This window comes from Elephas maximus, chromosome 27, assembly GCF_024166365.1.
Source record: "Elephas maximus indicus isolate mEleMax1 chromosome 27, mEleMax1 primary haplotype, whole genome shotgun sequence".
NCBI classification, from domain to species: Eukaryota; Metazoa; Chordata; class Mammalia; order Proboscidea; family Elephantidae; genus Elephas; species Elephas maximus.
The window spans coordinates 3,150,348-3,217,876 of NC_064845.1; the positions used below are offsets into that span (position 1 = coordinate 3,150,348).

At 44.6% G+C, this 67,529-nt stretch overlaps 2 protein-coding genes across 2 annotated transcripts; one reads left to right on the forward strand and one right to left on the reverse strand.

Moving 5' to 3' along the window:
* Positions 1 to 771: 771 nt before the first annotated feature.
* On the reverse strand, positions 772 to 46,462 carry MLH1 (mutL homolog 1). Its single transcript, XM_049870796.1, has 19 exons — positions 45,986 to 46,462; positions 43,772 to 43,862; positions 41,503 to 41,601; positions 36,186 to 36,259; positions 34,067 to 34,139; positions 32,613 to 32,704; positions 32,051 to 32,093; positions 31,825 to 31,913; positions 29,896 to 30,008; positions 25,977 to 26,070; positions 23,636 to 23,789; positions 18,754 to 19,127; positions 15,877 to 16,025; positions 9,933 to 10,041; positions 8,926 to 8,989; positions 3,431 to 3,595; positions 2,880 to 2,972; positions 2,526 to 2,639; positions 772 to 1,301 (listed from the first exon to the last, which is right to left on the reverse strand). Exons 1-19 carry the CDS (start codon positions 46,099 to 46,101, stop codon positions 1,134 to 1,136), a joined length of 2,274 nt encoding a protein of 757 aa, XP_049726753.1. The 5' UTR covers positions 46,102 to 46,462; the 3' UTR covers positions 772 to 1,133.
* A 14-nt stretch (positions 46,463 to 46,476) lies between these two features.
* On the forward strand, positions 46,477 to 51,969 carry EPM2AIP1 (EPM2A interacting protein 1). The gene has a single exon (XM_049870797.1). It carries the CDS (start codon positions 46,588 to 46,590, stop codon positions 48,412 to 48,414), a length of 1,827 nt encoding a protein of 608 aa, XP_049726754.1. The 5' UTR covers positions 46,477 to 46,587; the 3' UTR covers positions 48,415 to 51,969.
* The last annotated feature ends 15,560 nt before the right edge of the window (positions 51,970 to 67,529 follow it).

A 67,529-nucleotide genomic window follows, 5' to 3' on the forward strand; every position in this document is an offset into this window, starting at 1 on the left:
ACTTCCTGTAAGTTTTCTTTCTAGAAGTAGCAACAGTTGGGTGGGTGGATGTGAGGGGAATACTCTGAAAAGCAGATTTATCCTAGAATCCCACACCTGGATCCAACACACTGCGTGGTTCAGCTCTTGAGGCCCTGGAAGCTCCTCTTTCTCCTCCCCACCCACGGTCACTCAGCCTGCAGCCTTCCAGGCTCGTGGACTGTCACTTCTGAGACACCCTGTTCTACTTTCTGTCACTTCTGTTAGAACCTGGTCTTACCCTTCTGTGGCACAACAAACACGTCTCTTCCACAGGGACACGTTTCTAAGTGACGTGGCCTCACTTCTTTATAGCTTAAGAGTTTTCTATTCTTTTCTAACGAGCTTTCTTCATTGAATCTATTAATTCCACAGGCTTATTTCTCCCCTGTGCTAACGCCATATTTCTGTTAACGCAGGCTATTGTTAAGGTAGCTTATCCCGACACAGTTGGTTTGCGTCTTATGTCATACTTCAGAGGAGATCACCTAGAAACTTCTTCATCTTAAGCCGGTAGTATTCATAGCCATTAACAACTTTACTTTAAAATTTACATTAACTTTAAAATCTCACAGCCAATTACAGACTGGGTAAGGACTATTTTCTTACATTAAAAATAGAAATCTTTTTTTTTTTTTCCATTAAGAATGAGCTAATTAATTAGCTTTGGTTACTGGAGTTACTGATTATAAACCCAAGTTTCTCGATAGTCTATGCACCTGAACTTACATGATAAACCATTACCACCTGGTATCACAAAATCACCAACCGAGGCAACGGAATCAGGACAGGATCCAGGACATCTTCACGGCCTTTGTAGAATTCTTAAGGTAGTTGCACAACACCTTGTTAGGCGCCTGGGGGGATTTCCAGCTGTTCTTAGGATTCTTCAATAAAGTGCACATTAGGTGAAAATCAGCCTAGAAAAACTTTCAGGTGTAATGAAATCAAGTATCTACGAAACATATTAGGACACATTTGAGAATTTATTTACAATCCACCATGGGTGAAGGTGTGTAACTAGTAAGACAGCAAACTTGAGTCTTCAACCTTAAGTCCTACCAGTGTCGGAAACAAAAGAGCCCCGACACTCCACAGGCCGTAAGTCACCCCTTTTAGCACCTCTCAAAGACTCTGTATAGATCAGGCAGGTTAGCAAGCTGCAGGATATTCCCATCTTCTGTGAAATGTTTAGGAGGCAGGAGGTGTGAGCGGAAGGCTTTATAGACGACGTGCTCCACAGTCCACTTCCAGGGCTTTGCAGCAGAGCCAGGCACTTCACTCTGGAAAACACACATTAGGTATCGCGAGCCTCCAGGTCCAAGTGCCTAAAGCCGGCCTATCCACAGCCCAGCGTACACAGCTTCCTGGCCGCCGTCCACTGGGCCTGGGACACCTTGGTGTGTCTAAGGCTCGTGAACGGGCCTCTCTAGGCCAGCCCCGCAGGGGTCCCGTGGGCACAGAACACAAGAAATGAGGTTTTTCAGATGGAAAAGAGGCCACTACTCTTAGGGGGCTTTCCGCCAATGGAACCCTAGTTTCCATTCAGGTAGGTGTGTGTATCACAGCAGGATCTAACGTGATGTCTGATCCTTGGATGTCTGGATGGCAACGGGGGGGCAGTACATCCCTAATTCACCACTAAAGCTGCGTCTTAAGGTAGCCCTGCTACCCAAAAAGCTCCATGGGTGAGAAATGAAAATAACAGGAGTGTTTTGCTCCACCTTCCTCTCCTACCTCCAAGCCTTAGCTGTCCCCCCTACAAGAAAAAAATTCCTTTTCATCTGTCTTTCCTTGAGGTGAATTTTTCCAATCGCATGGTGAATGCGCCTTCACTGGGGTGAGGGATTCCCTGGGGACGTTGGGCACTGGGGCCGAACCTGCTCCACCACCTGCGGGCTCTGAGCCTGAGTGTATTAGCTGCCCCTCAGCTTCCTACCTACAAAAAAAGGATGCCTTTTAACCTGAGTGACAGAGCCATCAGCGAGGCTCACACAGGTAAAGGGCTGTCCTTCGATGCCTGCACATCCCCAGTAAATAAAGGCTGACTGAACAGCACTGTCCTTTGAGTAGAAAAAGTCACACCAAAACAGGTAAACCGAGGCCCTTTCTGTGTCAGGCTGGCCTTGGCACAGCCTCGCTTTCCTGGTGGGGCTAGGTCAGACGTTGGGGAAGGCAAAAGCCAGAGACTGGGGAGACTGAGCCAAAGTCTGACGACTGGCCAAATATTTAAGGGCTAACGATGGGAGACAGGAACCCAGAAGCCTTGGACAATCTCAGTGAGCCTTTAATTTCTTACTGTGATGGCGGGTTTTTACATCTGACAGCTTCTGAGATCACCTTCTAACCCATAAAAGGAAATAAAACTCACAAGTAAAAGCTGAACATTGTTTAAGCTTATTACATGCAGGGAAATCCTAGGGTCTTAGAGATGGGGAAGTTTTATCTTCTAGAGGCTGCTAGAGGGCCCGTCCCGTCCTGGGGTGCCAGCAGCATGTGTACAGTACCTGCTGGCCGGAGAGGGTGGACCCCTCACATACATACTGCTGCCGGATGGAGTAAAACAGCGCACATTCTTTACTGAGGCTTTCGAAACACTCCTTTTCTTCATCCCAATTCACCTGGTCCAGAGAGAGAATTCAATACCTTAGCATGGGATGTGCTGAAAATAAACTAAACGTGACTTCTTAGGCAATAAAGCTGTAAACTGGAACTGCCGAATACTGCTGAGAGGGTTACGGGGAGGACCTTCGGCTGCTTTCACCCTTTCATCTCTACCATTCCAAATGAAGACGTGGCCAGGTGCCCGCTCCCTCCAGCACACACATGCTCACGAGCCCAGTACTGGCCTGATCACTTACCTCAGTGGCCAGTCGAAGGATGAAGATAGGCAGTCCCTCCAGAGGGGGCACATAGTTGTCAATCAGAAGGGGTAATCCAATCAGGTTCCCTTCCTGCTTGGGGGAAAAAGCCGGGACAACAAAGGGACAAGAAATATCGCTGTTTAAACAAATTCCTATTCTCCAGTGCTTCCTCCAGGCCTTGTGCTCACACCTCTCTCTGGTGACCTGGTACTGAGCACTGCGGGTGGGGGAGCTAAGCCAAGTGCTTAGAAAGAGCTTTTTGTCCTGACACACAGCAGAATAACTTTTTCCTTGGATTTGCTCACCTTCCAAAGACAGAAAGCCCTAAAGATCAAGGAGGAATAAACAGGAGAGCAAGCGGTTGGGAATAATCTCATTTACTATGGGCATCAGCTCTCCCTCCTGTCTGTGTCCTTCACCCTGGGAACAACAACGGCCATGGCTGAATGCATGCAGCCTCTGAGGGGAGGCCCAACCTTCAGTCCTGGTCTTGGGCCATCTACGGAACTTGTCTCAAGACCGCGACAGGAGTAAGATGGCTGTCATACCTTATCAATTTCCAGAGAGAAATAGTCTGTAAGCATCTCAGCCTTCTTCTTCAGAAACTCAACAATGTATTCGGCAAGTCCTTCTTTGGGGCCATCCTCCTCTGTCCAGCCGCTCTCGGGACTGTCTAAAGCCAGCATGGCGAGGTCGAAGAGTGGTGCTGGCTCCTGGGAGGGAGCGAGAGCAGTGAGGACCAAGCGTCAGCCCCAGTCCCTTCACCACAGACCGTCAGCGAACAGCAGGCACCCAACCACAAATGTGACACTCATTCCCATCTCCCCTCCCAAGGAAAACCCCTGAACAATCCACAGTAAGCCCTCTTCGTCCTCCTCACCAACGGCCATTTCACCAAAGATACAACAGACAAAAAGCCTGCTGAAGCTGTGAGAAGGGTAAGGCCGTGTGCAGGCACTTTGTCTGTGTAGCCTTAAGGATACCACTCACTTTCATATTTCTAGAAAATCACTAGGCAGATACTTCACTTCTTTCTGCTGCCTCACCCGTAACCAAAGCAGTGGGGAGGGGAGTAAGTTAAACCAAATGACATTTCAGGTAGTGGTTGGACAAACAAGAGTTCTCAGTTGAAACCGATGATAAAATGTTGTTAGGTGCTATCCAATCGATTTCAACTCATAGACAGAGTAGAACTTCCCCACAGGCTGTCTAGCCTGTAATCTTTACAGGAGCAGAGGGTCAGGTCTTTCTCCTGCAGAGCCACTGGGTGGGTTTCAACCACCAAACTTTCGGTTAGTAGCTGAGTGCTTAACCACTGCACCACAAGTTTCTCCCCTCCTGACGCTGGTGTTACTGCTGCCATAAGTCTTACTTTCACGTATGTTATAAACCCATGATACACTGTTGTTATTTTTTCATAACGATGGAAAAGTCAACTCATCAAAAGAATATAATAATCCTAAACATTTATACACCCAATAATAGAGCTTTGAAATACATGAAGAAAAAACTAACAGAGCTGCAAAGAGAAATAGACAAACTCACAATTACAGCCAGAGAGTTCAATGCCCCTTTCTAACTAATTAACTGAATAAGTACATAAAGTCAGTAAGGTCCCAGAGGACTAGAACATCTTCATCAGCCTGACATTTACAGAACACTCTACTCAACAGCAGCAGACAAATTCTTTTCAAGTGCACAAGACAGACCATACTCTGGACCTTAGAACATGTTTTAATAAGTGCAAAAGGACCCAAGTGGGTTCTCCAACCACGATGAAACTAAATTAGTAATTAATAACATCTCTGGAAAAAACCCCAACTATTTAGAAACTAGAAACACCTCTAAATAACCTATGGGTCAAAGAAGAACTCAAAGGGGAAACTTAAACATAGTATATCAAAGTGGTGCAGTGAATTACTTACTATGGCCCTTCTAGCCATGCATGCTGTTGTGACTCCCAAAAAATGACTGGGTGGGACTACGGTGATAAGGTGCGTGTGGCCCTCCAAGGGAGCTAGATAGCATTGCTAATAAGGCAAATGAGGTGCATGGAACCCCTGCAGGGGCCGTGGGTGGGACCACGCAAATGAGGTGTATGGAACCCTAAGGATGGGATTGGTCAGTTTTGCCATCCCACTGGGCTTAAGAAGAGAGACAATCCCAGACAATCACTACCATCAAGAAAGAAGAGCCAGGAGTGGAGTGCGTCCTTTGGACCTGGGGGTCCCTGTGCTGAGAACCTCCTACGCTGAGGAGACAGAGAGCTGTAACACCAGAGAAGACATGAGACAGTGACAAACAGGAGATGGTGAGAGGCAGTGGCAAGCACAGCAGAGAAACGGCAGCAGCAGAACCAGGACACTGGCACAGGATAGCGCAGTGAGCTTCCTGGCTCACAGAGTGAGGTGGCTACAATGAGTGTGCCAACACACCGCAGGGGAGAGAGAGAAAACTGAGCGCCTTCAGGCAGGAGACTTGCTGGCTGAGTGGGGAGCCTCTGGACACTTGGCAGAGCTAGGCTTGCCAACCCATGGAGCGAGAAAGCTAAAGCACCTTCAAGCCAAGGCTTACTAGCAGAGTGGAGTGCCTCCAGGCACTTACTGGCAGAGCTAAAGAGCTGTAACATTTGACTGAGTAGGGCCAAGGGGCCGAGGGAGAGGCCTGCCTGCGAGCACAGCAGAAAAGCTGTCGTGACCGAAGAGCTGTATCCTGAGTGTTCCTGATCCTGAACTGCTACTTCCCTAGTAAACCCCACAATCCTGAGTATGGTCTGTGAGTTCTGCGTGGCCAGTGTAATGAATTATCAAACTCAACAGAGAAGTAGAGAGGTCATGGGAGGGATGGCTGGTATCAGAATTGGTTAAAAGGTTGGAGGGTGGAGGTACATTTGGCCTCCAGATCACAGCAATCAGCCTCTAAGCTGATGCTGATGGTGATTCTTCCCTCTTGTGAAGTCAGAGGAGGTCAGATGCCCCACACCACGCCATTTTTACAATCAAAATTTGTGGGATGCTGCCAAAGCAGTGCTCAGGGGGAAATTTATAGCAATAAACATCCATATTAGAACAAAAGGAACATCTCAAATGGGTGACCTCAGCTTCCACCTTAGGAATCTTGAAACTGAAGAGCAAACGAATCCCAGAATAAGTAGAAGAAAGGAAATAATAAAGATCAGAGCAGATATCAATGAAAATATAAAAACAGAGCATCAATGAAAACAGAAGTTAGTTCTTTGAGAAGATTAACAAAATTGATAAACCTCTAGCCAGACTGATAAGAAGAAGAGAAGACATAAATTACCAATATTAGGAATGAGATAGGTTGTATCACCACAGGTCTACAGATATTAAAAGGTTAACAAAAAATATTACAACAACTTTATACTAGTAAATTTGAAAACAGGTGAAATGGGCAAATTCCTTAAAAGATACAAACTATGAGAGTTCACTCAAGAAGAAATAAATAACCTGAATGGCTCTATAAATCCATTGCCATCAAGTTGATTCTAACTCATAGCAACCCTCTAGGAAGTGCCCCATAGGGGTTTCCAAGGAGCAGCTGGTGGATTTGAACTGCTGACCTTTTGGTTAGCAGCCAAGCTCTTAACCACCATGCCACCAGGGGTCCAAACAGCTCTACAGGTAATAAAGAAATTGAAATTAGAGTTAAAAATCCTCCACAAAGAAATCTCCAGGTCCAGGTGGCTTCACTGGTGAATTCTAACAAAAATTTAAGGAATAAATAAACCAACTCCACACAAACTCTTTCAAAAAATGGAACTCCTTCTATGAGGCAAGTCTTACCCTGGTATCAAAACCAGACAATATAAGAAAAGAAAACCACAAACCAATATCCTTCATGAACACAGAACAAAATCTTAGCCAATCAAATCCAATAGTATATAAAAAGGATAGTACATCACAGCCGAGCAGGGCTCACCCCAGGAATTCAAGGTTGGTTTCATTTCATGAAAATCAATGTAAATCATCAAGGTAAATTGTGTCACTAAGAAGTACCCAAGAAAAAAGGGCATGTTTGGTAAATGCTAGGACATATATAATTTTGCAACAACCAAAAAATAAATAGGTGGTTACGTATGTATGTATATATGTACATATGTACATGTATATATGTGCGTATATAGTCACATGTATAAGAAACCACATAGGGGGGCAGAGGTACAGATACTTCTTAGACAAACAAACACCTCGTGGGACTGGATTTCTGTGTTTGAAGCCTTGAGACCACAGACTTGTGGGTCAACTCGTCAACTGGCATAGTACAGTTCATAAAGTTTATGTTCTACACCCTAGTCTAGTGAGTAGCATCTAGGATCTTAAAAAAGCTTGAGAGTGGCCATCTAAGATTTAACTACTGGTCTCTTCTCGTCAGGAGCAAAAGAGACAGAAGGAAACCAAAGACTCAGGGAAGAAACTAGTCTACAAGACTAACAATATACACGAACCATGGCCTCATCTACCCGGAGACCAGAAGAACTAGATGGTGCCTGGCTACCACTACATTGTTCTGATCAGGGCTACAACAGATGGATCCTCATTGAAGGGGAGAAAAATGTGGGAACAAAACTCAAATTCTTAAACAGTCCAGACTTACGGGGCTGACTGAGACTAGAGGACTCCCCAAGACTATTGCCCTGAGATACTCCATAAAGCTTGAACTAAAACTACGCCCTAAGGCCGCCTTTTAGCTAAGTAACAGTCTGGCTTATAAAATAAAGAATAGTACCTGTGAGCACTACATATCTTTAAAAAATCATCTATATGAGACCTAACGGTCAACAATTTCTCTAAAGCAAAGATGGAAGGGTACGGGGACAGGGAAACCAGATTACTGGAAATGAAACATCCAGAATGGAATTAATGAGAATGTTGACACATTTGGAAAAATGTGATCAATGTCTCTCAACAATTTGTATAGTAATTGTTAAATGGGAACCTAATTTGCTGTGTAAACTTTTACCAAAAACACAGTAAAAAATTAGTAAAAAAAAGTAAAATCAATTTTGAAAATTGATATAATTCAATATATTAACAAGCCCAAAAGAAAAACCAAATGATCATCTGAATAGCTGCAGACAAGCATCTGACAAAATTCAACATCTATTCCTAATAAAAACTCTCAGAAAATTGAGCACAGAACAGAACTTCTTCAACCTTGATAAGGGACATCACACTTAATGGAGAAAGACTGGGTGCCTTCCCCCCTTAGATCAAAAATAAGACAGTAATTCCCACTCTCCTCACTTCTAATCAATGTTTTACTGGAGGTTCTAGCCAGTGCGGTCAGATAAGAGAGAAAGTAAAGGATTCCAGATTGGGCAGGAAGAAAGAAACTGTCTCTGTCCACAGATGTCATGATCGTCCAGGCAGAAAATCTGACAGAAGCTACAAAAAAGGTACTAATACTAATAAGTGGTTTAGCAAGGTTACAGGATACAAGATCAATACAGAAAAATCAATTGTGTTTCTCTATGCTAGCAACAAATGACAGGAAAAAAAAAACAAAACAAAACCAACAGTGACATTTAGAACTGCAAACTGAAGAATGAACCTAACAAAAGATTCTTCTCCCCAAATACAGATTCAACACAATCCCAATCAAAACCCTGGTAGGCTCTTTTGTAGAATATGTCAAATGAAAACAGAGGATACAAACTACACAGACAGGTGGTATGATTTTAACTTGAGATTAGGCATGAAAGGGTCTTGGAAGAAATGCACTAAAATCGTTAGTAGGGCTTGTGTTTAGATTACGGGCTTTTGACAATATTTATTTCTATTCTTAGCTTTTCTCAAATTATTTTTAAGTAGATATGAATTAACTTCATAAAAATAAACATTTAAGTTGGCTACCAAATGACAAAACTGCGTTATACTTACGCAAATCATACAATAAAGTTCCGTGAGCGTATTTTTAAAGGCTTAATATACCACAAATAAAATATTAGGGGAGAGCGACTACTTTCAAAAATGACCAGCTGCTGAAGTTTCAGAAGTGGGATGCAGAAAAATAAACTTACCGATAATCTCAGAACACCAAAATTGGCGAAGTCATAAATGAGTATCTGGTAGAACAGTTCCTCACTGCAAACAAAAATGAAGGACTTTAAGGAAAAGCTGAACTCACACCTGGGAACTGAGCAGTCAGGAGAAAACGGGAGAAGGAAGCCCAAAACACCTGGGACAAAGAGGTGGTCCTGCCTCGCTGTGGAATCAGGTTAACCATCTAACAAGGTCTCCTGTCGTTTAAGGAGCTGGCTTCCCTGCGTCTGTTCCAGCCAGGGCTTTGGCTGGCAGCCTCCACACACGGATGAAGGGCTAGGACGAAGCTCTGGCTTGCTTTCACCCTTGCTTCATCCCTACCCCTCTGGTACCGTGAACGGTTTTGACACCTTGTAGTGAAATTTAAGGAGTTTTTTTTTTTTTTTCTTACTTTCCCCTCCACTTAAAAGAATCCTATAAATCACTGTTGTGTAACTCACCATTAAACATGAAGTGGAACGTGAGGGAGCATAGGGAGACTTCCTAGATAATCAAAGGAGCACAATCGGCAGGCAACATCCCCAAAACTGCTGTGAAGTAGGTATTGACTTACAGAAAAGAGAACTGAAATAAACGCCCCGTGTACGTAGTACTTTTGAGTTCTTAGGGTCGCTAGGAGTCAGAATTGACTCAGTGACAACGGGTTGGTTTTTTGTTCTTAAAGCAATCCGGACCACATAGGTCTTGCTTAAGGACTTCAATGTTGGTGGGAACAGGCAAAGCACCTGCTATGCCTGCACACTGGCGCTCCTTGCTTCTATGTCTAATCCGCTCTTTTACACCTTAGAAGTGATTGGCTTAACTGGCCTCATTAACATAAACCCATATGGCCTCATTGGCATAACAAAGAAAAACCTTATTCCCAAATGGGGTTCTACCCACAGGCATGGGGGTTAGTACCCTGACACAGATTTTGGGGGCACAGTTCAATCCCTAACAGCATTCTTCTAGAGGCTCTGCTTTTCCACCCTCCCCCTTGACTTACCTGAGCTTGGTGGTGTTGAGCAGGTATAGCTTGGTCTGATACTGTGCCAGGGCCCACTGAGGGTTCACACAGCCCACAAAGGAGTGGTTATACAGCATCTCCCGGAGAGCTGGGGGAAAACCACAGGTAAGCAATGGAATCCCACCAGTACCTCCCTGCAGCCCAAAGCATCAAGCACGAGAACCAGAGCTAACAATCACACAAAGATGCCTGGATTGACCCTCCTGCTGAAAACAAATACAAATGAGGAATAAAATGTAATCTTTTAAGATGCAATAAGGAATTGCCAAAAGAACAAGGAATACGTGAAGATCAAGCTCTAAGATAAAGCAGGAACCCAGAGAAATAATGAGAGCACTAAAACCAGCTTTTAACCAAAGACACCTGATGCTGAGGAATGATGAACTCTGGTTTTCACAGGCACTGAGGGTGTAGAGAACAGCAGACAAAAGCCTAGGGATGGTTTGAAACGGGGGATCTAACAGGAGACCACCTCCCCAGCACATGGAGCTGAGACACCAAGGGCTGCACTCTCATTGAAGAAGGAAACACACAATCATCTCCCAACATACACCCCTCTCCCCGTCACAGGGCAGTAAGAAAAGCTGCCTGCCTGCCTCTAGCCCTGGTGCTGGGAGGAAGAAAGAAAATGTATCCTATGCGTTCACACTCAGAATTCACTCCAGGCAGCAAATGCAGATTTTGGCTTAAACTGACACCAGGGCTGACTGTTACCCAGGTTCCTGGCAGAATCTCAACCCAGGCTTCAAATAATTCCCCAGTAAAGTACCAAGAACTCGCAGTCAAAAAAATTACAAACCACACAAGGATATAAAGCACCAAGAAGTAGAATCCAGAAGAAACCATAGAATCAACTCGCAATGGTTTCAGGAACTCGAAATACCATGACGTAAAATTAAGTACGTTCAGTATGCTAAAGAGGTATTCAAACTGTGAGTAAGCGGCAGGAGTCTATCAAAAATGATCCATGAGGTTTCCAAAAGAACCAAATAAAATTTCTAAAAATGAAATATATAATAACTGAAATTAAAAACCAAGATAGATTTACCAACAGATTACACAGGGATGGAGAGAGAGGCAGTTAACTCAAAGGCAGGTTTAAAGAAATTAGAATGCAGCAGAGAGAGACAATGATGGAAAACATGGAACACGGCAGGTAAATACGTAAGCAGTTCCAGAAGAGGGGGCGGGGAGGGAGGAGACATCTAAAGACTCCCAAGACAAAATACCAGAGAAGATCCCAGAAATGACAGGTACCGAAGGACACACACACAAAAAAGATCTTAAAAGCACTCAGAGAGGAAAAAAACACATGACCGTGGAGTAATAAAAGACTGATAGCTGAATTTTCAACTGCAACAGCAGAAGCTAAAGAACAACAGAGTAACATCTTCAGTGTGTCAAGGCAAAGAAATGGCCACTCTAGAATTCTACATCCAGTAAAAATCGTGTTTTTAAAATAAGGATAATTAGATAAAGCAGAACTGAGAGCTTGCCACCAAAAGTCCCCCTAAAGAACATACTTCAGGCAGACCATGAAGGGTCTAAGACAAAGAATTCTAAGCAAATAATATGCAGGTATAATGGATTGAATTGTGTCTCCCAAAATAAGGATTGAAGTTCTGGCCCCTGATCTTGCAGACATGATCTTACCTGCAATAGGGTTTTCTTTGGTTGTGTTAAAGAGGGCAGACCACAGCAGGTGGGTCCTGGACCTAATCACTTCTGAGTCATGAGAAGAGCAGAAGAGACGCAGGCTCACATGAGGAAGATACCACGTGAAGAGAGACACACGGCAAATCCATCTACAAACCCAAGAACCAAGGGCTGCCTGCAGCCACTGGAAGCTGAAGTAGACAAAGAGGGACCTCCCCTCAGAGCCAGATTAGACAAGGCTGGAGATGGACTCAGAACCCGTGAATTTGGACATCTAGGCTTCTGAACTGTAAGAACACAGAATTCTGTCCTCTAAGGCCACCCACCTGTGATGTTTTCTGTTACAACAGCACTAGTTAACTGAGACAGTGGGTAATGATGACAACGTGCTACGGAGTAATGGTGATACTCACACGAAAAATGTGAATCTCACACCACACACACACTCAGTTCCAGGGAGACTACAGACTTAAGTATAAGGCTTTTCAAAGATAATGTAAGAGTATATCTTTATCTCAGAGAATGGAAGGAGTTCTTAAATAAAGTAAAGTAGTAAATCTGTAAAGAAGAGATTGATACAATCTGTCTACATCAATCCTGAGAACTTCCGTTCAGGAAACAAACATCCATTCTAAAAAGTTACAAGTGATCAGGCCTAAATGGAGGGATGAAATCTTCAGGTAACTGCTCATTGCCTAGAATATATGAAGAATTTCTAAAATCAGTGAGAAAATACCAAAAATCCAACCAAAAAAACAGGCAAAAACTTTGAAGAAGCACTTAACAGAAGAGGAAATATACACACTCAACTCTGTTAGTAACCAAGAAGATGCAAACCAAACCACAATCAGGTACTGTAAGGAACTACCCAATTGGTAAAACGTCTGACGTCAGAGAACGTGTAGCAGCCGAACTTGTGCACGTTGGTGGTGGGAGGGTAAAGTAATACCACCCCGCTAGAAAGCAGCTACCATGTCAGGACCCAGCAGAGACTCTCTGAGGCACCCGCCTGGAGCAGTGCTTTCCAGCCAGCCTACCAAGAAATGAATCACTCATGGCAGAGGGGAGCGAGCGGGCAGAGAGGGGAACAGAGGAGAAGGATGAGGGGAGAAGGCGGGAACGGGGGCCGCCTGAGAACTCCAAGTATCCTTCAACGGTAGAATGAACGAACAAACATGCTGTATATTCATGAAGTGGAACCTATAATGCAGAAAAAGCATACCTGAGCTATATGCAATGAGATGGATGGATCTTAGAATATATACACAGATAGATAATATATCTCAGAAATAGAAGCAAATAGCAGAAATATTATGTATACCCTGGTGGTGCAATGGTTAAGCACGTGCATGCTAACTGAAAGTCAGTGGTTGCAACCCAGTAGCAGATTCAAAGGAGAAAAGACCTGGCAGTCTGCTCCGGGAAAGAGTACAGCCTTGGAAACCCTACAGGGCAGCTCTACTCTGTCCTATAGGGTTGCTATGAGTCGGGATTAACTCAACAACACAAAACAACAATGTAATTCCATTTATATAAAATTTAAAACTGGCAAAACTAAACAAGTTAGAGATAGAAGCATAGGTGGGAAAACTATAATAAAATGAAAGGAAATGACCCCCAAACTGAGGGTAGCGTTACCTCTGGGGAGAAGGGCAGAGAGTGGGATGGGGAAGGAGCAGAGAAGCTTCAGGGATGATGGCAAGGTCTGTTTCTTAAACAGGCAGTGCTCTTACAAACGGGCAGTTATTTCGTCTTTGGTCCTCCATATATTTTTTAGACACACTTTTGTACTTACCCATCTCTCTGCCCACGCTTGACTAAAAAGTCTTTTTAACAAAAGGAATAAAAACACCACACCAGAGAGAGGGGAGGGAAAGGCCGGCGGCCACAGCACATCATGGTCCAGGATGGCAGGAAGCCGATGGATCAAATTTTCGATGTACTTTTTGTTTTTTTAGCTTGCGCACATGTGGATCCTCTCATCGTTGCATAAGTTCTGCAACTCCCTCCCCCACCCCAAATAAAAAGATACGTATTTTCCTCATTTTTAAAATAGCGCTTCTCTCTGTTCCCACTGGAAGCTCAATGTGTCTACAGGATGTTCTGCGTGGGTGGAGAATGATTATTTTAAAAGCTGGAGAACATCAAATAATCCTGACTAATGAGACACTGGAGGAAAGAGAGAGCAGTCTCACTGATTCACTGAAAAAGGGTCAGAGATTTCTGCCCAGATCTCCCACGGAACGCTCTGATGCACCCGGAGCTACTGAAAGGCAGCCGTGCCAGCCGGGGCGGGAGGGGGGCCGCCCACCAAGCACAGGCCTCTCAGAGTTGCTATTGCATCCGGGCAGTAAATTAACAGAGAAGACAGCCGTGGGGGGCTCTGGGAGGCTTCACGGACCTCTTCAAGGTCTACTGTCCAGGTGAGAAGGACCTGTATTTCATTCCTACCCTACATGTCCCAACAGCACCAGAAGTCTGTGGGCTAACAGCTAAACAGGACAAAAATCCTGTGCGTCAAAGCCAAACCACACATCTGAGTTTGTAACTGAGACCTTGGGTCTTGGCGTGTTTTTCTGAGAAGTGGCAAGAAAACCTGGGGCCGAAGGCGGGCACCCAGCCCTCTAGTTCTGACGCTCACGTGCAGAGACGCGGTCTCCCAGCAGCCCTGCGTGCTGTCTGCTGCTGCTGCTGCTGGAGGAGTCAGCGCCCCGAGTAGCCTAAGCAATCTTATAAAAAGACCAAGTAGAAGGACTCATACTCTCTGATTTTAAAACATACTAGAAACCAACAAAATCCAAATCCGTCGCATGCCTGACAGCGCAAATGCTTTGTATGCAGGAGAAGCGAGATACATGTGTTGCGTGTGGGAAGCCATTGTGTTCACTCCGTCCAGTTACATCCACTACGGCCCCTTTGTCCGATCGGGATTCCTGAAGTCTGTTATAACCTTACAGGACCATGGATGTATATGCAGTCAGACGTTGCCCACACGAACGTTATGTGGTGCTTGACTCTACTTCAGTCGAGAAACATACAACAGATGAAAAACGGAAGTCTTGTTTAGATTATGTACACCCGAGTAAAGCTCCAGACAAAGATGTGTATGCTCGGAACGTGACCGTCTGGCTCGTGAGTCGGGGGGCCAGGACTGCTGTTAGGGCCGTGGACTGTTACACATCCCAGTCACAGCACTGGCTGACCCGGGAGGTGACTCAACAGCTGCTGGCAAGCTGACTCCGACTCACGGGTGTCAAAGTCGGTCTGCTCTACAGGCTCTTCAATGGTTATGTGGAAGAAGATTGCCTGGCCTTTCTTCCAAGGTGCCTCTGAATGGACTCTAACCTCCGACCTTGTGGTTAGCGGCCAAATGGGTTAACTGCACCGCCCAGAGACCCTGGGAGGTGACTCCCCGTTCCTGTAGCTGTCAATTCCTGACTCACAGTGACCCTGCAGGACAGATCTGCCCCATAGGGTTTCCAAGGCTATAATCTTTACAGAAGCAGACTGACACATCTTTCTTCCGCAGAATGGCTGGTGGGTTCGAACCTCTGGCTTCTTGGTTAGCACCCAAGTGCTTAACCACTGTGTCACCAGGGCTCCTTGGGCAGTGACTAGCCCCCTTTAATTCCTAAAATCATAAAGTTAGTTTTGAAGTAACTGGGACCAAAAGTAACCTCTATGCTCAGGTATTTCCAAAAGCTATTTCTGAGCAAGATGATAATGATTTATTACTAAACTTTATCTGCAGGATATAAAAATATCTATCAAATGTTTACTCTGTACCAAGTGTTTCACTTACATTTTATCTCCAACCAACATAACAATCTTCAAGGTAGGTAAAAGTAATCTCATCTCACAGGTGAGGAAGAAAGCATGGCCGGAGGCTAAGATTACGGAGTGGGAAGTGGTGGTGCGCTTTTCGCAACACCATCCCATTTGGGCCACAGGATAGAATTTTACTGATTATTACACTGCTTTTCGCTTCTGAAACAAACTGAAGGTTTTTTAAATGACGCCTTTACTCTGACTCCTAGTTTTAATGAGAACAGCAATTCATTGTAACTAAAATGAATAGACCATGTTTCCTTTCTCTCCCAGGTGAAAACTGTCTTAAGCTGATGCTTAAATGACGTTGGTAAGGAAAGAGAGGTTTTCCTGGCACGCCGCAGTCGCCACCCTGGCAACACAGATGCTCTCTGCGTTTCCACTTAATGTTAGCTGTTCAGGCACTCGGGGTCCCAGGCGGACCTCAGAACTTACGTACCCTCATGCCCTCGCTCGTTAATTTCTTCCTGGAGATTCAAAATGCTGGTGAGGTTAATAATCCTTCGCCGCGGGGTGCAGGCTGCTGTCATTTCCTTTTGAGAATCGTCTTCCAACATCTCCACATCAGAGTCTCCCCGAGGCCTCTTCCTGCAACAAAAAAAAGGAACGCAGATCGTTACTTTTCTACTGAATTTTTTTACATGAGCCACGTTCTGTGTGCTGTGTCATGGAGGAGGGATGGTTAAGTGAGCCATGTTCTGTGTGCTGCTTCATGGAGAAGGGAAGGTTAAGTGAGCCACGTTCTGTGTGCTGTCATGGAGGAGGGAAGGTTAAGTGAGCCATGTTCTGTGTGCTGTCATGCAGGAGGGAAGGTTAAGTGAGCCACGCTCTGTGTGCTGTCATGGAGGAGGGAAGGTGAAGTGAGCCACGTTCTGTGTGCTGTCATGGAGGAGGGATGGTTAAGTGAGCCACATTCTGTGTGCTGTCATGGAGGAGGGATGGTTAAGTGAGTCGCGTTCTGTGTGCTGCCTTATGGAGAAGGGAAGGTTAAGTGAGCCACATTCTGTGTGCTGTGTCATACGGGAGGGATGGTTAAGTGAGCCACGTTCTGTGTGCTGCATCATGGAGGAGGGATGGTTAAGTGAGCCACGTTCTGTGTGCTGTCATGGAGAACGGATAGTTAAGTGAGCCATGTTCTGTGTGCTGCGACATGGAGAAGGGATGGTTAAGTGAGCCACATTCTGTGTGCTGTCATGGAGGAGGGATGGTTAAGTGAGCCACATTCTGTGTGCTGCGACATGGAGAATGGATGGTTAAGTGAGCCATGTTCTGTGTGCTGCGACATGGAGAAGGGATGGTTAAGTGAGCCATGTTCTGTGTGCTGCTTCATGGAGGAGGGAAGGTTAAGTGAGCCACGTTCTGTGTGCTGCTTCATGGAGGAGGGAAGGTTAAGTGAGCCACGTTCTGTGTGCTGCTTCATGGAGGAGGGAAGGTTAAGTGAGCCACGTTCTGTGTGCTGTCATGGAGGAGGGATGGTTAAGTGAGCCACGTTCTGTGTGCTGTCATGGAGGAGGGAAGGTTAAGTGAGCCACATTGTGGGTGCTGTCATGGAGGAGGGAAGGTTAAGTGAGCCACGTTCTGTGTGCTGTGTCATGGAGGAGGGATGGTTAAGTGAGTCACGTTCTGTGTGCTGCTTCATGGAGAAGGGAAGGTTAAGTGAGCCACGTTCTGTGTGCTGAGTTACGGAGAAGGCAGCAGCTTCTCCGTGACGGCTCTGCACATCTGTAGAAGGGTTGCTGTGCTGGTGGCTGACCAGCAAGATCAGCTTGTTCTCCTCAACACTATTTTTGTGATAACCCTCAGGTCTCTGCAGCTGGCCACGCAGCTGCACATACCAGGATATTGGATTCTAGCTACAGGGCCTTGGGCAAGTGAACTGACCTTTCCAAGTCTCATTCATTCATTCCACCATCCAACCATCCATCAGACAGTGTTACATACCAGCTACACAGAGAAATGAAAAAGACATACAAGGTGCCTGCCCTCATGAGGCTTCACTTCCAGTGAGGGAGTTAAACAGTAAACAAAAGAGACAATTTCGTGTAGTGATGAAGTGCTAAGAAGAAAATAAAACAAGGTAATGTAAAAGAATGGCGGGGAGGTGGGAGGAAGGGCACTTTAGACTAAATGGATAAAGAAGGGTTCTGGCAAGAGAGAACACTTCAGCTAAGACCTGAGGGACATGAAGCCAGAGCCTTCCTAGACCGAGGCAACAGCAAGGGCAAACTGGGGAAGCAGCCCACTCGGTTCAGGAACAGCCACAAGGCCAGTGTGGCTGTGAGCAAGAGGGCAAGTGGTGGGCTGGAGGGAGGGCAGGGTGAAGGATTCGGGCTGATCTCATGTGCTGTGGGATAAAAGGTTTTCAGCAAAAAAGGGACAGGATCTGATTTCCAGTTTAAAATGGTTCCTTTGACTGCTGTGTGGTAAATCACTTGTAGTAGCAGTTTGCCACGTGACAAACAGAAGCATAACACTGATCCCGCTGGGCTATTAAGAGCGCTGAATGAGGTAATTATGTAAAGTACCTGGCACCTACTAGCTGCTCAATAAACAAAAGCTTCCTTTATTATTCTCTGGAAAAAATCATTAGAGGTTATCCAGACAGACTGACTCAGAAGTGAGCAAACTGGACCGCAGAGAGGTTAAGTAACTCGTCCCAGTTCAAACAGCCTATTAGTGCCAGGGATGTGGTACGCAGAAACCAAGCAGATGTGCGGCCTTGGGCACACACCTTAACCCTGAGCTCCTGGCTCAGTACCTGTACACGCTGAGAGAAGACGACCCATCTTTCAGAACCCTGGGAGATAATGTTTGTAAATGACCTTCAGGGTGCACACTGGGAATTCTCCAAATTAAATGGCAGCCTTTACTGCTACTGTTCCTGCTCCCTTCCACCACTGCCTCACGTGCTTAGAGAGAGTGTGCTCCTTCTGAAAGACATCAAATGAGTTCTGGATACAATGAAGGCAAATCCCCTGGAAATCTCAGGCTTCTCTCTTAAGCCATGCCTGGTGCTAAGGCTTTACCAAAATCCTTTACCAAAAATAAAGGCTCAATCTTCTGATTTTTTTCTGATGAGTTTTCAACTAATGCTCGGAGCCATGGATACTTAAGACATTTCAAGGACACCGTGGTGTATGACTCTCAACACCATGGTCAAGGGCAGACAGTGGACAAGGTCACAGCTCTGCTCCCCTGGAGGCAGAGGGCAAGTCAGGCAGAGAGAAGACGCAGGTGGTTCATGAAAAGTAGAAGTTAGAAGGCAGGTTTAGTAAAGAACAAAGGAAGCAAGCTGTACTTTCCCAAACGGCCATACCTGGGAACACCTGGGCTCAGGGTGGGCCCCCTCTTCTCTGTTTCTGAAGGCTCCTTTGTTGCTTCCTCTTCCATGCCCTGGTTCTCGGCAGCCACTTGGGCAGGGGCTGGGAGTTCGAGCATCTCCTCATCTTGCTGCCTGGCCCTGCCACTAGAACCATCTGTGTTGTCCTCTGGGACTTGGGCCTGCGGCCGGCTGGACACACCCTTGCTCACAGGCTGCAGAAAGGCATCGAGTTTCTGTTCCCGGGAATCTGTACGAACCATCTGGTGGGCGTAGACCTTGTCTCCACTTCCAGAAGCAGAAGAAGGGGCCCCACTGACTGTGGACTTAACCACCTCCCCAGAGGGGCCAGCAGGTCCTGGCAGCAAAGTCTGTATCAGAAAAGAAAGTAACGGGATGACTCAGACTATGAAGTACAGAAGTCAGATCCCAAAACGGAGCATTAGAGAAGAAAACTAGAGCCAGGTATAATTTTGATTACAGTTATAATTATAAGGGCAATTCTAAAATTAAGTCTAAAATAAAACATATACAAGTATAGAGAGTAGGCAGGAAGATAGCAGCTGTCATGGACTGAATTAAGTCCCCCAAATATCTGTCAACTTGGTTAGGATGTGATTCCCAGTATTGTGTGGTTATCCTCCATTTTGTGATCGATGTAATTTTCCTATGTGTTATAAATCCTAATCTCTGCCTGTGGTTAATAAGGCAAGATTATATTATGTTAAAGAGGATTAGGGTGGAATGTAACACCCTTCTCAGGTCACATCCCTGATCCGTTGTAAAGGAAGTCTTCCTGGGATGTGGCCTGCGTTAACTTTTACTTTACAAGAGATAAAAGGAAAGGGAAGGGAGCAGAGAGTAGGGACCTCATACCACCAAGAAGCAAGAGCCAGGAGAAGAGCATGTCCTTTGGACCCGGGGTCCCTGTGCTGAGAAGCACCTAGTCAGGAAAAGATTGATGAGAAGGACCTTCATCCAGAGACGACAGAGACAGAAAGCCTTCCCCTGGAGCTGACGCCTCGAATATGGACTTCTAGGCTACTAGACTGTGAGAGAATAAACTTCTCTTTGTTAAATCCATCCACTTGTGGTATTTCTGTTACAGCAGCACTAGGTAACCGAGACAGTGGCATAAGCAGACCATCGTTCTGACCCTCCCCCACAAATACAAGGAGATGATGCTCAGCTTTGAGGGACTCTGAATTGGGGAGCAGAGGGGAGCAGCAGAGAAGGACTCACCAACAGGTTTCATCAGGCAGAAGATAGAGTCAGTAAATGAGAGGATAAGACAGTTAAAATTACAGACACTGAAGAGCAACAAGAACACAGGCTCAAGAAGGCTGAACACAGTTTAGTGGAAGTATGGGACAATAAATAGAGACGTAATATACATACAATATACACATCATAGGCATTCCAGAAGGAGATAGGAGACAGAAAGGGACGGAAAAAATATCTGAAGAAACAGTGACAGGAAATTTTTCCAATCTAATGAAGGATGTGAATCTACGAATCTGAGAAACTCATACAACCCCAAGCGGAATAAACCCAAAGAGATCTACCCCAGGGCACATCATAGTTAGGCTCTCAAAAAGATAAAGAGAGAATCCTGAGAGCAGTGAGAGAGAAGCAAATGGTCACATACAAAGGATTCCCACTAAGATTAAATGCCAATTTGTCCTCAAAAACAGTGGAAGCCAAAAGGCAATGGGATGATAAATTTAAACTGCTGAAAAGAAAAAAACTGTCAACCAAGAATAGGATACCCAGCAAAACTATCCTTCAAGGATGAGGTGAAACTAAAACATTCCCAAACAGAAGCTGAGAGTTCATATCCACCAGGCTGGCCCTACAAAGAGATACGAATGGGAGCTCTGTAGACAGCGGGGAAAAGACACTATGAAGTAATTCAAAGCCATACCTAAAATGAGAGATCTCTAATAAAAGGAAATGCATGGACAAGTATAAGGGCTAGTAATAAGGATTCATGCTTGATAATTCGGAATGTAATATTCCTGGACCACTGAGAAAATATATAAAAAACACACACAAAAGGAAAGAAGGAACCAAAAAGGCTCACTACAGCCAACCAACAAAACACAAAAGCAAAGAAGGAACCAAAAAGGCTCACTACAATCAACCAAGAAAACACAAAAGCAGGCAGTAGTAAAAGACAAAGAGAAAGGAGGCTTAAGACACACAAAGACAAGTAACAAAATGGCAGAAGTCCGTCACTTCTTATCAGTAATCACAGTTAACACAAATGGACTAAATGCTCCAATCAAAAGGCAGAGAGTGGCAGAATGGATTAAAAAAACATGACCCAACAATGTGCTGTTTACAAGAGACACACCTTAAACCCAAGGACACTTTTTCCCCCACCAGCCAACCCCTTTTTCAAGTCCTGGCAATTCTAGATTCTCAACTGCTAGTGAATGGAGCTACCCTGCTGTCCAGACCCCTCGCCGATTCTCTGGAACGGCTGCAGGTTTCCACTTGCTCTTCTCCTATCCATTTTCCATACTGCAGACAGACAGCACCTCATAAAATCAATTTGTATCCAGTCCAAGTCTAAACTCTTTAATATGCTGATGAAAACCTCCTCTATCTGGCCTGAGCTCTGCAGCCTCAACGCTCAGCACTGCTGCCATTGCCAGCAGGCCCTCACTCAGGCCCAGTGTTGCTTAACCTTGGCTGTGCATGGTATCATGCGGGGAAGCTTTTTATAAATATTGATGGCCAGGCCCCACCCAGATTGATTGGTCTGGGGAGGGCCCAGGCCTCAGTATTTTCTAAAAGTCCCCCAGGTGATGCTGATGTGTAGCCTGGGTGGACCTACCACTCTGAACTTTGAAATCCTCGTGTATGTGCTCTTGTACCTGCTGCAGGCCTCCAACCCTGTTGTCTCCTCTGCCAGAACACTCTGGTGGTACAGGGCACTGAGACTCAGTCAGCAACAATTACAGCCTACTAACAGCTACTGAGCACTTCCTGTGTCTCTGATACTGCTCCATGCTTTACCCACACTAAACACAGTAGCCCTCACAGGGGACTGAATGTCTTCATCTCGACCAAAGGCACTGCAAGGGTCTGTGCACTTATTACCTCTACAAGACTTTGGGGCAACGCTGGAACCAAAAAACAAAAAAACCCAAACCCATTGCCATCGAGTTGATTCTGACTCCTAGTGACCCTACAAGGCAGAGTAGAACTGCCCCATAAGGTTCCCAAGGGTGGCTGGTGGATTGGAACTGCCGGCCTTTTGGTTAGCAGCCAAGCTCTTAACTACTACGCCACCAGGGCTCCATATTGGTACCAGAAGCCCATCAAAACAGAAGAATGAAGACTGGTTTCCAAGTTTGAACTTCCTTCTCCCACACGTGTCACATACCCCTTTCAGGTGTCACCAACAGGTATCTAGGAGGACTCACTCTCTCTCTGCCCTAACATCTCCAGGTGTTGGGTTCGGGGTAGGGGGAGGGGAGGAAGCAGGCTGCCCCAGCTGGGTTTGGTCTCACTGCCTAGTGCCATTCCATCTCCCACTAAGGATCTTCCCAGTTGGGTAACCGTGAAAGTTCTCGTGGAAAGCATTCATTCACTTGGTAATTCTAAAACAATTTTCTGCGAAACAGGCTCTCATGGAAACCCACTTCCTGCTTGCAGGACCCAGCGTTATTTATTGCGGAAATGTTTCCGTTTCTGTAGTTCCAGCATCTACTGGGCTTATGATTAACACGTCTCTGCCGTGATTAAAGAGATGTTCAGAGCCACATCTTCTCAGAACTGGGAGGGGACACTGGACACCACCATATTATCCAAGTGGCTTATTTTACAGTCGGGAAAGTGAGGCCCCCAAACCATAAGCACTTAGAATCTGGACAATCATAATAAGACAACTGCTGCCAGGCCCTATGCCAGAAGCCTTCCACTCACAGTTCACTACTGCTCGCAGCGGCCTCGGATGTGGGGCTGCCCAGATCCATCTTTACCGAGGGAAACACAGAAGCTCCAGGAAGGTGTATGGGTTGAATTGTGTCCCTCAAAAAGATACACTGAAGTCGTTAACCCCTTAACCTGTGAATGTGACCTTGCTTGAAAAATAGAAGATTTTCTTTGCAGACGTTATCAGTTACATCAATGAGGTCACACCTGGGTAAGGTAGGTTCTAATCCCTTCCGAACAGTGTCTTACAAAGGAGACAACAGACTCTGAAGTAGAGCCACACGTGGGGGAAGACACAATGTGAGGATCTGTCTACAACCAAGGAATGCCAAGAAACGCCCAGGGCTACCATAAGTTAGAGACAAAGAAGGATTTTCCCCTAGGGCCAACAGAGAGAGCAATGCCCTCGATTTGGGCTTCTAGCCTCTAGAACTGTGAGACATTAAATATCTGTTCTTTAGAGCCACCCACTTGGTGTACTTTGTTATGACAGCACTAGGAAACCAAGACAGAGGACTGGCCACACAGCCCGTCACCCAGGCCTGCCTGTCACTAAAGCCCCCGCTCTCTCCACTCTGCCCCGTGCCTCCCTAGGGCACAGCCCCTCCACACTGCACTGTGTACATGGGATCAACTTCTTCCTGAACACCCACGGTGGAACAGAACGCAGTGAAAAAGCACCCTATTCCTAGGAAGTGGGTCTTTCTGAGGTTCCAGATGAAGACAGAATAAGGAGAACTCAAGCCTTGTGACTCTGGACCCTGAGATCACAGGCAGGCTCAAAGAAGATGATACTGCTCAAAGAAAACTATCAGACACTAAATACTTGAAAACAAAGTCCTAGAGCAACAGGCAAAAACGTGGGTTCTCATGTCGACACGGCGCCCTTCAGCTGGCAGAGGCAGCAGACAAGCGGCAGGTGAGGAGACCTCACCTGGGTGAAGTATGTCCTGGAGGAGTTGGAGCCCAGAAGCTTGCTCTCGATGTGCTGCTGTACTCGCTCCAGGATGCTGTCCTCGTGCAGGAAGTGGACCTCATGCTTCGTTGGGTGCACGTTGACATCCACGTTCTGGGGGCTGATTTCTAAACTAGGAGGAAAAGCAGAACAATGTCCTTGGATGGCGGAAGAAGGGGAAAAACTCCACACATCGTTAATACGTGGTGGCCAGAAGAGTTGGAGACGCCAAACCACACAGTGGTCAAAACCTCAAGGTCAAGTCTGAGTGACTGGGTGCAAATATCGCCTCTGCTACTAAGAGCTGTGTGGCTTTAGGAAAGATACACTGTCTTTCTTTGCCTCAGTTTCTCTGCCTTTAAAGTAGAGATAAGAGCATTACCTGGAGCCCTGATGGTGCAGTGGTTAAGAGCTCAGGCTGCTAACCAAACCATCACCAGTTCAAATCCACCAGTCACTCCTTGGAAACCCTATGGGGCTGTTCTACTCTGTCTTATAGGGTCACTAAGAACCGGAATTGACTTGATGGCAATGGGTCTGTTTTTTTTAATCTCACAGTTTATGGCGGGGATTAAATCCATGTAAAGTACTTTGCATGTAGCTGGCACAGTTACTGTATCAGCTAATGTCATCACTCTGGAACTGGTGGAATGTCTCAGTATGTGACCTTACGTAAGCTACTTCCCTGGATCTGTTTTCTCAGCTATAAAGGAAGGGCAGCCTTAAACCTGTCCCCTGCTTATTTTTCGGGATTATATAAAGATTAAACAGAAATATACATTTTTTTATAAAAGAAAAATATACTCTCTATCATCAAAATTTAACATAAAAGTCAGTTAAGAGTCTGTGCCAGCTATCAATTTACTGCCTCTCAACTCCAATTCTTTCACTGCCGGCTCTGCGGTAACGGAGCTTGGCGACGTGAAGCTTTGTCGGTAGAGGGTGCCGGAGGGCACCTTCTTTCTCCCGTCACTCCCTCAGGTGGCTCTGCAGCAGAGTGCCGCTAGGGGGCGCTTCATCGCCTCTCCACCATCCAGCCAGCTCAGCTGCATCCTCTTCACCAAGGTCTGTACCTCGGCCCTGGGGGAGGCCGGAAGGCCGCTCCCCCGGTGAGCCTGGGCCCACCGTCTCAGCGCCAGGGGCGATGGCTGCTCCCCACATCTGCTATTTCTGCCTCTTCACCTCTTACTAGCCAATCCCTCATCACTCCAATTCCTGGTTTAATACTTCTTTATATTAAACTAGGAGCCCTGGTGACGCAGTGGTTAAAGCACTTGGCTGCTGACCTAAAGGTCGGTGGTTTGAGCCCACCAGCTGCTCCGTGGGAGAAAGATGTAACAGTCTACTTCTGCAAAGACTGCAGCCCGGGAAACCCCGCGGGGCCGTTCTATTCTGTCCTACAGGGTCGCTCGAGTCAGAATCGACTTGATGGCAGCAGGCTGGGTTTCTGTTAAACTTCCTCTGCTCAGGACTGACTGCTCCTGTCTTCCGATTAAGAGACGGACAAGTGATAACCTGACCAGTTCATTATCTAGCAGAAGACACGAGGGATTCAACAATTCTACTTTTAAACTAAAAATTACTTTTAACCCTAAAAACCTATTTTTACCCTCCACTTCGATCAAAGCTAGATCAAAAAATTAACTTTCTGACACAATAATTTCTATTCAGAGGGCAAAGGTCTCAGACTGAAGACATTTTAGCGTAACCCATGCCTTGAACAAAGCTAGCCCTGTTACTAAGGGTGATCTTTTGTCATGCTGTGATAAAAACGCTGAAAATGTTACACGGGCAAGCTATGGGGCGATCCTCCATAAATCAGCTCCTGGATTCTAAGTTCCTCTAGCGCAGGGCAACCTCACAGTCCGTACTTCCAACACCTCGTAGGAGCCCTGGCCTGTATAACGCTCACAATAAGACTGCTAAATTGTTTAAATTAAATTGCACCCTGCAGCAATCAACAGCTGGCTAGGCTACCCAAGGTAACAGTCTCCACAGAGGAGGAGAACACCTCTCACGCAGGAAGGAAAACCACAGCGCTGCAACTTCCTGCAGTAGCAGGAACTCTCAGGGCCTCCTGAGCTCATTTCTATCTCTACACGGCTCACAAGCTGCTAGCCCCTCTAGACACATCCTTCACCTTTATGTCGCCAACTCAGGGCCTGGCACATAGGAGACTCGCAGTGAGGTTCTGCTAAATGAGCAAGTGAGAAGGGACAAGACATCCCCTGCCAGCAGCACGTGGGGTTCACTCAGATCGGGATACTGGCAAGCCCACCTCTTCAGAAGAGTGCTGGAACAAGAGCCTGGTGAGCCTTACCTGAGGTACAGGAATGGGTGTGTGTTTTTGGGCAGGTATGCCGCGTAAACCGTTTCTATGGCTTTTCTCAAGGAGGCTGATTCAACCAGACGATCTACAACATAAAAGGAAAGTGATCGGCTCAAGACAACCTGAGGGGTGCGGTCACAGGCCCACACTCATACTGTGCCATTAAGTCCCCTTGGGAAGGAAGGACACCTCTGAAGTGATGTCCACATCAGACCCTGCTGCTGCCCAATCAGGGCCCCGGGCAGGAAGGGCTCCTGCAGTCTGTTACCACTTCCCCACGTCTCATCACGGGCTTGGGACTCTCTTCTCTTACACAAGGAGCAGAAACTCAAGGCAGTAAGTTCTGCCTCCAACAGCCCCGCCCTCTATCAGCCCAGGAGACTAGCTTTGCCCTTGCTGGGCACCGTTGGCAGCAGGAAATCAGCTCTCAGACTTTCCATTTTACAAATACATGCTGGCTACCTTCCACGTGTGCCAAGCGCTGGGACAACATGCCCTATCTACTATAGACGAGTGTGCTAAATAATGGGACCAGGGAGCTTCAACAGCAGTCTCTCCACACTGGGAAATGAAGGATAAGAATGAGTTTCCCAGGCGTCTCAGGCAGTACTAATGTCTGAATGTGTGTTTAAAGTAATTTAGGAAACCAGGCAAACTTGAGGGGGTGGAAAACCACCAGGGCTACAGCAGAGAGAAGACAAGGCCGGAAGAAGATCTGTTTTCAGAAAACAGCTCTCCCGTCGCCCCCAACAGATTTTAGACGGCCTGCTGAGGACCCATTGTCCCGCGTCACTGGAGCCAAGGACAGGCCATATCCTTTTACTCCCAACGAGAAGAACAGCTGTGATGTGACGATGAGACCACCATTCTTTGAATGCTCACCATGCCCCCAGCCCCCTCAGTGAGTGTCAGCGTACTCTGCAACACGCGTCCCGACCACACAGCCTGAAGCAGGAGTGGGCACCTGACCAAGGGACAGCTGGGGCCCATGCGCTGAGATTTCTGCACCTGGGACAGGCAGAGGAGAGCTCTGAGCGAGGCCCCACCGCACGCAGACTACAGCTGCCCCCCGCCACTGCTGTGTGCGGGGTTTCGCTTTCCACAGTCTTTTACCCTCGGTCAACCTGGGTCACAAATGTAAAATGAGTATGCAGACTGAAGGAGTCTCACACTGTCCTGCTCCATTGCTCACATGACTTTTATTACAGTGTATTGTTTTAACTGTTCTATTTTGTCATCATTGCTGTTAATCTCTTACTGTGCCCAACTCACAAATTAAACTTTATCACAGCTACATATGCATAGGACAGATCATAGCATATACAGGGTTTGGGACCATCCACAGTTTCAGGCATCCATGGAGGGTCTTAGTACAGAACCCCTGCAGGTAAGGGGGAACTACCGTACTGAATAGCATGCCTAAGAGTTTGCCCTCTCGCCATGAAAACATCATGCTGAGCAAAATGAGTCAGCTGCAAGAGGACAAATACTGTATGATCTCATTTACATGAAATAAGCAAATATATAGAAAATAAAGATTATTAGTGGTCATCAGGTGGGGGAGGGAGGGGAAAAGGGGAGTGTCTGCTTAGAGAACATTGAGTTTATGTCAACGGTGGTGGAATAATTTGAAAAAGAATAGTGATAATGGCTGCACAACATGAAGACAAGAGCCAACACCAAGAGACAGAAAGGACCACATAAACCAGAGACTCCATCAACCTGAGACCAGAAGAACTAGATGGTGCCCAGCTATAACCGATGACTGCCCTGACAGGGAACACAACAGAGAACCCCTGAGGGAGCAGGAGATCAGTGGGATGCAGACCCCAAATTCTCGTAAAAAGACCAGACTTAATGGTCTGAGACTAGAAGGACCCCAGAGGTCACAGTCCCCAGACTTTCTGTTAGCCCAAGACTGGAACCATTCCCAAAGCCAACTCTTCAGATGGGGATTGGACTGGACTAGAAGACAGAAAATGATACTGGTGAGGAGTGAGCTTCTTGGCTCAAGTAGACTCATAAGACTATGTGGGCAGCTCCTGTCTGAAAGGGAGATGAGAAGGCAGAGGGGGACAGAGGCTGGCTGAACGGACACAGGAAATACAGGGTGGAGAGATGGAGTGTGCTGTTTCATTATGGGGAGAGCATCTGGGAGTACACAGAAAGGTATATATAAATTTTTGTATGAGAGACTGACTTGATTTGTAAACTTTCACTTAAAACACAATTAAAAAAAAAAAAGAATATAGCCAATGCCACTGAATTATACATGTAGAAATGACTGAATTGGCGAATATTTTGTTGGGTGTACTTTCACTACAATAGAAACCAGAAAAACAAGGCTGACCAGACCTTGCTACTGGAAACTCAGCGTCACAGACAGACTAGCTAGTGTTCAAGCAGAGGCCACGTGGCAAATGGGCCCATCAGAAGCACTGACACAGGCTCATCTGATGACGTCTACACAGATTTTTGCTTGTCCCTGGTGGCACAGCAGCTAAAAGGTCCTCAGCTGCTAACCAAAGTGTTGGCAGTCGGAATCTACCAGGCGCTCCTTGGAAACCCTAGGAGCAGTTCTTCTCTGTCCTATAGGGTCGCTATGAGTTGGAACTGACTCAACTGCAATGTTTTTTTTTTTATTACTCCGTAGTTCACGTATGTGTTTACAAAGCAGAGATCATTTAGTTTCAAGGGTTAGGATGAAAACATTTTCTAAGCCTTAATGAAAGCAAACTTTGATAATGTTGGGCTTGATTCTTCCCTAATAAAAGAGAAAATCCTGCTAATATAAGTCATTTTAACAGAATGTGTTTACACAATGACTGGCTCTCCTCACTGCTCCTGTACTGCGTTGAGCAACTACTCTAAAACAGGCAAATTTAAGACATTTATAGCTGGTTACGGCTCCTCAGAAGTGAAGATGGTGAGACTTCGTCTCACGTAACTTTGGACATGTTATTAGGAGGGACCAATCCCTGGAGAAGGATATCATGCTTGGTAAAGTAGATGGACATCGAAAAAGAGGGAGGCCCTCAATGAGATGTATTGACACAGTGGCTGCAACAATGGGCTCAAGCATAGCAACGATTGTGAAGATGGCACAGGACCGGGCAGTGTTCCTGTTGTACGGAGGGTTGCTGTGAGTCGGAACTGACTTGACGCCACCTAAAAATACTGCTGTAAAAGGAAAGGTAGAATAGCAAATGAGCAAAACAAAAAGAAGGAAACTATAAATAATTATAAACTGTTTTAAACAAAAAAGGTAAAGGTCCTATATGATAAAACTGAACAAATGGAAATATGGGTCTTATTTCTGGATGGAGAATGGAAAATCGAGTCAGGCTATGTTGGGATTATTTGTTGTTGCCCTGTCGTTCTCTCTCAAGACCTCGTAACACGCAAGTAAGTGAAAAGACGTGGAACGTAAAACAGCATTTACTTGACAAGCAGCAATCACACCAGGAGCACCAGCAGAGAAAGACTGGAAAGGAGTCTGAGACAAACCCAAGTTAATTTCCTCCCCGACTTCCACCCATGCTGTTTGTATCATAAATAACTTCCATTCTTTAAAGAGGAAAACCTCAAGCGGCTTAGTGTCCAATTTCTTTACTTCAGTGACACTGCCTGTATCCCTGGTCTCTCTGTCCTGCCGTGCAATTTCAACCCGTGAACTTTTAACTAAGGTGAGAACAAAGCCCTGCCCAGGGCCCGCTTCTAGCAGCTCCAATGCCACTGTGAGAAGGTGTGCTGGTCTGTGTGGTGCCCTCTCCGGGCCCCTCGTGGGGCATAGAAGCAGACTTTGCGGCAGCCAGCAACGACCACATCCACACCTGTGGATCCAGAACTTCTCCATACTTCCAGAAAACACCTGTGGACGGATTTCCCCATTCAGCTCTTTTTCACTTACGGTTGATGAAGAGTAAGAAGATGCACTTCTTCACCGAGTAGTTTGCATTGGATACGTAGCCACTCATCTTGAAGGCTAGCGTTTTATCCTCGCACCCAACTTCTATTAACTCTCTGGTGAGAAAAAAGAAATCGCGAGATTTTTGAAAACACTGGGAAACTCAAACATTATAAAAGAATCAGAGTTGGAAATTACAGGGCTCCTCCCCATAAACTCACTCGATCACATGGGGACCCCAGAGACTGTTCATTGAGGTCTCCTGGGCCTGTCCACCTACCCACCCACCTGCCCATCCATCTATTCATCCACCCACCCACCCGCCCATCCATCCCTCCATCCATGCACCACCTACCGACCCATCCACCCATCCAGTCAATGTTTACAAGCACTTATGCTACTGGCCAGGTACTTCCTGAATTGCTGGGATATAACAGCAAGTCCAAGCTCTGGGTCCTTTTTTTTATTGAGATCTGGATTATCTTAGTAACCTAAACCAAAAACAAGGTCCCAAGAAGTCACCTCTCCTGAATTCCTGACTACATTGAACAGCACCATAACGGGGTCCCCCGGTGTGTGTTTATGGGGAAAGGGAGGTAAACAGGTAAAAAAGCGGCCTGTAGACAAGCCACACCCATTTTCACTTCAGGTCCTGAGTGCTGGTCTCTCAGCCTGGGAAGCTCTCCCCCATCCATCTCTGGCAGGTTAATTCCTCTTTGTTCCTTCCATCTCAGGGAGCACGTCCTCAAGCAGGCTTCCCTGACTGAGCCCCACTCTGGCCCCCAAGACATTCTCCCTTTGCGCTCTGTATTCTTCCTCTAGCGCATCCGGCACAACCAGTTAATGGAGGGCATGATTATTTAATGCATCTTTGTAACTAGAATGTGAGTTCTTTGAGGGCAGGAATCAGTTCTTCTTTGTTCACCACCATAACCCCACCATATAGCACAGCTCCTGGTAAAGAGCAGACCCTCAACACGTGTTTGCTGGATGGGCGGTGGGAGGTCTTCATGCAGTCATGTGTGCGTGACCGTCCGAGTGGAGGGTCCGGCTTGCAGGGTTCCCCACATACACTGAATCCTCAGACCTTCCTTCCCAAAACATCTCGAGAGGCCAGCGTTCTGAAAACACACTCTGGGGGATGCTGCTCCAAGGCATTTCTAACCTCTTAGAGTCCCTAGGAATTCCTTAACAAGTCACTCTACGACCTGTCCAATTAGTGGAGAAGCTCCTCACGCCCACTGCAGAATAAAGCTCTCCCTTCACTCTGGGGCACAGTAAAAAAAAAATCATAAATAACCCATTAACACTTACGAGAGATAAGAGTATAATTAAAGGCAAGCTGGCTGTTCCCTGATTAGACCTGATTTTGCTTAAAGACTGAATACTTTGTCCTTCAAAGAAGAAACTAGACTATTGCTGCGGCCATCAAGAGTTAGGAAAATGGGAGCATTAGAGGATGAAAGAACTCTACTAGACTAGATACACTGTAAAGACAAAGATCTAGAGAGAACACACTGATTTACAGTCCCCTGAGTTTGCAAGGGAGCCCGGTGGCACAGTGGTTAAGAGCTACAGCTGCTAACCAAAAGGTGGGCAGTTCGAATCCACCAGCTACTCCATGGAAACTCTATGATGCAGTTCTACTCTGTCCTGTAGGGTCACTATGAGTTGGAATCGACTCGGCGGCAATGAGTTTGAGCCTCTAGGAGATAACTTGCACCCAGATGACATGTCTCAAGGACCCAGGAAATGTCGATTACATGGAACGAAGACTCCATGAACAAACATGAAGCCTGACAATAAACCTGTGTATTTGATGCAAGCAAACTCTCAAGGCTGCTGCTATCCTGACAGATTCCAAAACAATGCAAAGAAATGATAAACCCAGACAAGGAATGCAGAAGATTTTGACAGAGGTTATCAACATACCGACTAACAGCATTTCCAAAGATGGAGCGAATGTTGTCCACAGTTGTGGCGTTGGACAGCGTTCTAACGTCAGCCGCCGTCTCACCGTGCTGATAAACAGAAGATACTATGGCTTATAATCTCACAGCTGTCATCAGACCATCATAACCTGGCCTCCACAGACAAACTATATTAATCCCCTTTTTTCTTTTCATGTGTAGCCATCCCCTATAAATCAAGAACTTACTTTTTTAACTGAGAAACTAATGCCTGAATTGTGTATTGAATACCTGCGTGAGGAAAAAAAACCGTTAAGTAGAGAATGGCCAAATGAACAATACACATGACAGCCCCCTTTTAGTTAAATAAATTGGTGCAGTTGAGTGATTGAAACAAAGATACATACAAATGGAAATGTTCCGACAAGTCATATTCTGCCCAGAGGAAAATAACCAACAGGGACTTAAGGGAGAAAATGACACTGAATGTCACTGAATCAAAGAAATAGGACTGTTTTTTGGCTTTTATGGGTTGGTGACTAGACTCTGGGAGCCCTGGTGGTGTGGTGGTTAAGAGCTCGGCTGCTAACCAAAAAGTCAGCAGTTCAAAGCCACCAGGTGCTCCGTGAAAACCCCATGGGGCAGTTCTACCCTGTCTTACAGGGTTGCTATGAGTCGGAACTGACTGGACAGTAATGGGTTTGGGTTCTGATGTTGCTGTTCTCAGCGATTACTCTCAGTTCACAAGCACTGGAACACATCCCTCTGGTGAGAGATTTCAGAGACCTGCTCCCAGATGTTGGACTGTACCTGCCAACAACTTCCAAAATCTTCCCATACTCTTCACTTGGATTTTTTAACGCTTTCCTCCTCGTGGCTATGTTATAAAAAAGGTCCTCCACCTGGACAGAAGATTGATTTCTCTTGTAAATTCACACAAGTACATGGAAGTAAAGATCCAAACTGTCCACCTAAAGCTGGGTGGGTAAGGCAAGGGACGACTCCAGCTGTGTCTACCAAAAGCTCAGCGCTAAGCAACGACGGGCAAGGGTGCAACAGACAGGGCAGCACTGATGAGGGAATTAAAGGGTCTTTTTCCTGCCTCCAACATTCATTCATTCATTCCTCAGCTATCTACTGGGGGCTATCTCTGTGTCGGGAGTCCCTGGGTGGCGCATCAGCTAAGCACTCAACTACTAACTGTAAGGTTGGTGGTTTGGACCCTCCCAAAGGAGCCTGGGAAGAAAGGCCTATGAATCTACTACTGCGAGCTCACAGCCACTAAAAACGCTATGGATCTACTGCCGTGAGCTCACAGCCACTGAAAACACTATGGGGTGCAGCTGTACTCAAACGCATGGGGCGCCGTGAGTCGGAATGAACTGGGTGGCAACTGGTTATCTCTATGTCAGGCTCTCTTGCTTTGTGATGGGAATAAGAAGATGAAGCACAGTCTCGCCAATGGGAGGAGATAGTTTAGTGAGGTAAGCACGTAAATTTCTGACTGTGGTACCACATGGCATTCAAAGATATTTTTCAAACTAAGATGATAAAATTTCTGAGGTGATGTGGGGTTCTTGGCTATCACACTGGGGTCACCCTGGTACAAGATCCTTCTTAGTGCACATTCATTTCTGCCTCCTGCCTGCCTCATCAAGCCCAGGGGTGGGACAGGGCAGAGGTGGCCTTCTAGGAGGTGTGCTCTAGCTGGGGGGGCCTGGGGGCTGAGGGGTAGGATGCGGAACATGACAGTTGGGTGCTCTGTGGGACCCCAGAATGGGAACCACAGAAATAGGGCCATGTGATGAACTTCCAATTAATGAAGCAATCACAGGACTCAGCAAATGGCCTCTGAGGCTGGTGAGCAGATATTCTCTGCTCTCTGTGACAGCTGAGCACATCTAACTAGGTAAAGGAAAGTTAACTGACTTGCCTCCCGATGCATGACCAACCGCTGAGTGGCAAAGTTGGGACTCTAACCCGTACCTTTAGGAGCCAAGCTGAATGTCCTTTCAATGCCAACCACCTCTGACTGATTTCTGCCCTCCCAGTAAGAGAATCCCCCAGACCCCTAAAAATGACCAGGGAGTAGACAGGCTGTCACACCAAAAATCATTTCTCTTGCTTAGGGGGTAGCATCTTAGAGCTTCTGTTAACCAGTAAAAGCACATTATTACCCTGAAAACTCAGAGACAATTTTATTTATTTCAGTATCTACAGAATACTCTTTTTCAAAGCCTCACAGTCCCATGCACCGTTCTTACCATGATCTGGGTCCCCTGATTGCCCGCACACGGTTTAGGAGGCGCTTTCAGCTTTCCATCTGAGTAATTTGCCCTAACCACAAAATATAAGAAGTTATTAATATTTAATAGAAACACAGATAAAATACCAACAACAGGTTAAAATACAGCCACGTTATATCTTGTCTAGATTAATTACCATTTTTTCCTTTATTTCCAACCGATGCCATAACTTTCATTCTAATTGTATACAAGAAAATCCTTCTTTCTTACAGTTAGCAAATGTTCCTTTTAATTCCTGAGTTCTGAGCTACCAAACAACAGCCTGAGATAACAGTGAATGTTCTTCAGTGTTTCTGTAATCATTTACTGAGGTGCAGAGCCCCCCAGTGATAAGGACCCTGGAATGCTCTGGATCTAGCGAGGAGTCAGGCTTTTACCTCAAGTGTAAGGACCACGTGCTAAGTGACTGAGAAAAGGAAGCATTCAGCCTGTGCTGGGTGAAAGCTTAACTGATCTGGGCTTCAGGGAAGAAGAGTTTCAGATGGAAAGAGCACCCAGGAAAGGAAAAACCAGAACAAAGCATAAGTGCTCTGGAATACATAAAAACCAAACCAAACCCGTTGCTGTCGAGTCAATTCCAACTCATACCAACCCTACTGGACAGAGTAGAACTGCCTCACAGGTTTCCAAAGAGTACTTGGTGGATTTGAACTGCTGACCTTTTGGTGAGCCACCTGGGCTCCTCTAGAATACACAGTAGCTGTGAATATATGGACAGAAGTGGCTGGCATGCTGGACTGGGTGCACACTGGGAGGCCCTGAATGCCATGATGACAACTCTGGATTTCATCTTGCCTAGGAGGGAAGGGGGGGCCACCAAAGGCTCCGAGCAGTGGTGTGACATGACCTCAGAGGTGAAGAAACTCAACCTGTGCCCCTGGCTGTAAAAGAAGACTCCTCGTGAACCGTGAAAGAATAAATTTCTGCCATCTTAAGCCACCCAGTGTGTGCAAATTTGTTACAGCAGCCGTAGGAGGCTGATACGGCTGCATGAGGAGGCCCGTGTGGTGAGGGAATAGGTACGTGCGTGCTGACTGCAGTGACGGGTGCAGGAATCTAGCCATGTGGTAAAAGGACACAGAGCCACACACATCACACCAGTACCCATCTCCTTGTTCTGATCCTGTAATTATGAGAAATCTGATCTTCCTTTGGAGGACACTGGGTGAAGAATACACAGCTCCTCTCTGTACTATTTTTGCAAATTCTTGTGAATCTGTATTTACTTCAATATAAAAACTTAAAAACAGATTACAAAAAAAGGACGCTGACTCACAACTGTCTCCCCAGTTTGTGCGAGGCGATTCTAACACCCAGATCCGAGGGCAGTTCTAGTTCCCGGAGAATCGTGCCCCCTCAGCATCAGCACTCCGTACCCTGAAATGCTCTACCTCCCACCAATCCACACTTTGCTGAAGGAGACTGAGAAGCAGACACAACTGCCCTTTGTTGAGGCAATTTTCTGTTTTAACTTATAAACAATCTGTATGATAAGAAAATACACTTCTCATTTTTGGCATGAATGTAAGCATTCTCAGCCAATGCTTATAAAAATAAAGGTGCTTTTTGATCCCTTAAATCGTGGTTTTTGTTTGGTTCCAAGGCCATTCATCAGCCTATGAAAACTGTGACAGCCTACCAGACAGCGAGCAGCGCCCGTGGGAAGGTGAGGCAGCCCAAGCACGCATACGGGGTAAGGAGCTGAGGGGGCAGGAGTCAGTGAAGAGACCATGAGCCCTTAGCACCCCAGCCACAGGTCCTATAATCAGCCCAAAGCAATATCCTAATGACAGGTGAAGAGGCAGGAAAAACAGCAGCAGCTACCATTTCCTTACAACACTTGAGAGTAACAGACACCTGGGGAGGCACTCCTGTCCAATGTCATCTTCTAAGAACCCAGGAAGTAAGGCTATCGCCCAATCCTCATCCTTGTGGATTATCCCCAGGGAGGAAGAAAACTCATCTGAGGTCTCAGCCCAAAAGGATAAAACTGCTGTTTCCACAGGGTTACCCTGAGATCCAGGCAGAAAGCACATTTCAGGTTAAACATATCAGAACGAAAAGGTCAGCACAATACCTGAACGCACATTTTCCATCGGCTGTTTTGGTGGTAATAGTAACGTGAGCCACGTGGCTGATGCTGGCCAAAGCCTAAAGGAGGAGGAGGAACTGGCTTAGAAGGAGAACTCGCTGCTAGGTCACCCACTGCCGCCTCACACAGGCAAAGGTCATCCGCGTCACCTCTTCCAGTCAGTGTCAGCATGAGGCAACCGTGACTCTGCTCACTCAGCTAGCTGACACGTGGTTCCCTCTGTGCACTTCTTCTTCAGAAGGTTTAATTTCAGCAAGTCCTGCAACTGTTTCAGAACCAAACACTTACCCCAGCCCTACTCTAGGGAAAGAATGAAAGCACGCGGCTTGACTTAAGGCTGCTGCTTTCACCACTTTTACATGGTGTACAATTTAAATGGTTTATGTATGGATCAAGAGAGAAGAGATACACATTTTATTAGGTCTTCTAAGACTTCTGAGTACAAGTGTTATTTCATTTGGAGTGAAATCCAAACCCCAAAACTCTGGACACATTATCCTTCAAATATAAACATTCCAGAGTCAAAAATAAATGGTAACGATGTTCTTGTAAGCATCATTTATTAAAAAAAAAAAGTAGAGTCCGTTCTGACTCACTGCGACACTACAGGACAGAGTAGAACTGTCCCACAGAGTTTGCAAGGAGCACCTAGTGGATTCAAACTGCTGACCTTTTGGTTAGCAGCCGGCACTTAACCACTGTGCCACCAGGATTTCCAAGTGTTATTTACAGTAACAAAGAAAAAGCCAAAAGAAACAACAAAAAACCTGGCAACAGCCTAAATGCCTTATCAGCATTTATAACCAGAAGTGGTTAAGTAAAGAATGGCACACACGCAAACACAGCTTTATTTGGTGTTGCGCACGCAGCAAACACGGCTTTATTTGGTGTCGCACACGCAGCAAACACAGCTTTATTTGGTGTTGCACACGCAGCCATTTACCTGTCATTTCAAACTCTGTGTGTCCAAAGCTAGACCCTGGTTTCCCACCCCCAAACCTTCTCCTTCTGCAGCCCCCTCCCCTATCACAATCAACAGCATCCATCCCTCCAGCTGTCCACACCAAATGGACATCACGCTTGACCCCTCTCTTCCCACATGTACGCCATCAACGAATCCCAAGACTTCTCTTCGCTGCACGTCCAGAATCCTGACCACAACACCACTACTACCCTGGTCCACGCCGCCATCACTGCTCACCTGATTACTCCAACAGCTCCGTAACTGGGCTCCTGCTTCAGTCTTCGCCTCCCCCAGTCTATTCTGCACACATCAGCTACAGTGACCCTTTTAAAATGGAAGGCAGTTCATGCCAGAGTCCTTCCCCTGGCCTGAGCCTGATGTATTCTGCCCTCCTCCTACCTCTCTGGCCTTATGTTCCATCCTTCGCACTCTCACCCAGCCATTCCAGCCACACTGGCCTTGTGACTCATCCTCCCATAGGCACGTGGCAGGTACATTCTCACCTCAGGGCCTCTGTAACAGCTCAGCCCTTTTCCTGGAATGTTCTTCTTCCCAGGTATTTACATATCACACAAACTTCACTATTAGCTTATCTGTGAGGTCTTCACTGACCACCATATTGCAAAGTACAGCCCCCGCCTGAGGTCCTGAGACTGCCACCCCCTCCTTAACCTGTTTTAATTTTCTTCACAGCACTTTCTACACGGTTACTTACTTACACCCATTAGCTTGTAAGCTTCCTAATTTTCTCCACAGCATTTACTGTATATTTACTCATTTACACCCATTAGCACGTAAGCTTCACAAGAGAGAGTCGCTTTACGTCGTTTTGTTTGGTAACGTACTTGCAGTATCTAATAAAACATTCACTGGTGAATGAACAATGCAGCTACTAAAATAATGTTCACAAAGTATGACAAGATGGCAAATTCTTAAGTTGCAAATTTAAGTTAAAAGAAAGTGGGTTATCAAATTGAATCAGTAGCACAATTATAAGAACAATGAGAAAATATATACAGAAAAAATTCCAAAAGGAAAGACACCGAAACCTTAGCACATAATAGCACCTGTCTTCAGGTGGTAGAACTACACGCATGTTTAGTAATATTCCCCATGCGTTATCTTCCAACGATTTTAAGACTTTCGTTCAGAAGTGGACAACGAGACCACTCAAAATAATGCTGTGTGTAGTCATTCAAAACAAAACTGTTTCAGATAAGCGATTACAGGTTTAGAAATGTAAATTTTAAATTCTACAGTTAAGTAAAAACAAGTTCAAACGAAACAAAACCCACAGCCATTTCTTTTCCCTTATAAACAGGATTAGTTTCCTGGCCCTTTGGGATCTGTATCTCCTTTCACGAGGGCATCGTAATTCATAAAAATGCAACCCTGGAACTATCATCCAGCAGAGAGTGGAAAAAGCCAGCCACAGGTTCAGTACATTAACATGGAACATGGCTTCAGGACCAGAGATTACCAAGCTGCTGCTGGATTACCCCGGTTTACATAACTGAGCTGAATTTCATCATTAAAAAAATGTAAATGATATTCCCTAATTCATTCTATGAAGCAAACATAACCCTGATAATGAAACCAGATATAGACACCACAAGAAAACTAAAGACCAATAACTCTTACAAATACAGATCCAAAAATCCTCAACAAAATATTAGCAAACAGAACCCAACAGCGTATGAAAAGACTCATACAGCGTGACCAAGTGGGATATACCTAGGAACAGCCTAGAAAAGCAGTCAACGTGATCCAGCGCATCAACACAACAAAGGAAACAAACCACATGATCGTCTCTACGATGCAGAAAAAGCATCTGATAAAATCCAACACCCTTTCTTGATGAAAAACCTCAAGAAGACTGGAATAGAAGGGAAATTCCTCAATATGATTCAGGGCATACATGTAAAACCAACAACCAACACTGTACTTAACAAGAGAGACTGAGAGCTTTCCTCTTGAAATTGGAAATAAGACAAGGGTGCCTGCTCTCACCACTTCTATTCAGTATTGTATTAGAAGTCCTAGCCAGAGGAATAAGACAAGAAAAAGAAAGAAAAGGTATCTAGACTGGAAAAGAAGCAGCAGAATTATCTCTATTTCCACAGGATATGATCCTATACATAGAAAATCCCAGAGTCCATAAGAAAGCTTCTAGAGCTAAAAGAGGAATTCAGCAAAGTTACAGGGTACAAGATCAACAAACAAAAATCAGTTGGGATTCTCTACACCAGCAATGAGAAATCTGAAAGGGAAATTACAGAAACATTTCTATTTACAATAGCATCTAAGAGAATAAAATACCTAGGAATAAACCTAACCACGGATGTGAACAACTTAAACAATGAAACTATAGAACACTGCTAAAAGAGGTTAAAATAGACTTAAATAAATGGAAAGATGTCCCATGCTCACAGATAAGAAGACTTAATATTGTTAAGACGTCAATACTACCCAAAGCAATCTACAGGCTCAACGCAATCCCGATCAAAATTCCAGCAGCCTTCTTTACAGTAATGGAAAAACCAATCCTCAATTTCATATGAACTGGCAAGAGGCTCAGAATAGTTAAAACAATGTTGAAAAGGAAGAACAAAGTAGGAGGGCGCACATTTTCTGATTTTAAGAGATACTACACAGCTACAGGAATCAAAACAGCCTGGTACTGGTATAACAAGTGACACACACACCAGTGGAATAGAACTGAAAGCTCAGAAATAAACCCATACATCTATGGTCAACTGATTTCTGACAAGGGTGCTAAGTCCATTTGATGGGGAAAGAAGAGTCTCTTCAATAAATGGTGCTGGGAAAATTGGATTTACACATGCAGAAAAATGAAACAGGACCTATGCCTTATACCATACACAAAAACAAATTCAAAATGGATTAAGGACCTAAACATGCAAACTAAAATCATAAAATTCTTAAGACGAAAAGGCAGGTACAACACTGTCAAGCCCAGCTTTTAATGATGGACTTTCTAATATAACAACAAAATCACAAAGAGCGAAAGACAAAATATATAAATGAGACCTCATGAAAATTAAAAACTATAACTAATTTTTTAATTAAATAAAAGTATTACATACACATGATAAACATTCAAAAACTACAGAAACACAAAATGAAAATTGGCTCCTTTCCCCTTCCCCACACCTTCCATCTCCTTTCCCTGAAAGAACTCTTAAACAGTTTCTTTGTTCCCCTAGAGCCTCTAGAAAGGAAAGCATCCCTGCCGACACCTTCATTTTAGCCCAGTGAGACCTGTGTCCTCTACTGTACAGAATTGTAAAATGATAAATCTGTGTTGTTCTAAGCCACTGAATTTACGGTAATTTTTTACGGCAGCAATACCAAACTAATACACAGTTTTAAAACCAAAAACCAAACCAAATTTGTTGCGCTGGAGACAATTCCAACTCACAGCGACCCTACAGGACAGAAAAGAACTGCCCCATAGGGTTTCCAAGGAGTGGCTGGGGGATTCCAACTGATGACCTCTCAGTTAGCAGCTGAGCTCTTAGCCACTGTACCACCAGGCTCCAACTCTTTTAAAAGTACACAAAAAGGATATCCACAAGGTATTAAGTGCTATAAGTATATAATCCTATTTTAGTCCTAATAATATTTTCCATATCACATATTCCTAAGATCCGTCATATAATTTCATCCATAAATATAAAAAAAAATTTTTTTATCTCTGAAAGATAAGAATCCATGATATTATTTTCATACCAAAAAAATTAAAAACAATTTCTCCTTAATACCATCAAATAGTCCACATGCGTTCAAGTTATCTCTGATCTTCTCAAAAAACATTTTTTTTTTAGTTTGTTCATCTCAGGATCCAAGTAAAATCTACACACTGGAACTGGTTCATGTGCCTCTTAGGCCTCTCTAGTCCTAGAGGTTCCTGCACTCTTGTCTTTCTTCCCTCTGTAATTTATCTGTTAAAGGAAACCAGCCTTTTGTCCCCTGCTTCCTCATCTGCGACTTGCTGACCGCATCCCTGCACTATCGTTTCCCAGGTCCCCTGCCCCCATGTCTTCATTCGGGTCCTGAGATCTAAGAATCCATGAGATTCACATTTGATTTTCTGACAAGAAAACGCTGTGGTTGGTGCTGCGTGTGCCCATCGAGAGACACGTGATGTGGGTCTCACGTGAAACAGTTTACAGCGCATTAAGTATTTATGAATAAGCCTCGGTCCTGGAAAAAAGAATCATTTCTTCTTTAGCTCTGTTGAGAAGCATATGTTGCCAAACGGCAGACGATGCCATTAAGAAGGATATCTTACACGGTTTTTGATTCTCAGCTTACCTCGCCCCGGAAGCCATAGGTAGAAATACTGGCTAAATCCTCAAAGGACTGCAGTTTACTTGTGGTGAACCTCTCACACACAATGTCCAGATCTTCTTTCTAGAAAGTTAAAAAAGTTATGGTACTCTGTGTTCCAAATCTTTGTGGATTTCCCTTTCCTTGATTGAATTCAGGAAGGAATTCCTCTTGGTGAAGTGTTTTTAAATTGGCAGCGACCTTCCTCACTTAGCATCCAGGATACCACATTGTCCTGGTCTTCCTCCTTCATCGCTGGCTGCTCCTGTTCAGTCTCCTTCCCTGGTGCTGCCCCATCTCCCCCACCTCCAATGCTAGAGTAGCCCAGAGCGCCATCCTGGGACCTCTCCTGTACCTACGCTCACTGCCTGAATGATCTCATCAGTCTTGTGGCTTCTAATACCATCAAAATGCAGACGACTCCCCAAGTTTTATCTCCAGCCCAGACCTCCAGCCAATAGTCCAGATCCAGCTAAAAGGCATCATAAATTTAACGGGACCCAACCTCAACGTCCAATCCTCCCCCATACCTGCTTTCTGCATCTCAGTAAACAGCAACTCTTCTCTCCATCCACCTAGACCAAAACCTTGAAAGCATTCTTGCCTCCTCATTCCTTCTTTTATGTATTGAATTGCCCCCCAAAATATGTGTTAGACTTTTGACCCCTAAACTTGTGGAAGTAATCCTATCTGGAAATAGGGTTTTCTCTGCTATGTTGATAAAGCCGTATTAGTATAAGGTATGTCCTAAACCTCGTCACTTCTGAGTGATAGAAGGAGTGGATTAGACACAGAGACAGGCTAGCACCACAGAAGTCCAGGAGCTAGCACTACAGAACTCCACAAGCTAGCACTACAGAAGTCCACGAGCTAGCACTACAGAAGCCCACGAGCTAGCACTACAGAAGCCCACGAGCTAGCACTACAGAAGTCCATGAGGTGGCACTACAGAACCCCACAAGCTAGCACTACAGAAGCCCATGAGCTGGCACTACAGAAGTACATGTGAGGATCGCCAAGGACCCAAGGACTGACAGGGCTACAGAAGCTGAGACAAGGGTCTTCCCCAAGACCACATATAGCACACCTTCCTCTAGGGCCTGTGTCCTGACTTTGAACTTCTACCCTCCTAAACAAGGAGAAAATAAACTTCTTTCCTTTAAAGGCTACCCACTTGCTGTACTTGTTACAGCTGCATTAGGGAACTAAGGCACCCTCATATACCACATCAGCAAATCCTTGAGCTCTGCCTTCACTATCAACCCAGAATCTCAGTGTCTCCTACATCTCTACTACAGCCATACTGACCCAGGGTGCCACGGCCCTCTCCTGGGCTGCTGGAGGAGTCCCCTCACCACTCTACCCTGTCCATCTGCAGTCCCTTCCACACAGCGGACAAAGTGGTTCCTCTACAACTCATCAAACACGGCACTGTTTTTTTCAGCACCCTCTGTTTAGAGTGAAAGCCAAAGATTTTATAATGGCTCCCAAGCTCCTACGTGATCTGCCTACTCTGTTCTCGGGCATTACCTCCTGTTCCTCCTCCCCTTGCTTACGCTGCTGCAGCATGGGCCTCCTTTGCCCTCAGGCTGGCCAGGCGTGCTTCTGTTCCTCAGTCTTTGCACACGCTCTTCTCTCTCCCTGGAGCACGCGTTCTTTAAACAGCCTCACGGCTCACTCCTGGACCTGCACCAGGACCGTCCTCAAACGTTGCATCCATACAGAAGCCTTCCCTGAACTGCCCAATTTAAGGCTTGGCCCTTCCCACCCCGAGCTCCCCATCCTCCCCTCTGCTTGTCTTCCCCATAGCACTCAATACCATCTGACATACAGCTTACCATACTGACTGAAAGGCTGGCAGTGTGAAACCACCCGGGGCTCCAGTGGAAAGACCTGGAGATCTACTTCCATCCAGACTACAGCCTAGAAGACCTGATGGGGCAGTGCTACTTTGTCACGTGGGGTTGAAAATGGACTCGATGGCACTTAACCACAACAATTTGTTTGTCCCGCACCTCTAGAATGTAAACACCGGAAGAGAAAGGATTTCTGTCTGTTTTATTCACTGCCATGTCCCCTGAAATGGTGTTCGGCAGAGAATGATTACTCAAAAAATATTTCTTGTAGGTGTTGAATTTTTCAGTTAAAAAAATCCACCTGCAAAGGAGTAGTTTTCAGAATAGCAGCTGTTTCTTCTTGCAGATGGTACCACATGAAGCAGACAAACACCCGCTTTTCTGGGGGTTCTACTTACCCTGATCCCAGTGCCGTTGTCTTGGATCTGAATCAATTTCAGGCCTCCCTCTTTCACAACCACTTGAATACTTGTAGATTTCGCATCTAAACTGGCAAATCAAACAGGAAACAATCAGCCTGCAACTGCTCGAACCCACAAATTATAATACGGGCCAAGAGATACTGAGCCAAGAGATCAGAACAAAGACAAATACAAGAGTGTCTGATCAACGTGTTTTTCTTTATCTTACAGGCTCAGTGAGTTTACTGTAGGAGTTCAGGTGAGAGAGGGAAGGGTGGGGGCAGAGAGGGCAACCATCATTTCCAACAGGACATTCAGCGCTATTTCTGTTCCTCTTGGAGACAGAGAGAAGTTAGAATTCGGATCCTTTTAGCACATACCTTTTTCTTACCCTTTTCTCAACTAATTTTACTGCCTGTTACCTCAATTTTATTCAGCCTTCTGTTCCTAATAAGATGTTATAAAAAACACATTTAAAATTTTTTCTCAATTTCTTTTTTCTCTATGAACGTATATTTATATTAGGAAGTATACTGACGGTAGTGAAAAAGAAAAATGGCAAGGCAGAAAGTTCTTTAAGAACCAATAAATCCTTACCACCTTTGAAGAGTAGCCTACAGGCATAAAGCACCTGCCAGAGAAATGAATACAGCCTGGGGCAAAGTAAGAAAGGGATGTTGTAGACTCCCCACACAGAAAGTTCTTTATTCAGAAATAAGACAAGAAGTTAATTAAATACTGAAGACCTTTTTCTGGAGCCTCTGAGTGCAATTATATTAGCCACCTCGATTTAATACATTAAACTGAGAATAACTGGACCCCATACAAAATGTCTGCTTATAGAACTAATCATAAGCCGTGGAGCTAATATGTTAGTTTTGTTATATACTATTCTGGCACAGTACAACCAAACCCATTACTGTCGAGTTGATTCCGGCTCACAGCGACCCTACAGGACAGAGTAGAACTGCCCCACAGGGTTTCCAAGGAGTGGCTGGTGGATTCAAACTGCCAGCCTTTTGGTTAGCAGCCGTAGCTCTTAACCAACAGTAGGCCCAATTTGTTCTGTCTGTAAATTCTAACATTGTAGAAACAAAAGCCAGTCTTTACAGACCACAGGAGAAAATCTTCCCAGATTTTCTGCTCCTTTTGTCCACCTAATTCTCTTCCATTCCATTGCTCATCTCTAACCCACAGCTCTCTCAAGGCCTATTACCCTGAATGACTTGTGTATGTTTTCATAATAAATCTATGTATCTGTCATTCTTAGTTGGAGCATTTAAAAAATACATATATGAACTTTATTAACATTAAACGAATTCAAGAAAAATGATCTGATAACTTTTAGGTATACTATCAGGCATCTTTTTGAAGCTTGGAGCCCCGGTGGCCCAATGGTTAAGAGCTTGGCTGCTAACCAAAAGGTCTGCAGTTTGAATCCACCAGCTGCTCTTTGGAAACCATATGGGGCAGTTCTACTCTGTCCTGTAGGGTCGCTATGAGTAGAAATTGCCTGGACGGCAACAGATTTGGTTTTGGCTTTGTTTTCGAAGCTCACAGTCCACACCCACCTTTCTTTCCACAGGTTTTTAACCTCTTCCCTCCACTGTCTGTGTGACAGTTCTAAGTGTCAGAATCTACGAGATGCCCGTAAAATCAGGCGTCTTCTGAGTGACCCCCAAAAATAAAGGGCGGGAAAACACTAAGAGGGGGGTCACTAATTTGGCAAGAGAGAAATCGCAAGTTAAACCCCAAGACCATCGTCGGCCTATCCTAAAAAACCAAACAATTTATTCTGAATAAATGTGTGTGTCTTGATGATTTCTGGAATAAAAAGCAAGAAACGGATAACATGCTATGCTCTAAAAAAAAGATTTTTTTCCCCACCGTAAACTTTCATACATTTTCCAGTGTGCACTTACTACCCATATAGTTTCAAATTAAAGAACTCTCTAGTTAACTACACTGTTAAAACTGCTTTAAGCTTTGCACCCCCAACAACGTTAGAGAGAAACTCTCGCGAGAGCGCTCGGGAAACACCCGGGGCCCGGGAGTTGGAAAGACAATAAACTCACGCCCAGGGCCTTGGCTGCGCTGTGGGCATGCGCAGTACATGCCCCGCCCACGGCAGGGAGGCGTGCCCACGCCATTTTGAGCGGCGGACCGTTAAGTCATATTTTCTAAGGGAGCCCAGCCCGACCCCCTCTGTACCAGTTCTCAATCATCTCCTTGATGGCATTAGCCGGTCGCTGGATAACCTCTCCCGCCGCGATGCGGTTCACCACTGTCTCGTCTAGCCGGCGGATCACCCCCGCCACGAACGACATTTTGGCGCCAGCGAAGCTCAGGTCACGTTCGAGCCGCTCACCGGAAGTGCTCTCCGCCAATCACTTCAGTTTCTCGAACGCACGTTTATCCGCTGCCTCTGCTGATGCCGTCTTGCTCCACCCCCCAGCGGTAGCGCAAGCTGGGAGCCACGGAGCTTCTGATTGGACGGCAGTAATGCCAGTCAAGATTCTGAGGCGCGTGCGTGGTCCCTATAGCGACAGAGGCCCACTGGAGGGCAGGCTGCGCGCTTGCGCGTTAGGAATCACCGTCAGCTCTTCCTATTGGCTAGTTCCTGGGAGCGACAGTGAATACGGAATCTCCAGCCAATCGGAACGGACTGCGACAGGCGGAGGCGGGGGTCCGGCCGCTGAGGCGCTGAGGAGCTGTGGCGCAGCGCTGAGGAGGGCGCGTGGCCTTCGCGTTTGCTCGTCTCCTCTCCTTTCGGCCTCCCTGAGGTCGGCCCTGCTCTGCTGGCCTCCGGCAGAATGTGGCTGACGCCCAAAAGGAGCAGGATGGACGCCGACGAGTCTCGTGTTTTCCGGCCCGAGTGGACCCAGCGTTACTTGGTGGTGGAGGCTCCGGAGGGCAACGGGTGCCTGTGCCTGGTGTGTCGCAGCCTCCTCGGAGCCACCGCCGAGCGCGACATCCGGCGCCACTACGAGGCCGAGCACCGATGCTACGATCGGTACGCGGCTGGGGACGAGCGCGCGGCCCTGGTGGAGCGGCTGCGTCAGGGCGACTGGCCCGAGGACGCCCCGCCGACTGCGGAGGAGAGGGCTGCCCGTGCCGGCTTCGGGCTCGCCCGCCTCCTGGCCTTGACGGGCCGCGGCTCGGGTGAGGGGGACTTCGTGCACCAGTGCTTGGAGGTGATGCTGAGGGAGGTGCTGCCCGAGCACCTGAGCGTCCTGGAGGGCATCGATGTCTCCCCGGAGGCCGCGGCGCACAGGGTGCGGAGCATCGACAGGAACCTCCGCGCCCAGCTGCTGGAGCGAGCCAGGGCCTTCCGGGCCTACTCCCTTGCCCTGGACGACCAAGCCTTTGTGGCCTACGAGAACTACCTCCTGGTCTTCATCCGCGGCGTGGACGACGCCTTGGAGGTGCAGGAGGAGCTCCTGACCATCGTCAACCTGACGCAGCACTTCAGCGTGGGCGCGCTGATGGCGGCGATCCAGGCGGCCGTGCGCGGCGCGGGGCTGAGCCTGCAGCGGATGGTCGGGCTGAGCACGACCCACACCCTGAGGATGATAGGCGAGAACTCGGGCTTGGTCTCCTATATGAGGGAAAAGGCCGTCAGCCCCAACTGCTGGAACGTTATTCACTACTCGGGATTTTTCCACTTGGAACTGTTGAGCTCCTACGATGTAGATGTTAATCAGATCGTGAATACCATATCCGAATGGGTGGTCTTGATTAAGACCCGAGGCCTTCGGCGCCCCGAGTTTCAGGCTTTACTAAGGGACTCTGAGTCACAGCATGGGGAAAGGGTCAACGGACGATGTCTGAACAATTGGCTTAGGAAAGGGAAAACTTTAAAACTCATATTTTCCTTAAGAAAAGAGATAGAGGCGTTCTTGGTTTCGGTAGGGGCTATCACAGTCCATTTCACAGACAAGCAGTGGCTCTGTGACTTTGGCTTTTTGGTGGATATTATGGACCACCTTGGGGAACTGAGTGAAGAGCTGCGAGTTAGTAAAGTCTTTGCTGCTGCTGCCTTTGATCATATTTGTACCTTTGAAGTTAAGCTGAGTTTACTTCACAGACACATGGAGGAGAAGAATCTAACACACTTTGCTGCCTTCAGAGAAATTGTTGATGAGCTTAAACAACGCCTTAAAGATGATCAAAAAATATTTGATCCTGACAGGTATCAAGTGGTGATCTGTCGCTTACAAAAGGAATTTGAGAGACATTTCAAGGACCTTAGATTCATTAGAAAGGACTTAGAACTTTTCTCAAATCCATTTAACTTTAAACCTGAATACGCACCTATTTCGGTAAGGACGGAGCTAAGGAAACTTCAGTCAAATACTAACCTTTGGAATGAATACAGAGTCAAAGACTTGGGCCAGTTCTACGCTGGATTGTCTGCTGACTCTTACCCAGTTATCAAAGGGGTTGCCTGTAAGGTGGCATCCTTGTTTGACAGTAGCGAAATCTCTGAAAAGGCTTTTTCATATTTGACTCGAAATCAACATACTTTGAGCCAGCCTTTGACAGATGAGCATCTCCAAGCCCTCTTTCGAATTGCCACAACTGAAATGGAGCCCGGTTGGGATGATCTTGTGAGAGAAAGAAATGAACCTAATCTGTGAACTTTTGTAGTACAACATTGAAAAACAAAGGAAAAATTGGTTTGATTTTTCAGGTTTACTAATTTGGATTGTGGGAAAGCACCAGGTTTATTACAAGACACCCAAATTGACCAGGTTTCGTTCTTCTGACAGTTGTCTTTTTTTTTCAGTCTCAAAAGCAGCATGGAACTGAAACATGAGGCTATTACCTTTTTAAAATTTAATGACAGAGCCGTTGTCTTTTGCTTTTATGGTATAATTGGTTTTAAAGAAGTTTAGTTGTGATAATGGGAGTTGAGTTAAAAGTCTGTTTGTAAGGTGTCCTGAAGATACATGCCAAAAATTTTAGCTTTTATTTTAATGAAGCGTTACAACCAGTCTGAGATTATCAGCTGCTCAAATCTATACTTGAACCAATTTGCAGCAACTCGTATAGCAAGTTCAGAAGGTTCCAGAAAGGAAGAATTCATACAGTGGAGGTATTTTATCAAAATGTGTAAGTCTATTTTTTAAAAAAACATTTCTGAGTCTGAAGAAAATATTGATAGATTTTTTTTTTTTTTTCCCTCTTACCTCCCCGCAGCCCCAGTGTTATTGTTATTACTGAGGAAGTAATTCAGTAAAATCTTAGTCAGGAACAAGAATTATTTTCAAGTTCCTGGTTTAGGAGGCTTCCTGCAACTTGGGAGTTCAGACTAACCATTTACAGGGGAAGTCCCTTGGACTTAGCATAATCAGAACTACTTTATTAGTTTGCCTATTAAAGGACTTTGGTAAGTATAGAACCTGTTAACGGATTGACAATTCATAATTCTTTTTTTCTACTCTAGACAGAAGGTTAGCTCTATCAGAAAGGATGAGGAAAAAAGACTTTTCAGTCCATGATCAGGAGATGTGAGATGTTTTAGCTCGTTTCCTATTTGCATTTGTTAACAGTTTTATAAAGAAATCCTGCTTAAAGGGAAGCTTTTATTTCAAAGTGATGTAATATATTTGCTAGGCGCTGGGAGTGTTCTGAATGTGAAACTGTCCCACACATTCTGTATTTAAGACAGTCGTAAGTAGAAATACTTAACTCCCAAGAAGCAGCCTTATTCACAGATCACAGAAGTTCCGTATTTCCAGGAAGACATCTGCTTTGTGCCATAACAGTAATTTTCAAGCTTACGTTAACCATGAAAGGAAGTTTTACAGTAAAGCCCAATATGTAAAACTGAGTTAAGAACGGGACCCAACTTGCATTCACGGATCCACTCAAGTAGGATTTGAAAACTGTTGTGCTAAAGTCCTGTCTTGACTGTTACAACACTGTATTCTATGATTACTGATCGAACAAATTCAAGGACCCATGATACAACTAAGAATCTAGAAGGAACTAGTTCCCTGAGCAGTCAAAATAGTTGCCACAAGAGCCCAGGAACCAAAGTTGTGTCAGTGATTCTCAACCAGAGGCAATAACCCCTCCCTCCAGAGGATGTTGGGGAATGCATAGAGACTTTTTTTGGTTGTCATAATTACTGGGGGGTTCCGCTGGCATTTAAGCTTGAAGAAGCCCCCGCCCTGCAAGTGTGTGCACAGAACAGCTGATGCAGTTAAGAATTATCCCTCCCTAAATGCCCAAATGGAGATTATCTTATTTTCAGGGACAGGGCAAGTTACCGGTAGAAATAAAATTAGAAGAGCAGGTATCAGAGTACTTGATAAAAAACCAAACCCATTGCCATCGAGTTGACTCTGACTCATAGTGACTCTATAGGACAGAGTAGAACTGCCCCATTGGGTTTCCAGGGAGCAGCTGGTGGATTCAAACTGCCAGCCTTTTGGTTAGCATTGGAACTCTTAACCACTGCACCACCAAGGCTCCCAGAACACTTGATAGGAGAGACCAATTCAGACTTTCTGAGTTAAAAAAAAAAAAAGGATGCAATAAAGGCCTTAATAGGCTCCAGGAGCTCGTAATAGCATTTATAAGTCAGTAATTGATAATTGAATCATGTTAAAAAGCCTTATCCTAGTAAACAGAATTAGAGCAGGAAAACAAGTGTTAAATATTAACAAGAATGGTAAAGTTGAGATTTTGCCTAACGAAGTAGGCTTAAATATCTGGAAAAACAACATCGTAAAAAGCAATCAAAAACAGAGAGTTTACTGGTAATTTCCCAATAGCTTTGAGGATTCTCTTTCAAGGCAAATGTTTTATTACTTGGAAGAATGATTAAAACACCTGAAAGCTGCCTGTTTTCTAACCCCAGTTCTTCAAATATTGAAGTCTTGTACATTTTGTGAAGTTCTACTATGTTTTGCTTAAGGTAATAGTAAAGTTAGTTGGTATTACATAGGCATTGATGAAGGGTAGGAGATAATCCAAGGATTTTAAATTGACCCTCAATAATAGAGAATTTGCTATAAACTAGTCTTGTTTGTTAAAAAATGTGTACAGTTTACTGTTTTCTGTATGAAGTAATTCTGTAACTGCATGGCAGCTTTTTTTTTTTTTTTATAAATATACTTGTTACTGGTCCTGTTGTATCGGTGAATGTAGTAAAAATCCCTTGAATCTCCCATTCCTGCTAGCTTTCTTGAAAGTTTTGCCTATATTCCCAAGGCTTGCATATGTCCACTCAGATTGTTCTGTGAAGGTTACCAGACCCTTGTCAATATTCTTAGCTTTCTCTGACACTATTGACTGTCCTCCTTGAAATACTTGCTTGTTTCAGCTATCAGGAGATGCCATTCCCAGGTATGCGTTCTCAGTCTTCTTTTCCGGCAAACACCTCTCTCCCTTAAATACTTGAGTTCCTTCGGATTTTTTGTTTTATTTTAAGCTGTCTTCTCATTCTACGACATCTCCCTACCTGAGCTCATCTCCTTCCACGGCTTTAGTTACCACCTGTATGCCAACGACTCCTGAATTCCTTCCCTTTTTTCTAGACCTTTCCTAATTCATATATCTGAATGCTAACTTAAGTCCATTTTGCTGTCTCACAGGCACCTCCAGATATCCTTGGTTTTGCCTCCACACCTGCTCCTCCTCTTATGTTCCCTGCACTAACATTCATTTGCTTGTCCTTGTGTGACTTTTCCCTCGTTATCCTTCACACCTAATCACAAAGAAAAACCTTTCTGTTAGTCTGCTGTCTAAATTTCTCTCAACTCTCCAGTGCCACTAGCCTAATCCAGGCCACCAACCTACCTAAATTACAGCAACAGCTTCCTCAGTAGCCTCCCTTTCTCTGGTGTTGATCCCTTTCTGTGCTGCAGCCACATATTCCAAAAGGCATGTCTGTTCATATCACTCTACTGCTTTCGCCATTGTTCTTAGGACAAGGCATCTTTCAGATCTACACCACTTCCCCATGAAGCTTTCTTTGATGCCCTACTAGCCACCCGTAACACCTTGTTCTTTCCCAGCCACACACTTAGCACCCTATTGTTACTGCTTGTTGATCCCTGCTAGACTGTAAGCTTTAGAGTTCCAGGGACCGTACAAGCTTTGCTCACTGTTACATCTCTGGTGTTTAACACAATGCCTGGCATTTCAATAAACGTTTGGATGGATAAATATTTGTGTAATGCTTTAAGGTTCTTTCACAGTCTCATTTAACCTTCACAGTGGTTGTGCCTCATACTATTCACTGAAAGTATCCACGTATGATAAATTACGAAATTAAGTTCTTTGACCAGGACCTTATCTTTCTCATTGTTGTGTTCCCAGAAAATTTGGCATATGGTCCAAATACGTGAATGTTGAGGAAACAGACTTACATTGCAATTTGTCCTAGTAAACATAGTAAGTAGTGAAACCAGGATTCTAATCCAGCTATGTGCACATAAATCCATGTAAGTTAAGTCTTTACCTCCATGATATACAAGTGTTTGATTTTTTTTTTTAATTTCTAATGGCAAACTTTTAAAGCAATGTATATACAGATGAAAAAGACTGAAAAACTAGTGAACTAAGACAAAAAAGGAAACCCTGGTGGCATAGTGGTTAAGAGCTATGGCTGCTAGCCAAAAGATCGTCAGTTCGAATCCACCAGGTGCTCCTTGGAAACCCTGTGGGGCAGTTTTACTCTGTCCTATAGGGTTGCTATGAGTTGGAATTGACTCGATGCAACGGGTTTGGCTTGGTTTAAGAAAATAAAAAAAGAAACCCATTGCTGTTGAGTCAGTTCTGACTCAGACCCTAACAGGCAGAATAGAACTGCTCCATAGGGTTTCCAAGGAGCAGCTGGCAGATTTGAACTGCTGACGTTTTGGTTAGCAGCTAAGCCCTTAACAGCTATGCCACCAGGGCGGCAACAATACTTGAAAGTAATTAATAAGCTATATTCAGTATTGGAAACCCTGGTGGTGTAGTGGTAAAATGCTACGGCTGCTAACCAAAGGGTCAGCAGTATGAATCCGCCAGGCGCTCCTCGGAAACTATGGGGCAGTTCTACTCTGTCCTACGGGGTCGCTATGAGTCGGAATCAACTAGACGGCACTGGGTTTGGTTTTTTTGGTTTTATTCAGTATCAGAAAAGGATTGCAGCTTAGGAGTTAATACCCCTTTTTCCTTTTGTGAGCATCAAGGCTAGGAGAAAATGGCGTGCTGTTTCCTTCATGCTTTGTTTTACATATGAATTCCGGCTTTTCTGGAATTTAGGAGTAAGTAAACTTACCTTCTGGTCACTAGGTATTCCTTTACTTGCCTTCCTACATGAAGAATTCCCTCATCACCTCCCCAAAGGAGATGACCCAAAAGTAACATTTAGTCAATGTATACTTCTTGGATTTGCCATATTTGTTTACTTTCTTGTTCCCATGCTTCTCAGGACTTAATTTCCGGATACCTGGTGCTTTTCATGCTTATGTGGGAGAACACGCCCTGAGTCTGTTTTTCCTTGAGATATTTGTCCAGTTCAAGGGACTTGCTAGTGCTACATTCCTAGTTGTACTTCTACTCTGAGGCACGTTAACCCATTCAGGGGTCTGCCCGTAAGCGTGATTGTCATCTAGTGATTTCTCATTGCTGCGTAACTGGGTTTTAATCAACCTTTGGATTAAAGGATTTCTCATTTTTATCTTACTATGTCTAATCGAGAAATATTTTCCTCCCTATTAGTACTTGAATTTGTGAACCCTCTCTGTTCCCTTTCATTTATGCTTGAAAACTGACCAGTTCTTTTCTGAGTTCATCTCTTTCCCGTACATTCCTGTCAAGTGTAACCAATAGCAACCACAAATTTTTTTTTTTATCTTTTTCTTCAGTAAATGGTAAATTTATTTGCCTTCCAAGTTATCTCAAGAGACAGTATTGCCACTGTGTAACGTGGATTGCCACTGCGGAAGTTAACTCTTCCACCCTCCAACAGCAGTTTACTGAATGCCTGCCAACTAACCACTAAGTTAATGTTCAGCTTTTATTTATTTATTTTTTTTAAATAGAACCAATTTCTGTATCAGGATGGGCTGGGTTACCATGCAGTAACACACAACCACAAAACCTCAGCGTCTCACACAATGTGTCCATTGCAAGTTGACTAGGGACTTTGTTCTAAATCAGGGGTTGACAAACTGTGGCCCGTGGGCAAAATCTATCCTGGTGCTGTTTTTGTGACCAAAGTTTTATTGGAACACAGCCTTGCCCATTCACGTACTGTCTGTAGCGGCTTTTGCTGTACAGTGCCGCAGTTGAGTAGTTGGGTCAGCCTGTATGGACCACAAACCTAAAATTTTTACTATTTGACCCGCTCCAGAATAAATTCACTGATCCCTGCGCTAAATTGTCCTGATTCTGGGACCCAGGCTGACAAAGCAGATACCAGCTGGAGTGTGGCTGCTTACTTCGGTGAAGGAAAAAGGGTATGGCAAATCAAGGCCTTCAAAGCAATTTCATTGGCAAAGCGAATCATCACATGGCCACATCGAAGTTCGAGGAGGTGGGAAAGTATAATCTTTCCATGTGTCTGGGAGGAAAGCCAGAAATATTTGGAAGAAAATACTACTGGTTAACACTTGGCATATCTATAAGGTCTGTTTGTGGAGTGTTTAAAGGTCTCAGCTGCTAACGGAAAGGTTGGCAGTTCAAACCCACCAGCTGTTCCGTGGGAGAAAGATGTGGCAGTCTGCTGCTTCTGTAAAGATTACAGCCTTGGAAACCCTGTGGGCAGTTCTACCCTGTCCTATAGGGCTATGAGCTAGAATTGACTTGATGGCAGAGGGTTTGGTATTGGCGCACTGGTTAAAGTGCTCGGTTGCTCACTAAAAGGTCAGTGGTTCGAACCCACCAGATACTCCATGGGAGAAAATGTAGCCTGCTTCCATAAAGATTTACTGCCTTGGAAACCCTATTAGGGAAGTTCTACTCTGTCCTATAACATGGCTGTGAGTCGAAGTTGACTCAACGGCTGTGGGTTTGGCTTGTTTTTTTTTTGGGTTATAATTTATTTCAATATATTTTTGAGGTAAAACTTAGATTCAGTAAAGTGTACAAAGTGTTCGCCTCAATAAACTTTTCTGTGCATCCTGAAGCCACCACCCAGATCAAGATAGAGAACGTCTCTAGCACTCCAGTGGGTGCCCTATGGCCTTCCCACACACAGATAACCACTATTCTGACCTTTGTCACCATGAATTAGTTTTGTCTGCTTTTAAACTTCACATAAATGTAACAATATAACGTGCAGTCTTCTGGGTCTTGTATTGGTCAACGTTACGTCTGTGAGATTCCTCCTCATCATGTGTAACAGCAGTTCATTTGTCACTTCCATGTGGTATTCCACTGTGTGACTGTACCACAATTTCCATTCTACTGTTGATGGAAATTTGGGGTGTTTCAGTTTGTGGTTATTGTGAATGAAGTTGCTTTGAACATTTTTTTATCTGTCTTTCAGTAGACATATGTACTCATTCCCCTTGGTATAAAACCAAAAACCAAACCCATCGCCATAAAGTCGAGTCTGACTCCTAGCAACCCTATAGGACAGAGTAGAACTGCCCCATAGGGTTCCCAAGGCCGTAATCTTTACGGAAGCAGACTGCCACATCTTTCTCCTGCGGAGTGGCTGGTGGGTTCAAACTGCCAACCTTTTGGTTAGCAGCCAAGCGCTTAACCACTGTGCCACCAGGTATACTCCTTGGTAAATACCCAGGAGTGGAATTGCTGGATCACAAGTTATAGGAGATACTGTCAAACAGTTTTCCGAAGTAGTTTTATCAATTTACACTCCACCAACAATGTTTGAGAGCTCCGACTGCATCCTTTGCAGTAGTTGGTATTGTCATTCCTCCTAATTCTAGCCCTTCCATGAGTGTGTAGTGGTATCTTATGTGGTTATATTTGCATTTTTCAGATGACCAATTCCGTTGAACACCTTTTCCTATGCTTTTTCACTATTTACCCCCTTTTTTGAAGGGCCCGTTCGAGTCTTTTGCCCGTTTTAAAATTGGTCTGCCTGTCTTACTTATGGATTCGTAGTTTTTTTTTTTTAATTTAAATTCTGATGAGTCCCTTGTAGGATATATGAATTGTGCTTATCTCCTCCTAGTCTGTGGATTGTTTTTGTCACTCTTTTAGTGGTCTTTTGGTGAACCCGTAAAACAAAAAACTGTTGCCATTGAGTCCATTCCAATTCAAAGAGACCCTACAGGACGGAGTAGAACTGCCCCATAGGGTTTCCAAGGATCAGCTGGTGGATTTGAACTGCTGACCTTTTGGTTAGCAGCTGTAGCTCAACCACTGCACCAACAGGAACAGAAATAATTTTAATTAAGCCCGGTTTATCCATGTTTTCTGGTCATTGCTTTTTGTGTGTTGTTTAAGAATCTTTGCCTCGCCGACATCATGAAAGATGTTCTATGTTTTCTTCTGGAAGCTTGTTTGTTTTAAACTTTCACATTAGACCCATCATAGACCTCAAATAAATTTTTGTATATTGTGTGGCTTAGAGACTGAAGGTTAATTTTTTTTTTTCTGTATGAATATCTAGTTGACCTACCCAGTAAAAACCAACAAAAAAAACCCAGTGCCAACAAGTCAATTCCGACTCATAGCAACCCTATAGGACACAGTAGAACTGCCCCATATTGATAGACCTCAAATAAATTTTTGTATATTGTGTGACTTAGAGGTTCAAGGTTAATTTTTTTTTCTGTATGAATATGCAATATGAATATCCATCTTTTATTGAAAAGACCACTCTCTCCACCACTGAATTGCAGAGCAGCTTTGTTGCAAACCCGGTGACCACATATGTGGGTCTCTGTTTCTGGACTGTCTATTGCACAGCCTCTGAATCCAGCTTGAATTTCCGGCTGTTGCCTGTGGATGCATTGCTGCAACCGCTTTTGAATGATCTTCAGCAAAATTTTACTTGTGTGTGATATTAATAATATTGTTTGATAATTCCTACATTCTGTTGGATCACCTTTCTTTGGCATGGGCACAAATACGGATTTCACTTGTCTTTGTCAAGAAACCTGGAAGACAGCTACCTGGACAATTGACTGGAAAAGATTCATATTCGTTCCCATTCCAAAGAAAGGTGATCCAACAGAATGCAGAAATTATCAAACAGTATTTTTAATATCACATGCTAGCAAAACTTTGCTGAAGATAATTCAAGAACGTCTGCAGCCATACATCAACAGGGAACTGCCAGAAGTTCGAGCCAGATTCAGAAGAGATTGTGGAATGAGGGATATCATTGCTGATGTCAGAAGGATCCTGGCTGAAAGCAGATAATACCAGAAAGATGTTTACCTGTGTTTTATCGACTATGCAAAGGCATTTGACTGTGTGAATCATAAATTATGGAAAACATTGCGAAGAATGGGAATTCTAGTACACTTAACTGTGCTCATGCAGAACCTGTACATGGATCAAGGGGCAGTCATTGTAACAGAACAAGGGAATACTGGGTGATATAAAACCAGAAAAGGTATACGAAGGGTTGTATCCTTTCACCTTACTTATGCAAGAATACAACCTATAGAAAAGGTATGTGCCATATGAAGAAAAGGATTGGAGGAAGACTCATTAACTGTGTGATATGCAGATGACACAACCTCGCTTGTTGAAAATCAAGACAACTTGAAGCACTTCTTAATGAAAGTCAAAAACTACAGCTTTCAGTATAAATTACGCCTGAATGTGGAGAAAATGAAGATCCTCACAACTGGACCAATAAACAACATCATAATAAAAGGTGAAGAAAATGGAGTTGTCAAGGATTTTATTCTACTTGGACCAACAATCAAGCCCATGGAAGCACAGTCAAAAAATAAGTGATGTATTGCATTGGGCAAGTCTGGCAAAAGAAACTTTAAAGTGTTTAAAAGCAAAGATGTCTCTTTGATGACTAAGGTGAACCTGACCCAAACTATTGTCTTTTCAATTACCTCATTGTATGTGAAAACTGGACAATGAAAAAGGCAGATGAATTGACACTTTCAAATTATGGTGTTACTGAAGAATATTGAATATACCATGGACTGCCAGAAGAATGAGCAAGTCAGTCTTAGAAGAACTACAACCAAAATACTCCTTAGAAGATAGCGAGACTCTAGCTTGGCTTACTGTGGACATGTCATCAGGAAAGGCCAGTCACTAGAAAAAGACGTCCTATTTGGTAAAGTAAAGGGTCATTGAAAAGGAGAGAAGCTCTCAATGAGATAGTTTTATACAATAGCCATAACAATGGACTCAAACATCAGGAAGATGGCATAGGGTCAAGCAAAGTTTTGTTCTGCTATACATAAGGTCACCATGAGTTGCTGACTTGACAGCAACCAACAGCAATATATCTCCCTTGGTCTCCCTCTTGTGGACCGTGTGGACCACAAACAAGGAACAACCCTAGCCTGCTTACGTACAAGGAAAAGCATTTAGTAGTTGGAATGTGAAGGATGTAGAATCTGAGTGCTAAATCATGGTGAGGGTTCCTTTATGACCCTCAGATTGTGACCTTTCTCCACTTCTCCTTTACCATGTATGCTTGGTAGCTAGCTATCCTGTCTCTCAGACACAGGCAGAAAGAACGGTCACCAATTTATTCAGTCTTTATTGGTCAAGCAGCATGGAAACGCCATCCTTGGTTGGGCAATTCCAAATAGATCTTCATTTGCCTCTGCTTTCATAGCCACTGTAGAAAATGTATGTCCTTTAAAAAGACCGCTGCTAAATGTTAATAATCGCTAAAGCTTATAGATGGGCACCCGGAAGTGTCTCGTCTTCTGTGTATATTTGAAAATTACATAATAGAAAAAAAATTTTTTTTTTTTTTTTAAATATGTTGTTTGTTGTTAGGTGCCATTGAGTCAGTTCCATCTCGTGGTGACTCTGTGTACAACAGAATGAAACACTGCCTGGTCCTGTGCCATCCTCAGAATCGTCGCTATGTTTGAGCCCATTGTTGTAGCCATTGTGTCAATTGATCCATCTCGTCTAGGGTCTTCCTTTGTTGTTGCTGACACTCTACCAAGCATGATGTCCTTCTCCAGGGACTTGTCCCTCCTGATAACATGTCCAAAGTACGTGAGACGAAACCTCGCCATCCTCGCTTCCAAGGAGCACTCTGGCTGTACTTTTTCCAAGACAGACTTGTTCATTCTTCTGGCAGTCCATGATATATTCAATGTTTTAAATGTGGCAAGTCAAAATACTCTGTAAATTTAAACATAAACCTACCCCATGACCCAGCAATTTCACTTGTAGTTATTTACTCAAGAGAAATGAAAACGCATGCCCACAACAGTGTTCATTGTTCGAGTATGTTCACATTGGTTTTATTCATAATAACCAAAAACTGGCAGAAAAAAAAATGTCTGCCAACAGGAAATTGATAGACAAATTGTGTTATATCCATACAACGAATTACTACTCAGGAATGAATTACTGATACATGTAACAACATGAATGTAAAAAACAGTATGCTGAGCAAAAAGAAAGCAGACGCTAAAGGGAACATACTGTTGATAAGAAGCTCAGAAACCCAAGAAACCAAATCAGCGGGATGGTTGCCTTTGGCAGGGAAGGAAGCCAGGGAGGGGGAGGGGTATTGACCAGAAAGAACCAAGGAGGAACTTTTTGGGTTGGTGGAAACATTCTATATTTAACTGGGGTTTTGGTTGAACACAGCCCTGGTAGCACGGTGGTTAAGAGCTCAACTGCTAACCAAAATGTCAGCAGTTCTAATCTACCGGCTGCTCCTCGGAAACCATATGGGACAGTTCTAGTCTGTCCTGTGGGGTTGCTATAAGTCAGAATTGACTGGACAGCAGTGAGTTTGGTTTTTGGTTTTGGTTGAACAGATGTATATAAATGCCAAACCTTATCAAACTGTATGCTTAAAATCTGTGCATTTTATTATATGTCACTTATACCTTAACCTAATTAGTTAAAAAGAAAAGTAAGTCCCCTCCCAGTTCCCTTCTCTCTCTTAGGGAAGAGATGGTGCAAGTATGGAAGAATGTTAGGATTTGATAGAGTTGGTGGTTTTCATGTTATTCGTGCTTTGACAGCCATCATTTAAAAAATAATGGCAATTCATTCCTCATTAGGTTTGCTTGTAACAAAGCAAGGGCGCCGAGGTCACTGCTGACTGGTGCAGCCTGCTTGGCCAGGGTCACAGGTTGTGAAGAGGGAAGTGAGAGATAGGAAGTATAAGCTTCCCACAGATGGACAGCATCATCTAGGGCACGAGGTAGTTCAGGGAGGTGGTGTGGCTCAAGAGGAGGGTTGCTTGCTGAACAGCAGGCAGCAGCATTATCTTTGTTAGCAGGGAAGAGCCGGTTTCCCTGGCAACAGGGGCCTCCTTAGTGAATGGTGAGAGGCAGCAGGCATGAACATAGCCATATATATAACGAGTATAGAGAGAGAAAGAATGTCTCTTCACCAAATGCTTCCTTTTAGGCCCATCGTTGTTAGGTGCCGTCGAGTCAGTTCCGACTCATAGTGACCCCTATGTACAATGGAACGAAACACTGCCCGGTCCTGTGCCATCCTCACAATCGTTGTTAGGCTTGAGCCCATTGTTGCACTTGAGCCCATTGTTGCAGCCACTGTGTCAGTCCATCTCGTTGAGGGTTTTCCTCTTTTTCGCTGACCCTCTACTTTACCAAGCACGATGTCCTTCTCCAGGGATTGGTCCCTCCTGACAACATGTCCAAAGTATGTGAGACGAAGCCTTGCTTCTAAGGAGCATTCTGGTTGTACTTCTTCCAAGACAGATTTGTTCGTTCTTTTGGCAGTCCATGGTATATTCAATATTCTTCACCAAAACCATAGTTCAAAGGTGTCAATTCTTCTTCAGTCTTCCGTATTCATTGCCCAGCTTTCGCATGCATATGAGGAGATTGAAAATACCATGGCTTGGGTCTGGCACACCTTAGTCCTTAAAGTGACATCCTTGCTTTTTAACCCTTTAAGAGAGGTCTTTTGCAGCAGATTTGCCCAATGCAATGTGTTGTTTGATTTCTTGACTGCTGCTTCCGTGGGCATTGTGGATCCAAGTAAAATGAAATCCTTGACAACTTAAGTCTTTTTTCCATTTATCATGATGTTGCTTATTGGTCCAGTTGTGAGGGTTTTTGTTTTCTTTAGGCTGAGGTGTAATCCATCCTGAAGGCTGTGGTCTTTGATCTTCATCGGTAAGTGCTTCAGGTCCTCTTCCCTTTCTGCAGGCAGGGTTGTGTCACCTGCAGATCAAAGGTTGGTAATTAGTCTTCCTCCAGTCCTGATGCCCGTTCTTCTTCATATAGTCTTGGGCCCATGGATGGTTTAAGAGAAAAAAAAAAAATTTACCAAAAGACATAATAAAAAGCTTCAATGCCCTTACCCACTTCTCTCTCTTGTCCTTCCGTTTTGAAACAATCACTTGTAACCTTTTCTTATGTTAGATCTCTTGGTTTCATACATGTCTCTATACCTTGGTAATTTAATTCTTAACTGATCACCTTTGGGCATTGTCTGTTTATTGCCTACTCTGGTAAGGACTTAACTAATCATAAACCAACACAAACAAACAACAAATCCTGTGCATTCCAGTTGATTCTGACCCTGTAGAGCAGAGTAGAGCTGCCCCACAGGGTTTCCAAGGAGTGGCTGATGGATTTCAAGCTTACAAAAATTATATTCTGCTCTGGAATCATAGTCCCCCGTACTTGATCTGTAGATTGATAAAAGTTTAAAATCAATAATAAATTATTGTGATAGATTTTCTTTTATAATGTCATGGCCCTGAGCCACTCAAAGGACAGTGTTCCTAGCAAATTGTAAAATGGATTCTGTTTTCTTAAACTAACACAATTGCTCAAATTCAATTATGTTTTAATTTATTTGAAATTTGGATCGTAACGCACCTGTCTTCTTGGCGTTTTCTGATGGCTTCCATCCTTCATGTTGCCTTTTTAAAACTACACCTGTTTCTCTCGCTTTCCTCCCTCCCTGTGCCCAATATTTGACAACTAATCTGTTCATATCTAAAGTTTTGTCACTTCAAAATTCTTACGTAAAGTGAAATCCAATAGTATTGCAACCTTTTGGAATTGACTTTATTTTCACTTAGCATAATTCCCTTGAGATTTATCCAGGATGTTGAGGGTATCAGTAGTTTGTTCCGTTTCACCGTTCACTCGTATTCCATGGTGTGGAGGTACCCTAGTGTATTTCACCATTCACCTGTTGAAGATATCTGGGATGTTGTCATTTTTGGGCTTTTGTGAATAAAGCTGCTATGACCGTTTGTGTACTGTGTAAACATAAACTTGTGTAAGTTTTTACTTCTCTGGAATGAATGTCCAAGAGTGCAGCTGCTGAGTCGTATGGTAGTTTATAAGAAACTGCCAACCTGCTCTCCAGAGTGGTTGTACCGTTTTACATTCCCACCAGCAATTTATAAACCACCCGGTTGCTCCACATCCTCCTAGATTTGATGTTGTCACTATTTTTTTGTTTCTGTCATTCTGGTAGAAGTGTAGTGGTAACTCATCCTGATATTAATTTGCATTTCCTGGTGCCTAATGATGTTGAGGAAACCCTGGCGGCGCAGTGGTTAAGAGCTGTGACTGCTAGCCAAAAGGCGGCAGTTCAGATCCACCAGGCGCTCCTTGCAAACCCTGTGGGGCAGTTCTACCCTGTCCCATAGGGTAGCTATAAGTCATAATTGACTCGATGGCAGTGGTTTTTTTTTTTTTTTTTTTTAATGATGTTGAACATCTTTTCCTGTGCTTATTTGCCATCTGTGTATCCTCTTGGGTGAAATGTCTGTTCATGTCTTTTGTCTATTTCCAAGTGGATTGTTTGTTTTTCTACTTTCAGTTTTGAGACGTCTCTACATATTCTAAATATTAGTCGTTTGTTGGAGACGTGGCTTGCAAATATTTTCTCCCAGTCTGTAGCTTGCTTTTTCACCCTTTTCACAGGGACTTTCACAGAGCAAAAGTTTTTAATTTTGGGAGGTCCTTCGTGTCAAATTTTTTATTAAGGATTGAGCTTTTGTTGTTAAATCTAAAAACTTTTTGCCTAGCCTTAGATCCTGAAGATTTTTTCCTAGAAGTTTTGTGTTTTACGTTTAAGTCAGTGGTCCATTTTGAGTTAATTTTTGCATAAGGTGTGAAGTTTAGGTTGAGGTTAAATTTCTGAGGGGGTCCTATGGATGACCAGTTGCCCTAGCGCCATTTGTAAGGAAGGCTATCTTTCCTCCATTGAATCGCTTTTGCACCTTTGTCAAAAATTAGTTAAGCATATTTGTGTGGGTCTATGTCTGGGTTCTCTATTCTGTTCTGTTGATCTGTGTCTATCTCTCCACCAGTACTGCACTGTCTTGATGATGGTAGCTATATGGTAAACCTTAATATCAGGTAGAGTGATTCCTCCCACTTTATTTTTCTTTGTTGTTTTAGCCATCTAGTGCTGCTGTAACAGAAATACCACAAGTGGATGGCTTTAACAAAAGACAAATTTATTTCTTCACGGTAAAGTAGGCTAAAAGTCCAAATTCAGGGTGTCAGCTCCAGGGGAAGGCTTTCTCTCTCTATTGGGCTTCTCATCAATCTTCTCCTGGACTAGGAGCTTCTCTGCGCAGGGACCCCAAGTCCAAACGAGGCGCTCTGCTCCCGGCACTACTTTCTTGGTGGTATGAGGGGCCACAATCCAGGGAAACTCCCTTTACATTGTGACCTGGTAAGGGTGTTACAATCCCACCCTAATCCTCTTTAACATAAAATTACAGTCACAAAATGGAGGACAACCACACAATACTGGGAATCATGGCCTAACCAAGTTGACACATTTTTGGGGGTTTTTGGGGAACACAGTTCAATCCATGACATTTGTCAGGATAGTTTTAGCTATTTGGGGGCCTGTGGTTTTCCATATAAATTTCAGAATAAGCTTTTTATGTCTACACAAAACCCTGTTGGGATTTTCATAGGAATTGTGTTAAACCTATAAATCATTTTGGGGAGACCTGACATCTTTAATATGTTGAGCCTTCTAATCCATGGACACAGTGTTTTTGCATTTATTTAAGTCTTCTTTGATCTCTTTCATCAGCGTTTTGTAGTTTTCAGCGTGCAGAACCTGTACATGTTCTGTTAAATTTAAATGTCTCTGTGTTTCATTTTCTTTGGAGTGATCGTAAATGGTATTGTGTATTTTTAAAGTTCCCCCCCCCCCCCGGATAATCTTTATTCTCCCTTGGGTCATTTTGTTTGTTTATAAATCTTAGTCTTTCATGTATTGGTTTTCCTCAAACACGCGTATTTCCTTGGTCAACTAAAAAAAAAAAACCAAACAGATAGCCACTGAGTCGATTCCGACTCACAGTGACCCCATAGGAGAGGGTAGAACTGCCCCATAGAGTTTCCAAGGAGCGCCTGGTGGGTTAGAACTGCCGACCTTTTAGTTGGCAGCTCTAGCACTTAGCCACTATGCCACCAGGGTTTCCTTGGTCAACTGGTCATATCTAATAATGAAGAGATAGGAAGGCTTACTCAGACGGCTCTGTGCACACACCAGGCGAGTTACTGGGAGGTTTTGCTTTGGTATTAATTGGTGAGGAGCCCTGGTGGTGCAATGTTTAAGCACGTGGCTGCTAACCAAAAGGTCAGTGGTTTGAGTCCACCAGCTGCTCCCTGAGAGGAAAGACCTGGCGATGTGCTCCTGTAAAGACTACAGCTTAGGAAACCCTATGAACCCAGTAGAACCCAGTTCTACTGTCACAAGGGGCCACTGAGTCCTAGTTGACCTGACAGCACCTAACAGTGACACCTATCTAGTTGTCTCTTGCCACTATGAAGGTAAAGCTCTCCTTCGCCTGAAGCTGGAATGAGCTCTGAGCACACAGTGGGTGAATCCCTCACTAATTTCTGGACTTTTTGTTGCACGAGCCTTTTCATTTCAGCTAATCTGAGTTGGCTCTGTTACCTAAAACCGAAAACATTCTAACTGAATTGTTTTTCACTGAACCTGAGATAAACCTCTTTCCATATTATGATATAGTGTCAAACGACTTTATATGACGAATGGTCCCTGGAGAGTGTGAACAATTTAGTGGTTTTGAAGTTGTTTGCTAATCATCAGTAGTGACTGTTTTAGGGTTATGAGATTATGGGTGACTTTTTACTCTCAATTTTCTGAAAAGTGACAAAAACTTTTGAAACAAACTTGCCATGTCATCAGAATATAAATCCATTAAGCAGTGATTTTTAATACTTGCAGTATGTAGTGGAGCAAAGATGAATAAAGGGTTTACAGGCTAGATGGAGACAGAATAAACACAGCATGACTCAGGGGCCTGACTTATTATAAAATGCGTGGCATGTGTTCTTTTGCTTGACCTTAGGTGATCTGAAGAGAAATCTATGTTTGATATTTAAATGTCATTAAAATTGAATCTATAAGGATATTAGGCTTGAGTAAGGTTTCCACTTGTATTGAGGTGAAACCCGAGAGCTTGGAAGCTAGCTGGTTGTGTGGCTGCACACTCCTGCCTCTTGGTGGCAGCATACCTGAATGAAAGGAGCAAGTCTCTAGTGTAGCAAGTCCCTCCAGGATTGAAGCTGGGGAAAAGTAGCAACGATCATATTAACACCCTAAGAAACCAAAAGAGCCCTCGTGGCGCAGTGGTTATGAGCTCAGCTGCTAACTAAAAGGTTGGCGGTTTGAATCCAGTATCACTGTGAATCAGAATCAACTTGGTGGCAATGGGTTTTTAAGAAACCCAAAACCTTTTGAAATGTGGCACTGCCCAAAATGGCTGGCAGCAGTGCATTTTCTTCTTATCACCCCACCTCCAGTTGTCACATGACCTTCTTCCCACAGTTCCCCTTTGAGAACTCCCATCAACTTCTGGCTTTCTGTCCTTCCAGCCTTTAGTTTCATTTCTAGAATGTTCTCCCCTTTCCCCACCATGAGACCCAATTACCCAACTCAAATGCAAACTCCCTGGCCATCCCTCTGAATATTATTCTGCTCCGCTCCTAAGCTCTTGTGATGAGAAAGTTATTGTCACTAATTGGGAGCTGTACCTAGTAGCTTTGTGATATTGGTCTCTGATTAATCTTCAATTCCTGCTATATATTGTGTATTTCTTCTTTCCACAAGCATTAGCGTCAGCTAATTAGCAGGGGGCTGGGAGCACAGAATGAACAAGATAAAATCCTAGCCTTTGAGCTGCTGAGTGTCTAGTGACAGATGATAAGTAAACAAGTTGTAAAACAATACGGTAAGGGCTGTAACAGAGGCATGAATAAGGAGGAGTGAGCAGGAAGTGGTGAAAATGGAGAGGCTGGTACACGGGAGGTAACGATAGCGGTGAATCACGCAGGGGCCCTTGAGATCCGCCAGATGCAAGACGTGGGGAAGGTCACATCAGGCTGCAAAAATAACAACAGGTGAAAACACCATTAGTTCCTCAAACTGGAGTTCAGTGGGGTCAGGCAAACCATGGGTGGAGTAGCTCTGGGGCTTGCCTCAGCCTGTCAGCTAGACTTGCTATAGGTGTTTAATTTTATTAGTAGTGATAAACTTGCCTGGCCTGGCTGTGGCTGAATTTTATTTGATGGGCACCGTATTAAAATTTTGAATTAGTTGAGTAGGAACTTTCACGTAATAAAATACAAATTTCCAGTCTGTAACCAAAAAAATCAAAAGATCTTAGACATCAAGCCCACCTTCTCTATGGCAACCATCAGCCGAAATGGTTTTAGAGGGGCCTGGCTGCCCCAGTTTGTTGCAGACTTCTCCCTGGTACTTATTCCTAGATCCTCTAGCCACCCACTGGTAAAACAGCCACCTCTGTTTTAACATGTCTTGGGGCCCAGCTACAAGGATGCACAGGGATGTGTATGAAGCCTGGTGCAGACTCCCATCCTGGAGGCAGTGAGGAAAGGACGAAGGCTAGAGAGCAGGAGCTGACCCAATTGCTGAGGTTAGTTGTGCAGGAGGCAAACCAGAGGTCCACCCTCTGCAGAGTGATGAGTTAGAGGAAAGGAGAAATGAGACAGTAGTCTGTTCCTATGGCTGGGGCCTGCATAGAACAAAGATAGTGATGGACAAACATGAGGAGGACTTATCCCTTGGACATTTAAATTTAACATAATTCCAATAAAAAATACAGGTTTTTGTTTGTTTTGTTGTTGATTTGGAGCCAGACAAGTTGGGCTTTGAGGGTGGGAGTGACAGGCCAACCCCTGGATTTTGTATGGCAATAGTACCAATGGAGAGCCGTAGCCTACAACCTGCCCCCTTTCTTTTCCTACTCCAGCTCTGTCCCACACCATGAGGTGCTTATGTGTGTGGACACCCCACCCCACAAATCCGAGTTCTGTCCACAGCTCCTCATACCACTAACAAACAGCTGCCCCTTGTCTGCTGGAAGCTCTCAGAGGGACAGATTCAAGAACCAGGCATGGCCAGACTTTGAAAGCAGGTTCAGGCCCACTTGGGCAGGATTTTTTGGGGCTACGGGTACCTATATCACGGTCTAGAAGGAAGGTGTGGAGTCTGCACATTCTTTTTGGCTGGTGGACTCTTTACCTCCTGGGTAGGGGCATGGTCAAGAGGACAGCCAGAGAGAGTCTGAGAGTCTTCTAATGCTCAGGCCAGAGCTGAGGTGTTTCTGGGAACAGAGATGCATGTGGGTTACCTC

Bases quoted from the DNA above. Each gene is read 5' to 3' on its own strand.
- MLH1 (XM_049870796.1), bottom strand. From the start codon at position 46,101: ATGTCGTTCGTGGCGGGGGTGATCCGCCGGCTAGACGAGACAGTGGTG. The intron at 32,705-34,066 runs GTAAGAACGGTG...TCTTCTGTCCAG, and splicing joins ATCAGGGGACCCAGATCATG to GTGGAGGACCTTTTTTATAA. The intron at 23,790-25,976 runs GTAAGGCTCACC...TTTTCCTCCTAG, and splicing joins CACCCATTCCTGTACCTCAG to TTTAGAAATCAGCCCCCAGA.
- EPM2AIP1 (XM_049870797.1), top strand. From the start codon at position 46,588: ATGTGGCTGACGCCCAAAAGGAGCAGGATGGACGCCGACGAGTCTCGT.